The sequence below is a fragment of the Pristiophorus japonicus genome, chromosome 5 (genome assembly GCF_044704955.1).
Source record: "Pristiophorus japonicus isolate sPriJap1 chromosome 5, sPriJap1.hap1, whole genome shotgun sequence".
Taxonomy (NCBI): Eukaryota; Metazoa; Chordata; class Chondrichthyes; family Pristiophoridae; genus Pristiophorus; species Pristiophorus japonicus.
Window position 1 is genome coordinate 175,258,981 of NC_091981.1, and position 72,089 is coordinate 175,331,069.

The following is a 72,089-nucleotide window of genomic DNA, read 5'->3' on the forward strand; positions in this document are numbered from 1 at the left end:
CCACCACAATCTTAGATACAAGTTATTTACAAGTTGAGGCGATCAGGGGCTCTTCGTTCCCGGGTTGATTGCCTGAGTTGAAGTCCTGGCATGGGTGAGTTGGTTGGATCATTGCTGCACTGCAGCGCGGCTGGTCTGATCGGACTGTCGGGCATGGTGGGTTCATCCTCGTAGTTGACACTGAGGTCGATTGCTGGTTGGGTGTGTGTTGGTGGATCAATGATGGTAATGTCCTCTTCACATTGTTCTTGGTTGTCAGTGAATCGCAGTTTGGTCTGATCCAAATGTTTTCTGCACGTTTGTCCATTCAGAAGTTTGACAACAAACACTCTATACACTTCCTTGGTTAAAACACTGCCAGCAACCCATTTGGGACCATGACCATAATTAAGAACAAATACAGGGTCATTAACCTCAATGTCACGCAATACAGCCGCGCGATCGTGGTACATGTTATGCCGGAGACGCCGGGTTTCTACAGAGGTAGTGAGGCTGGGGACAGCATCAAACAAGAAATTAGGGATGTGTGCAATAAAGGTACAGCAGTTATCATGGGCGACTTTAATCTACATATAGATTGGGTTAACCAAACTGGTAGAAAAATGGTAGAGGAGGATATCCTGAAGTGTTTTAGGGATAGTTTTCTACACCAATATGTCGAGGAACCAACTAGAGGGCTGGCCATCCTAGACTGGGTGATGTGTGATGAGAAAGGACTAATTAGCAATCTTGTTGTGCGAGGCCCCTTGGGGAAGAGTGACCATAATATGGTAGAATTCTTTATTAAGATGGAGAGTGACACAGTTAATTCAGAGACTAGGGTCCTGAACTTAAAGAAAGGTAACTTTGATGGTATGAGACGTGAATTGGCTAGAATAGACTGGCGAATGATACTTAAAGGGTTGACGGTGGATAGGCAATGGCAAACATGTAAAGATCACATGGATGAACTTCAACAATTGTACATCCCTGTCTGGAGTAAAAATAAAACGGGGAAGGTGGCTCAACCGTGGCTAACAAGGGAAATTAGGGATAGTGTTAAATCCAAGGAAGAGGCATATAAATTGGCCAGAAAAGGCCACAAACCTGAGGACTGGGAGAAAATTAGAATTCAGCAGAGGAGGACAAAGGGTTTAATTAGGAGGGGGAAAATAGAGTATGAGAGGAAGTTTGCTGGGAACATAAAAACTGACAGCAAAAGCTTCGATAGATATGTAAAGAGAAAAAGATTAGTGAAGACAAACATGGGTCCCTTGCAGTCAGAATCAGGTGAATTTCTAATGGAGAACAAAGAAATGGCAGACCAATTGAACAAATACTTTGGTTCTGTCTTCACGAAGGAAGACACATACAACCTTCCGAAAATATTAGAGTACCGAGGGTCAAGTGAGAAGGAGGAACTGAAGGAAATCCTTATTAGTCAGGAACTTGTGTTAGGGAAATTGATGGGATTGAAGGCCAATAAATCTGCAGGGCTGATAGCCTGCATCCCAGAGTACTTAAGGAAGTGGCCCTAGAAATAGTGGATGCATTGGTGATCATTTTCCAACAGTCTATCGAATCTGGATCAGTTCCTATGGACTGGAGGGTAGCTAATGTAACACCACTTTTTAAAAAAGGAGGGAGAGAGAAAACAGGTAATTATAGACCAGTTAGCCTGACATCAGTAGTGGGGAGAATGTTGGAATCAATTCTTAAAGATGAAATAGCAGCGCATTTGGAAAGCAGTGACAGGATCGGTCCAAGTCAGCATGGATTTATCAAATCTTCTAGGATTTTTTGAGGATGTAACTAGTAGAGTGGACAAGGGAGAACCAGTGGATGTGGTGTATTTGGACTTTCCAAAGGCTTTTGACAAGGACCCACACAAGAGAATAGTATGCAAAATTAAAGCACATGGTATTGGGGGTAATGTATTGACATGGATAGAGAACTGGTTGGCAGACAGGAAGCAGAGAGTAGGTATAAATGGGTCCTTCTCAGAATGGCAGGCAATGACCAGTAGGGTGCCGCAGGGCTCAGTGCTGGACCCCAGCTATTTACAATATACATCAATGATTTACATGAAGCAATTGAGTGTAATATCTCCAAGTTTGCAAACGACGCTAAGCTGGGTGGCGGTGCGAGCTGTGAGGAGGATGCTAAGAGGCTGCAGGGTGACTTGGACAGGTTAGGTGAGTGGGCAAATGCATGGCAGATGCAGTATAATGTGGATAAATGCGAGGTTATCCACTTTGGTGGTAAAAACACGAAGGCAGAATATTATCTGAATGGCGGTAGATTAGGAAAAGGGGAGGTGCAACGAGACCTGGGTGTCATTGAAAGTTGGCATGCAGGTTCAGCAGGGGTGAAGAAGGCAAATGGCATGTTGGCCTTCATAGCTAGGGGATTTGAGTATAGGAGCAGGGAGGTCTTAATGCAGTTGTATAGGGCCTTGGTGAGGCCTCACCTGGAATATTGTGTTCAGTTTTGGTCTCCTAATCTGAGGAAGGACGTTCTTGCTATTGAGGGAGTGCAGCGAAGGTTCACCAGACTGATTCCCGGGATGGCAGGACTGACATATGAGGAGAGACTGGATCGACTGGGCCTGTATTCACTGGAGTTTAGAAGGATGAGAGGGGATCTCATAGAAACATATAAAATTCTGACGGGACTGGACAGGTTAGATGCAGGAAGAATGTTCCTGATATTGTGAAATTCCAGAACCAGGGGTCACAGTCTAAGGATAAGGGGTAAGCCATTTAGGACCGAGACGAGGAGAAGCTTCTGCACTCAGAGAGTTGTTAACCTCTGGAATTCTCTACCACAGTGAGTTGTTGATACCAGTTCGTTAGATATATTGAAGTGGGAGTTAGATATGGCCCTGACGGCTAAAGAGATCAAGGGATATGGAGAGAAAGCAGGAAAGGGGTACTGAGATGAATGATCAGCCATGATCTTATTGAATGGTGGTGCAGGCTCAAAGGGCCGAATGGCCTACTCCTGCACCTATTTTCTATGGGCTAGACTTTCCACTTCACATCGCCCATCTATGGCCCATATATGGTCCAAGACGGACATCTATCGACAATTTTGAGCAAAATGTGGACTCTGCCCAAAATATCACCCGAAAAACTGGTGCCTACGTTTCCACTTTAATTGCCGAGAAGATCGCCAAAATTATAGCCCACACAAGGCCCATCCCAAATTTCAGCACTTTGCATGCACTTCGCTGGGCCGATGCAAGGCCCAAAAGAGTGCTGAGAAATAGTTGCTTTTTCTGGGCCTAAGTGAAGGAAAATTTTGACTTCAGAGGTGTGGTGGAGGATTAGTTGTGAGTTATTTAGAGAGTTAATTTAAAGATAATTGTACTCAGAATATTGGGACAAGGAATATAATTAGGTATTAACAAGTTATTTTTGGTAAATAGCTTTTATATATTGAAATTATTTTGTAAATAGCTTTTACATAGTGAAGTTATTTACTGATATTGTTGGGGCCTATCAAACTGACTGGTATACAGTATAGAGTGTACAGAGAGTACAGAGTACAGTGATTAAATATTGTTGAGAGATTATTAAAATTAGACATCAGCACGCTACACACTGCTGCATTTGACAGGTGACTGAAGCTCTTTATGCTCATGGAGGGACTTCATAAGCTTCACAATGACCAGGGAGGCACAGACCGAGAGAACTTTGGGTTTCTCGAGAATAGCAGACTTCCCCAAGGTGCAGGGAGCAATAGACTGTATGCACATTCCCCTCAAAGCACCCTTAAAGAAGGCGGAGGGCTTTTGTAACAGAAAGGGGTTCCACTCACTAAATGTGGACATTCAGATGTTGATTTACAGTTAGGGTTAATCAGAAGTTTCAATTGCGTGGGGTTTCCTTGTTGTCTTGCCTGCACAGGCCATGCATCAGAATTTATGCTTATTTTAAAATTTACTGTAGGTAAAGTACTTGTATTGTAAAAGAATAAACAAATATGGATTAACAACTGTATAGTTGATAAATAATGTAACTGAGAGAAGACACACACAATTTATTGAATTAAAGAAAATTTTTTTTATTAACAAATATTTTTTTAAACTGTAATAAACTTTCCCTCCAACCCCTCGCACGCCCGCACCAACCCACCCTTCCCTCAAATACGCAAAATCTTAACAATTAACAATCAACAAAACAAGAACAATTGAACACTGAACAAATAAACTTTTGGAAACACTTTTCCTCCCTACCTGCGGCCACGTTTCCCTCCAGGTCCAATCCCACCCCGTGTTCGTATCCCACCCGCCCGTTTTGGTCTATGCAGACCCGACACTAAGACGTGCAGAGTGGGACGGCAAGACTTCCTGCCGTGGTGGAGGTGACGGAGCGGAAGCCTGAAGCTCCACTTCCGAGTCAGGAGGAACTGTGTCCTCCGTACTCGCTTGCGTGCTCGGTGTCTCACTACGAGCAGACACGACACCTTGGGGTGCAGCACCGTGTCCAGCCAGCAACGTATGCCGTAGGATGTTGGTTGCAGCAGTCTGCTGCCGAATGGCCTCCAACGTCTCCCTTGCGGTCTGTGCTTGCTCGGAAGACCTGTTGGAGAAGTTTATGCAGAACTCGCTCCAGGTTGCTGGAAACTGGCTCCAGTTGGCAGAGAATCCCGCGAAACCCAGGATAAGGTCGCGACCAATCGCGACCGTCTCCCTGCACAGGGATAATAAGCTCTCAGTCTGGCCCCCCCATGGTAGGCAATTGCTCACCCCACTGACCGGACCTCCGTGGGGTCAGCGTTTACAAAATTACGCACCTTGGCGTTGCCACCTGCACATTACTTGGTGCCTCTTCCATCTCAATTGAGATGGCCGCAGGTTGTTGCCCCCCCCCTCCACAAAAACAATCTAATCTTCCTCCTCCTCCTCCTCCTCCTCCTCCTCCTGTTGCTCTGGCTCAAATTGACTTGTGGCTTGAGTGTTAACATCCTCCTCCTCTGTCTCTTCCTCCTGCGAGCTGGTGGAGGGGTCGATATTTGCGGATGTCTCCGCTACATCACCTGGCTCAACGGACACTTGATCTTAGAAACATGAATGACATTTCTAAACAACTTATAACAATACATATCAATATATATCAATATTTCGATATCAATATCAATATCAATATTTCAATAACCCAAAACATTGCAATACTTTTCAAAACCCCATATGCGCAAGGGTTCACCAGGGGTAACATGGCCTCATTCGTAGATCAAGAGTACATCAAAATTATTGAATTATAATTGCATAACATTACATGCGTAACTACGATATTTTTAGCATGTATTTAGTAATGTTTGACACATTGCACAGTTCCCATTACTCACGAGACTGAAGGGTGGGCTCGGCCACACCACGGGTCGTGACCGAACGGCTTTCAGGCCCCACCAAGGCCACCGCAAGCTCCTCGTATTGTGTTAACACGTGGACCATTGCGGAGCCGCCGCCCATCCTCCTTTGCTCCGCACGGTTGATAGTTATCTTTTTCTGTAAATGATAAGGTAACATTGCACGGGATAAGCTAATGGACTTGACAATAAACAGTTAAGACTGACAGATTTAAATGTTGAATTATTAATTAACATTGTAGTGCATATGAATAATTTTTAATACTATAAGATTCAACTTAATGTTAGGGTGAATAAATTTATTTATAATTTAATTCTAATTACAATTTATAATCATCAAATAGATAATACATATGTATGATTTTAAATATGACTTTTAATATGTTTTAAATATAGAATATAAAATGCAACTTACTCTGGCTGCTGCCAGCAGGCTGTTCCATCTCTTGCGGCACTGGTCAGCAGTCTGCACCTCATTAGAGGCCGATGTCACAACATCGGCAATCTCCATCCATAGTCTGCGATATGCATGGGGTGGAGGTTTCCCATGCCCACCCCGTGTCAAGTCCTCCCACCTATTAATCACGACATTTACAAGGGCCTCATTGGCCTCCTTGCTAAAGGCTTAGGCCCTTCTCCTTTCACTCTCCCTTTCCTTTTCTAGTTGCATCGACATTGCTTTGATACTTTAAGCTACTAGATACTGGATACTAGATACTAGATTAGTCAAATATTTCACTGAGCAAACGAACAGTCCTCTCTCCTTCTCTCTCTCCTGCTCTCTCTGACCCTCCCTGTGCTTCTGAGCATGTGCAATGACCCATTAGTCCAATATTTCACTAGCAAACAAACAGTTCTCTCTCTTTCTCTCTCTCCTGCTCTCTCTGACCCTCCCTGTGCTTCTGAGCATGTGCGATGACCCATTACCTCTCCAAACGCAGCAAAAAAAATCAACCAAAAAAAATCCCAAACATGCGCACAATAGCGTTGCTAGGGAAGGGTTTTTTTTTCTATGCCTTCCGTTTGACTTCCTCTTTCTTTGGGCGATCGTGAGATCACCGAAAAATCATTTGACATCGTTGGGTCAGGTCGAGTGGAAAATCGCAAAAGAAAATGGGCCTTGTGCCGGCGATCAGCATGGGCAATACGTCCCACATCGTTGGAGCATGGCCCATTTTTTGGGGGTCTTACCCACCTAGTGGAAAGTCTAATCCTATGTTTCTATGTTTCTATGATCATTGTGATTTGGGTGGACTAAGGAGAGCCTGGTATTGAGTGCTCTCTTCATTAACAATTCTGCCGGGGGAACCCCAGTAAGAGAGTGGGGTCGTGTCCAGTAGCTGAGCAGAACCCGAGATAACCGGGTCTGCCGGGAACCATCCGTCACGCGTTTCAAGCTCTGCTTGATAGTTTGGACTGCCCGTTCCGCTTGACCTTTGGATGCAGACTTAAACGGGGCAGATCTGACATGTTTGACGCCATTGAGGGTCATGAACTCGTTGAATTCCGAGCTGGTGAAACATGGCCCTTTGTCACTAACAAGGACGTCGGGCAAACCATGGGTGGCGAACATGGCCCGGAGGCTTTCAATGGTGGCAGTGGACGTACATGATGACATTATTACACTTTCAATCCACTTAGAGTAAGCGTCCACTGCGATTAGGAACATCTTTCCTCGAAAGGGGCCAGCAAAATCTACGTGGACCCTGGACCACGGTTTGGAGGGCCATGACCACAGACTCAATGGGGCCTCCCTTTGTGCATTGCTCAACTGTGAGCAAGTGTTACATTGGTTTACGCATGACTGCAATTCCGAGTCAATGCCGGACCACCAAACGTGCAACCTGGCTCTAGCCTTCATCATGACTATGCCTGGGTGGGTACTGTGTAGGTCGCGTATAAACATTTTCCTGCCTTTTTTTGGCAAAACTACACGATTCCCCCATAAGAGACAACCTGACTGGATGGACATTTCATCTTTGCGTCGGTGAAACAGCTCAATTTCATCTTAAATTTCTCCGGGAACAGCCAACCAGCTCCCATTGAGGACACAACTTTTTACAAGTGATAGCAAAGGATCCTGGCTGGTGAGCAGTGACGGATGACCCTTCGCTCTCAAAAGCATCCATGACCAGAAGCAAGTCTGTGGGTTGCACCACTTCCACCCCGGTGTCAGGCAATGATAGCCGACTGAGGGCATCAGCAACAGTTCTCAGTGCCTGGTTTGTGGTGGATTACATAGTCATACGCAGATAATGTTAGTGCCCATCTTTGGATGCGGGACGAAGCGTTGGTGTTAATACCTTTGCTTTCTGAAAACAGCGAAATGAGCGGTTTGTGGTCAGTTTCGAGCTCGAACCGAAGTCCAAATAGGTATTGGTGCATTTTCTTAACCCCATATATGCATGCTAATGCTTCTTTCTCAACCATACTGTCGGCTCTTTCAGCCTTAGATAAGCTTCTGGACACATATGCAACCGGTTGCAGTTTGCCTGACACATTGGCTTGCTGTAACACACAACCAACCCCATACGAAGATGCATCACAAGCTAGTACTAAACATTTACACAGGTCATGCAATGCAAGTAACTTGTTAGAACATAGCAGGTTTCTGGCCTTATCGAAGGCTGTCTCTTGAGATTTATCCCAAACCCAGTCGTCACCCTTAAGTAGCAATAAATGCAAAGGTTCCAGCAAAGTGCTCAACCCGGGTAGAAAGTTACCAAATTAGTTGAGGAGTCCCAGGAATGAACACAGCTCCATCACATTCTGTGGTCTGGTTGCCTTCTTGATGGCCTCTGTCTTAGAGTCCGTCTGCCGCAATCTTTCTCCCCAAAAATTCAACCTCTGGTGCCAGGAAAACACACTTGGAGTGTTTCAATCTGAGTCCCACTCTGTCCAGTCAGTTTAGAACCTCTTCCAGGTTGTGCAAGTGTTCGGTGGTGTCACGGCCAGTGATCAGGATGTCGTCTTGAAACACAACAGTGTGCGGAACCGATTTCAGCAGACTCTCCATGTTCCTCTGGAAGATGGCAGCAGCCAAGCAAATCCCAAAAGGACATCTGTGGTTTATGAACAATTCTTTGTGTGTGTTGATGCACGGCAATCTTTTCGAAGATTCAGCCAGCTCCTGTGTCATGTAAGCAGATGTAGATCCAGCTTGGTGAACGAATTCCCCCCTGCCAATGTTGCGAACATGTCCTCCACTTTGGGTAGTGGGTACTGGTCCTCTAACGAGGCTCGGTTGATCATCACTTTGTAGTCTCCGCAGATTCTGACCGTGCCATCGCTTTTCAACATCGGAACAATTGGACTGGCCCACTCGTTGAACTTGACTGGCGATATAATTCCCTCTCGTTGAAGTCTGTCCAGTTCGATCTCGACTTTCTTCCGCATCATATATGGAACCACTCGGGCCTTGTGATGAACGGGCCATGCATCAGGGACTAGATGGATCTGCACTTTGGCACCTGTGAAGTTGCCGATGCCTGGCTCGAAAAGCGACGGAAATTTGTTTCGCACTTGAACACACGAAGCGTCATCCACCGAAGACAGTGCTTTGATGTTGTCCCAGTTCCATCAGATCTTTCCTAGCCAGCTTCTGCCGAACAGCGCTGGGCCATCGCCTGGCCATCAACCCATAGTGATAAATCATGCACAGCTCCATTGTACGATACCTTCACTGTCGCACTGCCAATGACTGGTATGAGCTCTTTGGTGTAAGTGCGCAGCTTTGTATAAATCGGGCTTAGTTTTATCCTTTGTGCCTTGTTGCCTCACAGTTTCTCAAAAGCCTTCTGGCTCATAATTGACTGACTCACCCCCGCGTCCAAGTCCATGGAAACTGGAATGGCGTTTAATTTGACTTTCAACATTATCGGAGGGCTTTTGGTGGTGAAGGTGAAGGTGTGTACCCCATACACTTCCTCTTCAGCCTCGGGTCGGGTGCCCCATTGTTCCACAGCCCTTGCACACGTAATGCTTGAATCGACATTGATGGGCTCTATAATTACCCCCGCAGCACCAACATGGTGTCAATGGATTCGCATTCACACCCCACAGCGGATTCTGAGTCATCCTAGGTCTGGCATCTGCAGGGGTGTAGGCCCTGCCATGTACAGTTCTGCCTGCTGAAGCTGTTTTTTTATGCACAGTACTTGCCGGTGAGCTTCGATGCTGAGAAGATATCTGCGTAGTGTTATCGTTCGTGGACATGAAAGCCTGGGCTATCATGATGGCCTTGCTCAGATCTAGGGATTCAGCAGACAGCAGTTTGCAATGAATGACCTCGTGGTTGACTCCAAGCATGAAAAAGTCCTGCAACATTTCCCCCCAAAAAACAGCAAATTCACACGGTCCCGCAAGGCATCTTAGGTCGGCGACATAGCTCGCCACGTCCTGGCCCTCAGAGCGATGGTGCATATAAAAGCGATACCTGGCCATTAACATAGAAACATAGAAACATAGAAAATAGGTGCAGGAGTAGGCCATTCGGCCCTTCGAGCCTGCACCACCATTCAATAAGATCATGGCGGATCATTACCTCAGTACCCCTTTCCTGCTTTCTCTCCACACCCCTTGATCCCTTTAGCCGTAAGGGCCATATCTAACTCCCTCTTGAATATATCCAAAGAACTGGCATCAACAACTCTCTGCAGTAGAGAATTCCACAGGTTAACAACTCTCTGAGTGAAGAAGTTTCTCCTCATCTCAGTCCTAAATGGCTTACCCCTTAGCCTTAGACTGTGACCCCTGGTTCTGGACTTCCCCAACATCGGGAACATTCTTCCCGCATCTAACCTGTCCAGTCCCGTCAGTATTTTATATGTTTCTATGAGATCCCCTCTCATTCTTCTAAACTCCAGTGAATACAGGCCCAGTCGATCTAGTCTCTCCTCATATGTCAGTCCTGCCATCCCGGGAATCAGTCTGGTGAACTTTCGCTGCACTCCCTCAACAGCAAGAACGTTCTTCCTCAGATTCGGAGACTAAAACTGAACACAATATTCTAGGTGAGGCCTCACTAAGGCCCTGTACAGCTGCAGTAAGACCTCCCTGCTCCTTTACTCAAATCCCCTAGCTATGAAGGCCAACATACCATTTGCCTTCTTCACCACCTGCATGCCAACTTTCAATGACTGATGTACCATGACACCCAGGGTCTCGTTGCACCTCCCCTTTTCCTAATCTGCCGCCATTCAGATAATATTCTACCCTCGTGTTTTTGCCACCAAAGTGGATAACCTCACATTTATCCACATTATACTGCATCTGCCATCCATTTGCCCACTCACCTAACCTGTCCAAGTCACCCTGCAGTCTCTTAGCATCATCCTCACAGCTCACACCGCTACCCAGCTTAGTGTCATCTGCAAATTTGGAGATATTACACTCAATTCCTTCATCTAAATCATTGATGTATATTGTAAATAGCTGGGGTCCCAGCACTGAGCCCTGCGGCACCTCACTAGTCACTGCCTGCCATTCTGAAAAGGATCTATTTATCCTGACTCTCTGCTTCCTGTCTGCCAACCAGTTCTCTATCCATGTCAATACATTACCCCCAATACCATGTGCTTTAATTTTGCATACCAATGTCTTGTGTAGGACCTTGTCAAAAGCCTTTTCAAAGTCCAATACACCACATCCACTGGTTCTCCCCTGTCCACTCTACTGGTTACATCCTCAAAAAATTCTAGGAGATTTGACAAGCATGATTTCCCTTTCATAAATCCATGCTGACTTGAACCGATCCTGTCACTGCTTTCCAAATGTGCTGCTATTTCATCTTTAATAATTGATTCTGTTAGCGCGAATGTTTTCCCGGAAGAATCACTCAACACTCTGGCTCGGTTCCATACATCAAAACGGCATTTATTACGCCGGCGGGGAGGAAGTCTCTCGTCCAACTCCAGGCACTCTACTCCACCGAACAAAGGATTTCATGGATATTTATGTTTTACAACAGTTTACTACAGCTACTTCAGCCCATTTCGGCTGGACATATCCAATCATATTGATTATAGATTACATATAGGTTTACCTAGGCCAATCAAATTGTCCCCCTAGTGAGTATGTGTCTGCGTGATCACTTCATGCTCAGCTTGGGGTTGCTCAGGGTCTTGTGATGTTTTCCATGCCCCCCTATCTTAGAGACATTCCTGGTACCAGGCACTGCAGTGTTCTGCTAGGGTATCTTGTCTGAAGTTGTTAATTAGAGACATTCCTGGTACCAGGCACTGCAGTGTCAGCAGTTATCCAGCAATTCAGCTAACTTGACGAGCTGAATTCCCATTATGCTTTGCAGAGCCCCCTGACAGCCATTTTACACGTACATACATACATTTTGCAGGTGCCTTTGCCTTTGGAAGCGCGCTACAACAATTCCCCCTTTCGGTAAGAGACTAGTCCTAGTCCCCTTTAACCGACAACACTCGTTAACATCTGCTACCCCTTCAATAGGTTTTATGCACTGCCCGGTACTCCCTGCCTCAACGTGCTGGCCAGTCACGTGCTTTCAGGAGTTCCGGTTGCTTAGATCAAATTAATAAAGTTCAAATCTCCCTGCCCTCTGTCAGACAGGCCTCTTTATTTTCCCGAGCCCTGGCTCGCGTTCTCCTTTGTCGTGCGTAGTGCTTGCATGATCGACAGGCCATGACACCCCATGTTATTGCTAGGACCAGTTGTATGTGTGATATTATGCAAATCCAGGGGTGGATGTTCACATTCATCCACCAGTCCCAAATTTTCCTCCACCAACTCTGATCTTGTAACTCTATGTCGGTATCCTTTTCCAGTACTTTGATCTTGGTCTGTAATTGGTGGTATAGCTTGACAGACCGGCCCACTCTGAGTCTCAGTTCCCTTAACACTTCAGCTAGATGTGGGATGGGGGCCTGGTCTGGCTCGTCATAATCCTGCAGGTGATCGTGGAGTTGGTCGCTAATGTTAATGATTTCGGTACCTCGGCGTCTAACCTGGGTGATGCAGACTTGCCCAATAGTGACAGGTCGTAGAGGTGTAAAACAAAAGTTTGGCTGTGGGATCGGGCACTGCAGGCCATTATACTGATAAGAGTGTTCCATGGTAGAGACGCAGTACTTCCCCTTTCCTCCGTAGCCTGCCCTAACAAAGTGCATGTGTGCGGGTACTATTTCTAATACGCATCCATCGGTTCGATTGAACCCGCACTCATCCAGTTCCCCTCGTCCCACACTGTAATCTCACCCCTTTGCTTGCATCCCGATAAGGAGATCCCGGTGAGTGTATAATTTCGGCAGACGGTGGAGTTAGTGGTCAGATAGTAACGGAGGGAGGCGTTTTTCTGCATTACCCCGATATTTTCTAACTGGTACAGGGGAAACGGTCCCGAGTCTGGCGTGACTATAGGGATCATCAGGACTATCCCTATCCCAGTATTCTTACCCATTTGGCAATCTGGGATCGCTGGGTATACTCTGGTCAGTCCCTTCAGGGTACAGTTGTCCAGTGTCCCTTTTCGACTGGCCAATTGGGCCAGATGTGGGCTATCTATCCAGTCGGGCACCTCCCCCCTTTGGATTCTGACCCACCATCCATAAGCCATAAGCGTGACAGAGTTGCCCCTGTCGAAGTTTTCCGATATCTTTCCTCTCCCTGTCAGTAAGGTGATTAATTGTTTTTGCATGAGCTTCTAGGACTGAGATGCCATCTATTTGGATTTCGGCACCCTTTCTTCCTAGTTCGGCTTGATCTTCCTGATTCTGCTCTGCCCGTTCATCACCCCTTTAAGTTGTTCCAGCTTTTAATTTAGCCCTTGTATATCTAGTGAGTTTACTATAGAAGTTCCGGCATTAAAACCGATAGCAACATCATTAACTATCTCCCTCTTAGTCCTATGAACTGGCTCCCGTCCCGTACTGGCACCCATGGCATCGGCAGCCTGCTGCATTACTACTTTACTCAACACGTTATACATATTTCTTGCCTGCTCTGTACAATATTCCGGCATTTGTATGCCTGAAATATTGATCAGGACAGACACAATTTCATGCTGAACATTATGCGTTAAAATAAGTTCTGTCCTTGTGCCAGTTTTTGGCTGCAGGGTTGCATATTCCATCAGTTAAATTAAACAAAGCCCCATAGTTCATGTATGTCATGTATCTCACACTACTGTATATAACTGTATCTTATCATGCTATACATGACTGTAACTAGATATGACCTATAACCACAAGCATACTTTACCACCAGGGGTGCACTTGCAGGAGACACTGCATACCTGTTCCACACAGGTATATAAAGGCAGGTCTCAGGCAAATGTGGGACTCGAGAGCTGTGAAATAAAGGTGCAGGTCCAGAGTAACCTTGACTTCAGCATGTGCCTCTTGTAAGTCTGTACTGCAGGGTCAGGACTTTACAGTGGCGACGAGTTACAGGATCACAGAATCCACAGAATGGCTACCAACGGCTCAGATGAGAAATACAATGCTGGAGACAATTGGGAGGACTTTATAAAAAGGCTCCAGCAAAGCTTTGTAACCAAAAACTGGTTGGGCGACGATAAGGCAGACAAGAGAAGAGCCCATCTCTTGACCAGCTGTGGCTCGAAAACATACGCCTTAATGAAGGACCTGCTGGCACCCGAGAAACCAGCAAGCAAGTCGTTTGAGGAGTTGAGCACACTGGTGAGAGACCACCTGAAGCCAGCGAGCAGCCTACACATGGCCAGACACAGGTTCTACAACTACAGACGCTGTGTGGGCCAGAGCATACCCGACTTTGTGGCGGAACTTCGGAGTCTGGCTAGTTTATGTGAGTTCTCTGATGAACTGAGGAGAGAAGTACTGAGAGACTTTTTTATTGAAGGAATAGGCCACACAGGCATATTCCGAAAGCTTATAGAGACCAAGAACTTGACCTTAGAAGCAACAGCATTGGTCACACAGACATTCTTGGCAGGAGAAGAAGAAACGAGGTTGATCTATACTGTGGGTACGACAACTAACGAAACATCAGAACAAGGGGTTCACAGCGTGAAACAAGCCGCTACCCCCACACACAGACAAAGGCAGGAGAGCAGGCCTTCAACAGCAGGCAGTGGTGCCAGAAGCCATCAAGGGCCACATGAATGCCATTCACACCTCATCAACCCACAATGCGAGCAATCAACTACAGACTGAGAGAAGCTCAAGAGAGATCAGCCAGACGCAGCTCATCCTTCGGAAACAATGGAAGCGGTCTGTGCTGGAGATGTGGGGGAAGGCACTCAACAAGGGGGTATCGATTTCAGCATGCTGTTTGCAGAAACTGCAATTATACAGGGCATCTGGCTCGCATGTGCAGAAAACAGCAGCTCGGCTGGTATACGAATCGGAAGGGTCGGAAAGCGGACCAGAAGACGGTGGGGACAGTGCCCGGGACGCCGGGGTACAGTGGGTCAACACGATCAATGTCCACTGTTCTTACAACAAGGTGCCTCCAATAATGATGAGGGTCCAACTCAACGGGATACCCATCAACATGGAACTGGACACGGAAGCTAGTCAATCTCTCATGAGCGTCCAACAATTTGAACAGCTGTGGCCGCACAAAAGCAACAGACCAAAACTCACAAGGATCGACACCAAACTAAGGATCTATACCAAAGAAATCGTCCCAGTCCTTGGCAGCGCCATGCTCTCAGTCACACACAAAGGAACGGTGAACTGACTTCCCTTGTGGATTGTCCCCAGAGATCTCCCAGCACTGTTGGGGAGAAGCTGGCTGGCAAAACTAAATTGAAAATGGGATGATGTTCATGCCATGTCGTCAGAGGAACGGACCTCCTGCTTAACAGTTCCAAGTCGTTTTGAACATTTCTTTCAGCCAGGGCATCTTCAAAGGGGCTAAAGTTAAAATCTACATCACACAGGATGCCAGACCGGTCCATCACAAGGCTAGAGCTGTGCCTTATGTGATGAGGGGAAAGATTGAACACGAACTGGACCGGCTTCTGCGGGAAGGCATTATCTTACCCGTGGAATTTAGTGACTGGGCAAGTCCCATCGTCCCCGTCATGAAGTCTGATGGATCCGTACAAATATGAGGAGATTACAAGTCTACCATAAACAGAGTCTCCCTGCAGGACCAATACCCGCTGCCCAGAGCGGCGGACCTATTTGCCACATTGGTTGGAGGAAAACTTTTCTCGAAACTAGATCTCACATCTGCGTATATGACGCAAGAACTGACCGAAGAGTCTAAGCTACTCACCACCATCAACACACATCGAGGTCTTTTTATGTACAATCGATGCCCATTCAGCATCAGGTCGGTAGCTGCTAAATTCCAGTGCAACATGGAGAGTCTGCTCAAGTCCATCCCGGGGACGGTTGTGTTTCAAGATGACATACTCATCACGGACAGGAAGACTGACTCCCATCTCCGCAATTTGGAGGAAGTACTAAGTCGATTGGATCGGGTAGGCCTAAGAGTTAAGAAATCCAAGTGTTTGTTTCTCGCGCCTGAGGTTGAATTTTTGGGCAGAAGGATTGCCGCTGATGGAATCCGCCCAACCGAATCCAAAATCGAAGCAATTCGTCTGGCACCCAGGCCCCGGAATGTCTCGGAACTGCACGCCTTTCTCGGGCTACTCAATTACTTTGGGAACTTTATGCAGAACTTGAGCACGCTTCTGGAGCCTCTCCATGTGCTACTCAGAAAGGGGTGCGATTGGTTTTGGGGGGACGCCCAAGAACGCGCCTTCAATAAGGCACGCAACCTTCTATGTTCCAACAGTGTTTTAGCCTTTTTTGACCCAGGTAAAAAGCTAGTTCTTACATGTGATGCATCAGCGTATGGGGTCGGGTGCGTTTTACAGCATGTCAATGGTGCGGGTAAATTTTAACCCATTGCTTATGCCTCCAGGTCACTTTTGCGGGCAGAGCGTGGGTATGGTATGGTTGAGAAGGAGGCGCTCGCATGCATGTATGGTGTCAAAAAGATGCACCAATACCTTTTCGGGGCCAAGTTCGTGTTAGAAACCGACCACAAACCCCTCACGTCCCTGCTATCCGAGTGCAAGGCAATAAATGCCAATGCCTTGGCGCGCATTCAGCGGTGGGCACTCATGCTGGCGTCTTACAACTACACAATAAGGCACAGACCAGGCACAGACAACTGTGCTGACGCACTTAGCAGGCTACCCCTGGCGACCACGGAAGGGTCCAATGAACAGGACTGTGAGATGGTCATGGCATTCAATGCCTTTGAATCCACAGGTTCGCCCATGACGGCTCGCCAAATCAGAGCTTGGACGACCAGCGACCCCACATTATCCTTAGTCAAAAGATGTGTTTTAACTGGTGACTGGGCAGAGGCTCGCAATGCCTGCCCCGAGGAGATCAAACTTTTCCATAGGCGCATGCATGAACTATCACTACAAGCAGACTGCCTGATGTGGGGCAGCCGAGTAGTTATGCCCTTACGATGCAGGGAGGCGTTTGTCCGGGAGCTCCATCACGAGCACCCAGGGATCAACCTTATGAAGGTCATAGCCAGATTCCACGTCTGGTGGCCTGGCATTGACGTGGACTTGGAGCTCTGTGTCCGGCGGTGCACCATTTGTGCACAACTCGGTAATGCCCCCAGGGAGACCCCCCTAAGCCCCTGGCCTTGGCCCACCAAACCGTGGTCGCGGGTGAATGTAGACTATGTGGGCCCATTCATGGGCAAAATGTTCCTCGTAGTCGTCGATGCATTTTCAAAGTGGATCGAGTGCACCATTTTAAACTCGAGCACCACCTCCACCACTGTGGAGAGCCTTAGAACCATGTTTGCAACGCACGGAATCCCTGACATATTGGTCAGTGATAATGGTCCGTGCTTTACCAGCGCAGAATTTCAAGATTTTATAGTTGACCACGGCATAAATCATGTTAAGACGGCACCGTTCAAGCCGGCCTCCAATGGCCAGGTGGAGCGAGCAGTGCAAATCATTAAACAAGGCATGCTAAAAATCCAAGGTCCCACGCTGCAGAGCCGCCTGTCGCGACTGCTGCTGGCATACAGATCTCATCCGCATTCGTTGACTGGGGTTTTCCCCGCGCAACTATTGATGAAACGGACTTTAAAGACTAGGCTCTTGTTAATCCTCCCAGACATGCATGACATTGTTGAGGCAAAGAGCCAGAAGCTAACTGAGTACCATGACCGAAATTCGAGGGGGAGGTGGAATGAGATAGGGGACAAAGTGTTTGTGCTAAACTATGGCAGGGGTCCCAAATGGCTTGCAGGGACAGTAACAGGCAAGGAAGGAAACAGGCTGCTGGTTGTACAAATGGACAATGGCCAAATCTGCCGGAGGCATGTAGACCAAGTAAAAAGTAGATTCACCAACAACACTGCAGAACCAGAGGCAGACTACAATGTGGAACTCACACCACACCTGGTGGACAGACAGAGGGAACAACCTGAGGAAAGGGCAGTCTCAACAGACAGCCCAGGCGAGATGCCAGCAATCATACTGACTGAAACAGACAGCCCGGGCGAGATACCAGCAATCACACTGAAAGAAAAACAGGCACCAAGGCAAACAACTGAACCACAACTAAGACGCTCCACACGAGAGCGTAGACCACCTGAGAGACTGAATCTATAAAGACAATAAGACCTTGGGGGAGGGTGATGTCATGTATCTCACACTACTGTATATAACTGTATCTTACCATGCTATATTTGACTGTAACTAGATATGACCTGTAACCACAAGCATACTTTACCACCAGGGGTGCACTTGTAGGAGACACTGCAGACCTGTTCCACACAGGTATATAAAGGCAGGTCTCAGGCAAGTGTGGGACTCGAGAGCTGTGAAATAAAGGTGCAGGTCCTGAGTGACCTTGACTTCAGCATGTACCTCGTGTAAATCTGTACTGCAGGGTCATGACTTTACAATGTAGTTATGTTTTTCCTGCATGTGCTGTATCTCACGTAGTCCATCTGTATTATTCAGTGCTTGCATGGGCCTTAAGGTTCCCAGTATCCTGAGTCCCCAGAGTCGAAGTAGCCGCTGCGGTCCCATCTTGGTGAGTGTTTTATCTGCAAATTTTAAACAGATTCTGGTCGTCACCAAGTGTTAGGTTCTGGTCTACTTGTGTCGCGGTCACTCTGTGAAATTGGAGGTAAAGGTTAGGTTATCCATATTCTTTATAGTCGTACCATCTCTATCACTTCATATCCCTGTCTGGGCTGCCGTCGGTTTTGCATTTGAGCCTGCTGTGCTCGAGCCTGCACGATGGCCCATCTAAATATTATCCAAATTCCAATCAACTCCAATGCCACCACTATTCCTCTAAACATCCCAGTCTGCTTTACTGTTAGGTTGGATTTGTGGACTACACCTACCCACCGTGGGGAACATTGGCTCGATTGCCATAGGTGATGGTGCTATGGCTGCACACTGCACTATCCGTCTGGTCCCGTTTTTAAAAATCTCTTCCAGCCTGTTTATCTTAGCTTTTAATTCTTGACCAGCTAGTTCTGTTTTATTTTTATTCTGACTATCCCACCATTTCCTCTGTCTGTCAGATGGAAATGGCTGAGACTTTAAACAATTATTTTGCTTCGGTCTTCACAGTGGAAGACACAAAAACCATGCCAAAAATTGCTGGTCATAGGAATGTGGGAAGGGAGGACCTTGAGACAATCACTATCACTAGGGGGGTAGTGCTGGACAGGCTAATGGGATCAAGGTAGACAAGTCCCCTGGTCCTAATGAAATGCATCCCAGGGTATTAAAAGAGATGGCGGAAGTTATAGCAGATGCATTCGTTATAATCTACCAAAATTCTCTGGACTCTGGGGCGGTACCAGTGGATTGGAAAGCAGCTAATGTAACGCCTCTGTTTAAAAAAGTGGGCAGACAAAAGGCAGGTAACTATAGGCCTGTTAGTTTGTTTAGTTTAACATCTGTAGTGGGGAAAATGCTTGAAACTATCATTAAGGAAGAAATAGCAGGACATCTAGATAGGAATAGTGCAATCAAGCAGACGCAACATGGATTCATGAAGGGGAAATCATGTTTAACTAATTTACTGGAATTCTTTGAGGATATAACGAGCATGGTGGATAGAGGTGTATCGATGGATGTGGTGTATTTAGATTTCCAAAAGGCATTTGATAAGGTGCCACACAAAAGGTTACTGCAGAAGATAGAGGTATGCGGAGTCAGAGGAAATGTATTAGCTTGGATAGAGAATTGGCTGGTGAACAGAAAGCAGAGAGTCGGGATAAATGAGTCCTTTTCGGGTTGTAAATCGATGGTTAGTGGTGTGCCACAGGGATCAGTGCTGGGACCATAACTGTTTACAATATACATAGATGACCTGAAAGAGGGGACAGAGTGTAGTGTAATAAAATTTGCAGATGACACAAAGATTAGTGGGTAAGCGGGTTGTGTAGAGGACACAGAGAGGCTGCAAAGAGATTTAGATAGGTTAAGCGAATGTGCTAAGATTTGGCAGATGGAATACAATGTCGGAAAGTGTAAGGTCATCCACCTTGGGAAAAAAAACAGTAAAAGGGAATATTATTTGAATGGGGAGAAATTACAACATGCTGCGATGCAGAGGGACCTGGGGGTCCTTGTGCATGATTCCCAAAAAGTTAGTTTGCAGGTGCAGCAGGTAATCAGGAAGGCGAATGGAATGTTGGCCTTCATTGCGAGAGGGATGGAGTACAAAAGCAGGGAGGTCCTGCTGCAACTGTATAGGGTATTGGTAAGGCCGCACCTGGAGTACTGCATGCAGTTTTGGTCACCTAACTTAAGGAAGGATATACTGGCTTTGGAGGGGGTACAGAGACGAATCACTCGGCTGATTCCGGAGATGAGGGGGTTACCTCATGATGATAGATTGAGTAGACTGGGTCTTTACTCGTTGGAGTTCAGAAGGATGAGGGGTGATCTTATAGAAACATTTAAAATAATGAAAGGGATAGACAAGATAGAGGCAGAGAGGTTGTTTCCACTGGTAGGGGAAACTAGAACTAGGGGGCACAGCCTCAAAATACGGGGGAGCCAATTTAAAACCGAGCTGAGAAGGAATTTCTTCTCCCAGAGGGTTGTGAATCTGTGGAATTCTCTGCCCAAGGAAGCAGTTGAGGCTAGCTCATTGAATGTATTCAAGTCACAGATAGATATATTTTTAACCAATAAGGGAATTAAGGGTTACGGGGAGCGGGCGGGTAAGTGGAGCTGAGTCCAAGGCCAGATCAGCCATGATCTTATTGAATGGCGGAGTAGGCTCGAGGGGCTAGATGGCCTACTCCTGTTCCTAATTCTTATGTTCTTATAAATTAGTAAGGTCCAGTGTAAAACATCTGTCAATGGAAAGGTTTACAGGTTTGTAAGAAGGCCTGATGTCATTACGTGACTTCACGTAATCATCCAGATCTTTGTGCCTTCAAAACTTGCTTAGAAATTAGGAATCCGTTAAAACAGCAGAAATCATTAGTAAAGTGGCAATAATAAAAATCTTCTCATCAGGAAAGACAGCATTTTAGATTAAACTCCAAATTTTCTAAACTTCTGATTCAAGTACTTGCCAAAGATTTTTTTTTAATTGATTTAAAATGAGACCACACATTTTTAATAGCTATTTTGTTTACTGAAATCTAATTTTCACACAAGCTGTATACATTCCAACATTTCAGGGGGTTTTTTACGGTCCCGTTCACTGGGCAAACCTTGTGTTTTATTTCTCTCTCGGCACAAAATCTAAACTTCCGTGTCAGTTCCATTTTCTATAAGAATTTTGAAATTCAGTAAGATTTTCTAATTCTCAGGTTTTTTTTTCTTTCTGTGCTGAGTTTGTATAGCTTAGATCTTTTCTCCTCATTATTTTCAAAACGCTCCTGCTTGTTTAGACTGTTTGGGACTTTTCTCGATAAACAACGTCCATTTTGGAAATCTTTTCAAACTGCAGTGAAACTTTTTCGTAATTTAAAATCATCATCAATGTAGAGTGTCTTTTACCTCCTCCAATTTTTTTTCCCTTCTTTTTCCCAATTAAATCAATATCTTTTTCACAGGCAAAATCAACTAGTATTTAGTAAGTTATGACTTTTTCCATCGCAAACATTATTTTTTTTCCAGCACTTATTTAGTACGTTACGTCTTTTTTTCTAAACCTTTTAGTTTTATTTATTTTTTTTTTAGAGATCATATTTAACTTTTTGTTTTAAATGTATCACATTTTGTTGTGCCTTTTCTTCACCAGTGGTATTTGAAACCTTCACAACAAAATTAACTCTTCACTGTTCCCATCCTAATTTCGGTTCCCCTTTTGTAAAATTTGTATTTATTGTTGAATTACAAAATGTCAAATATGGTAATACTGGGGGTTTTTTTGTGCCTAACTTCTGTTTTAGAAATTGATCAAAAACTTTAATCTTTTGCTCTGTAACTTCAATTTTGTGATACAGTATCTCATAAATTACATATTTTTTAAGCTTCAGCTTCTGACGCAGTATGTGTAATTTTATTAAAAAGGCTTCCAAACTCAAGATTTTCCAATACAACCAAAATGTTTATCAATGAGGATCACCTGAAATATCTCAAAATCCCAATTCAAATATTGTACTGCCAATCTTTTATTTAAAAATCTCTTTACTGAGCTAGAAGCTTTCGCGTCAAGGTTTTATACAAAGGAAAATGGGAGCGTACTTCCCCAGCCTGCAGCCTCGAGAGACCCACACAGGCTTTTTTTTAACAGGCATTACAGCTTCCCTTCTCCGTTCTTTATCTAATTCCGAGACTAAATTTATTGTCTTTCAACCCAATGTAATCAATGATTGCGTGTTTTCTTTTGACATGAAAATGAGCACCACGCATTTTTTTATCTTTTACTCAACAAACCTATCCTTTGTGCATTTCCTAGCTCTGTAACTTATCATCCGAATAGATCCACACCTGTGTTTTTAACTTAAAATGTAATTCAATTCTAGGTTCAAACTTTGTTAAAACTTTCTACATACAGGACAACACTGCAAAGGGTTAAAAAAAACTTTCACTCTGTTTGAAAAAGTGGGTGGAGCTAAAACAAAGACAGCTCCACCACTTTTCCAAACAGGCTTTCAGACACGTGAAAAATTCATTCGGCAGTCAAAAATTTTACTCAAGCACTGTAGCGCGCTTCCAAAGGCAAAGGCACCTGCAAAATGTATGTATGTATGTGTAAAATGGCTGTCAGGGGGCTCCGCAAAGCATGATGGGAATTCAACTAGTCAAGTTAGCTGAATTGCTGGATAACTGCTGACACTGCCGTGCCTGGTACCAGGAATGTCTCTAATTAACAACTTCAGACAAGATACCCTAGCAGAACACTGCAGTGCCTGGTACCAGGAATGTCTCTAAGATAGGGGGGCATGGAAAACATCACAAGACCCTGAGCAACCCCAAGCTGAACATGAAGTGATCACGTGGACACATACTCACTAGGAGGCAATTTGATTGGCCTGGGTAAACCTATATGTAATCTATAATCAATGTGATTGGATATATCCAGCCGAAATGAGCTGAAGTAGCTGTAGTAAACTGTTGTAAAACATATAAATATCCATGAAATCCTTTGCTCAGTGGAGTGGAGTGCCTGGAGTTGGACCAGAGACTTCCTCCCCGCTGGCGTAATAAAGGCCGTTTTGATGTATGGAACTGAGCCAGAGTGTCGAGTGATTCTTCCGGGAAAACATTCACACTAACAATTCCAACAATTTCTCCACAACTGATGTCAGGCTAACCAGTCTGTAATTCCCTGTTTTCTCTCTCCTTCATTTCTTAACAAGTGGGGTTACATTAGCTACCCTCCAGTCCATAGGAACTGATTAAGATGCTCTCCTTCGGCTTGCGGTGTTCCCGAATCAGCGAGCAATATCTCTGCATATATCTTGTCCGTTAGTTTCGTTGGTGCGATCAGACTTTTGATGAGGCCATATATCGTGGACCCACAAACGGTGAGGAGAATCGCCATGCGCTTGACCAAGTTACTGTCCATATCTGGCTCGGTGGCCATGAAGTACTGATCAAGACACTCAACGAAGGCTTCAAAAAATCTCTCAAAAATACCAACAGCAGTCATAACCGTGTGAAAGTTCATGATCTGCTACTCGTCGCCAATTGTTATGTTCAGAATAACTCCACAAGACTGTATGCTGTCAGCTCAAACTGATGTGACCTTAGTCTTAGTCTCTTTAATCAAACTCCAGAGTGCTGAAGCAGCATGGCAGAAAACTTTTTATACTTGCTTGACGGCGTGTGCAGGTGACCCTGGTGGCAAGTCTTACACTATAATAAAGTTTACACACATAACAGATGACACAAAGTATTTTTTAATAAAATACTGCCTTAGATACATCCACTTAGAATCATTTACAATGCTTTAGATTTATGAATAAAAGATAATTTTACAACCTTTGAACATAGTATTTATTACACGAGCTTTTCAAACCATATTGTTCTATTGTCTGTATTGCATTCCTACAAGCAGAGAGCTTTGAATTCAAATCATTATGCACTACAGTTGAACTCACAGTTTGTTATGTGTTTAACATCAGTTGTGGAGAAACTACTACCAGCTGTCAATAAGGGTAGAGTGGCTGAGCACTCTGTGGAATTCTCTGCCCAAGGAAGCAGTTGAGGCTAGCTCATTGAATGTGTTCAAGTCACAGATAGATAGATTTTTAACCAATAAGGGAATTAAGGGTTACGGGGAGCGGGCGGGTAAGAGGAGCTGAGTCCACGGCCAGATCAGTCATGATCTTGTTGAATGGCAGAGCAGGCTCGAGGGGCTAGATGGCCTACTCCTGTTCCTAATTCTTATGTTCTTATGTGAACAAATATGAGCTGATCAGAAGAGCGGGCATGGCATGTTAAAGTTAAGTCATGTTTGATTAATCTAGTTGAATTTTTTGATTAAAAAGATAGAAAAAGAAGTGCCCATGGATGTTATCTATATGGACTTCCAGAATGCATTCGATGCCATTTCACACAAAAGTTTTTGGCAAAAATGAGAGTCCACTGAATTGGCGGTAGCATTTTGTCTTGGATTGGAAATTGGTTGTGTTAGGATACCGAGAATGGGGATAAAGGGTTCCCTGATTGGCAGGATGTGACAAGTGGTGTTCTCAACTTTTCACTACATTTATTAATGACTTGGATCAAGGAATAGAGAGTTGTATATCCAAGTTTGCTTATGATATTATATTAGGAGGGACAGCAAGTAGTGCAGATGGGAGTGGGATATTGCAAAGGGGCACAGACAAATTAAGTGGGTGGGCAAAACTATGGCAAATAGAGTTTAATGCATGCAAGTATGAGATCATCCACACTGGATCTGAAAAAGATAAATCAAAGTATTTTCTAAATGGTGAGAAGCTAGGAACTGTAGAGGAGCAAAGAAATTTGGGAGTCCAAGTATACAACTCATTTAAAGTTAGTAGACAGGTACACAAAGCATTCAGAAAAGCTAATGGAATGTTGGTCTTTATCTCAAGGGGGCTGGATTACAAAAAGGAGGAAGTTATGCTTCAGTTGGATAGAACCTCGGTCAGACCCAATCTGGAGAACTGTGTTCAGTTTTGGGCACTGTATCTCAGAGATGATATATTGACCTTGGAGGATGTGCAGTGCAAATTCACCAGAATGATATGAGGGCTTAGAGGGTTAAATTGTGAAGACAGGTTCATAAACTTGACTTGTTTGCCCTTGAGTATCAATGAGTGAGGTGTGATTTGATCACAGTGTTTAAATTGTTAAAAGGGTTTAACAGCGTGAATACAAAGAAACCATTACCTCCGATGGGGGAATCAAGAACAAGGAGACATAATCTTAAAATTAGGGCCATGGCATTTAGGAGGGAAATTAGAAAGCACTAGTTCACACAAAGCATAGTAGAAATCTGAAATACTATCCCCAAAAGGCTGTGGATGCTGGGACAATTACAGTTTTCAAGAATGAGGTCGATAGACTTTTGTGTTAGGTAATGATATCAAGGGAGAGGGAGGTAAGGCGGGTAAATGGAGTTGAGATGCAGATCAGTTATGATCTAATTGAATGGTGGAGCAGGCTCGAAGGGCTGAAATGACTACTCCTGTTCCTATGTCTAGAATAGAGAAATCATGTTATTTTCTAAATGTTGTTGTCATTATTTAATTGTCTATTGGACTCCATTTTAATGGTGTTTTGCTTATTAATGTAACCTTAAATTGAAACATTTCAATAGCAATCACATTAAAGAGGACAGTGTTACTGTTGATGGAATACATTTTATTTCCCTGTGAAGATGATGATTTAGGGGATCTGAATTCATCTGACGTAAAGGTGCCATCCATTTCCTGATTCACATTCTGCTTCTCTCTAAACTTCCATGCGTACATTTATCAGTTTGGAAATGACTTAGTACTGATCATTCTTATTTCCATTTGTTTTTATATCTGGATTTTGCAACATTCCTGGAAACCTGTAACACAGTGAACTTCATCCTATGAGCAAAGAGTGAGATTGATTTGTGATCCCAACACTGTGATTTTAGAAGGTATGTTTTCATTTAATATAGACAGCCTGTGAAACAGCATTTATTTATTTTATTTATAGATGATACAAAGTATCTTCAATAAAATACTGCCTTAGATACACCCACTTAGAATAATTTACAACTCCTTAGATTTATAAATAAAAGATCATTTTACAGTCTATGACCATAGTATTTATTACGCCTGCTTTCCAAACCATATTGTTCTGTTGTCTGTGTTATTTCTAAATTGAATTTCCATTAGAAGAGAGCATTGAATTCAAATCATTATATACTCCAATTGAACTCACAGTTAATATGTCTAGAATAGAGAAATCACATTTTTTTAAATTGTAGTCTTTATTATAGTATATTGGAACCTATTTAAAATGGTGTTTGCTTGTTATCATGAATTTAAGTTGAAGTATTTCAATAACAATCACATTAAAGAGGACAGTGTTAATGTTGATGGAACACATTTTATTTCTCTGTGAAGATGATGGTTTAGGGGATCTGAAATCATGTGAAGTAGAGATACCATCCATTTCCTGATTCACATTCTGCTTCTCCCTAAACCTCCATTCGTACATTTATCAGTTTGGAAATGAGTTAGTATTGATCATTCTTATTTCCATTTGTTTTGAGACTGGTAATTTGTAATATCCCTGGAAACCTACAGCTCAGTGGGCTTCATCCTATGAGCAAAGAGTGAGGTAAATTAGTGATCCCAACACTGTGCTTTTAGAAGGTAAGTTTTCATTCAACTTAGACAGCCTGTGAAACAGCATTTATTTATTTTATTCATTAGATGATACAAAGTATCTTTAATAAAATATTGCCTTAGATACACCCACTTAGAATCATTTACAACTATGTCAATTTCTAAATAAAAGATCATTTTACAATCTTTGAGCATAGTATTTATTATACCAGCTTTTCAAACCATATTGTTCTATTGTCTGTTTTGCATTCCTACCAGCAGAGAGTTTGAATTCAAATCATTATGCACTACAGTTGAAGTCACAGTTTGTTGTGTGTTTAACATCAGTTGTGGGGAAACTACAACCAGCTGTCAGTAAGGGTAGAGTGGCTGAGCACGTGAACAAATATGAGCTGATCAGGAGAGCTGATATGGCTTGTTAAGGTGAAGTCATGTCTGATTAATGTAGTAGAATTTTTTGATAAAAAGATATACAAAGGAGTGTTCATGGATGTTATCTATATGGACTTCCAGAAGGCAGTCAATGCCATTTCACACTAAAGTTATTGGCAAAAATGAGAGTCCACTGAATTGGCGGTAGCATTTTGTCTTGAATTGGAATCTGTTTTGAGTTAGGAGACCGAGAATGGGGATAAAGGGTAGGTTCTCTGATTGGCAGGTTGTGACAAGTGGTGTTCTCTCGGGATTTGTTCTAGAGCCTCAACTTTTCACCAAATTGATTAATGACTTGGATGAAGGAATAGAGACTTCTATATCCAAGTTTGCTTATGATATTAAATTAGGAGGGACAGCAAGTAGTGCAGATGGGAGAGGGATATTGCAAAGGGGCACAGGCAAATTAAGTGGGCGGGCAAAATTATGGCAAATGGAGTTTAATGTATGCAAGTATGAGATCATCCACATTGGATCTGAGAAAGATAAATCAAAGTATTTTCGAAATGGTGAGAAGCTAGGAACTGTAGAGGAGCAAAGAAATTTGGGAGTCCAAATATACAACTCATTTAAAGTTAGTAGACAGGTACACTAAGCATTCAAAAAGGCTAATGGAATGTTGGTCTTTATCTCAAGGGAGCTGGATTATAAAAGGGATGAAGTTATGCTTCAGTTGGATAGAACCATGGTCAGACCCAATCTGGAGAACAGCGTTCAGTTTTGAGCACTGTATCTCAGAGACGATATATTGACCTTGGAGGATGTGCCGTACAAATTCATCAGAATGATACAAGGGCTTAGAGGGTTAAATTATGAAGACAGGTTCATAAATTGACTTGTATTGCCTTGAGTATCGATGAGTGAGGTGTGATTTGATCACAGTGTTTAAATTGTTAAAAGGGTTTGACAGCTTGAATACAAAGAAACCATTACCTCCGATGGGGGAATCAAGAACAAGGGGACATAATCTTAAAATTAGGGCCATGGCATTTAGGAGGGAAATTAGAAAGCACTAGTTCACACAAAGCATAGTAGAAATCTGAAATACTATCCCCAAAAGGCTGTGGATGCTGGGACAATTATAGTTTTCAAGAATGAGGTCGGTAGACTTTTGTGTTAGGTAATGATATCAAGGGATAGGGAGGTAAGGCGGGTACATGGAGTTGAGATGCAAATCAGTTATGATCTAATTGAATGGTGGAGCTGGCTCGAAGGGCTGAAATGACTACTCCTGTTCCTATATCTAGAATAGAGAAATCACTTTATTTTCTAAATGCTGTTGTCATTATTTAATTGTTTATTGGACTCTATTTTAATTGTGTTTTGCTTATTGCTGTAACCTTAAATTGAAACATTTCAATAGCAACACATTAAAGAGGACAGTGTTACTGTTGATGGAACACATTTTATTTCCCCGTGAAGATGATGATTTAGGGGATCTGAATTCATCTGAAGTAAAGATGCCATCCATTTCCTGATTCACATTCTGCTTCTCTCTAAACTTCCATGCGTACATTTAGCAGTTTGGAAATGACTTAGTACTGATCATTCTTATTTCCATTTGTTTTTATATCTGGATTTTGCAACATTCCTGGAAACCTGTAACACAGTGAACTTCATCCTATGAGCAAAGAGTGAGATTGATTTGTGATCCCAACACTGTGATTTTAGAAGGTATGTTTTCATTCAACTTAGACAGCCTGTGAAACAGCATTTATTTATTTTAGTCATTAGATGATACAAAGTATCTTTAATAAAATACTGCCTTAGATACACCCACTTAGAATCATTTACAACTCCTTAGATTTATAAATAAAAGATCATTTTACAGTCTATGACCATAGTATTTATTACACCTGCTTTCCAAACCATATTGTTCTGTTGTCTGTGTTATTTCTAAATTGAATTTCCATTAGAAGAGAGCATTAAATTCAAATCATTATATACTCCAATTGAACTCACAGTTAATGGGCCCAAGTTTCGGGCCACGCCTAGAACGGCGCAGCCCCGACCTGGACGCCCGTTTTTCGTGCCACAAAGTGCGCCTAAAAAAAACTTACAGGTTCTCCGGCTCCCTGCAGGTCCTCTGGAGTCAGGCGCGGCGCAGCACGAGCTGTAGGGGGCGGAGCCAGGTCCCTGCGCTGAAAACAGTGCCGGGACCTCTGCACATGCGCGCTACAGTGGGCACGCATGTGCAATAGCTCCAGGCACCCAAAACTATGTGGGAGGGGCCCAAAGTACGCAGCCCCTAGCCCTGGCCAAATGGCCTCACTGGGGGTGCGTCCATAAGGCTGCCTCCCACGCCCAGCACCTACTTCCTCCCGACCCAACTCGACTCCCGCTTCCCCCCCCCGCCCCCGGACTGGACCCGACCCGTGCTACCCCCCCCCCCACCCGACCTGACCTCCCTCTCCCTCCCTCCCCGCCCCCCCCGACCCGAACCGACCTCCCTCCCACCACCCCCCCGACTCGATCCACGCTCCCGAACACCCCCCCCCCAACCCGGACCCGACCCGACCCAACCTGACCTCGCTCCTCCCCCCCCGACCCGACCCACGCGCCCGACCCCGGCCCGCACTCCCCCCGACCCGACCCGCACTCCCAACCCCGACCCACACTCCCCCCAACCCGACCCGCGCTCCCGACCCCGGACCCCGGACCCGACCTGACCCAACGCCACCTACCTGTAAATCTGGTGCTGGGGACGGGCCCTGCCCGAAGTCTTGGGCCCGGCCCGTTCAGCCTCCCTCCACCTTCTCCTTCCCCCCCCTTCTCCTTCCCCCCCTTTCTCCTTCCCCCCTTCTCCTTTCCCCCCTTCTCCTATCCCCCTTCTCCTTTCTCCCCCCTTCTCCTTTCTCCCCCCTTCTCCTTTCCCCCCTTCTCCTTCCCCCCTTCTCCTTTTCCCCCCTTCTCCATCCCCCCTTCTCCTTTTCCCCAATTCTCCTTCCCCCCTTCTCCTTTCTCTCCACTTCTCCTTTCTCCCCCCTTCTCCTCCCCCACCCCTTCTCCTTCCCCCCTTTCTCCTTCCCCCCTTCTCCTTTCCCCTTCTCCTTTCCCCCTTCTCCTTTTCCCCTTCTCCTTTTCCCCCTTCTCCTTCCCCCCTTCTCCTCCCCCCCTTCTGCTTCCACCCCTCTCCTTCCCCCCTCTCCTCCCCCCTTCTCCTTTCCCCCTTCTCCTTCCCCCCTCTTTCCCCTTCTCCTCTCCCCCCTTTCCCCTTCTCCTCTCCCCCCCTTCCCCTTCTCCTCTCCCCCCCTTTTTCTTCTCCTCTCGCCCCCCCTTTCCCCTTCTCCTCCCCCCTTCCCCTTCTCCTCCCCCCTTTCCCCTTCTCCTCCCCCCTTCTCTCCCCCCCTCCCCCTTCCCTCCCCCCTCCCCCTTCCCTCCTCCCTCCCCCTTCTCTCCCCCCTCCCCCTTCTCCCCCATCCCTCCCCCCTTCCCTCCCTCCCCGTCTGCCTCCCTCCCTCCCCTCTCCCTCTACCCCCCTCCTCCTCCTCCCATCGCTGTCAGAAACACAGACACTGACAGACAGAGAATGAGAGACACACACAGACAGACAGACAGAGAGATAGAGACACTGACAGAGACACACTGGGGGGGGGGTTGGCATCCCAGCACGCTGTTGGAGGGCTCCCGGTGCTGCAGTCGGTAAGTAGAAAATGTTTTATTTATTGATTTTTTTAAAATTATTTCTTATTAATTGTTTTTGATTGATTTATTGGTTGATTTATTGATGTTTTGATCATTTATTATTGATGATGGCTCTTTATTTGTAAAACTGAAGTGTTTAATGTTTGTAAACTTCCCTTTAAACCCCCCCCCCCCCCGCCACCATTCCCTACGCCTGATTTGTAACCTGCGCCTGATTTTCTAAAGTGTAGACAAGGTTTTTTCGAGCGGACAAAAATCTTCACTTACTCCATTCTAAGTTAGTTTGGAGTAAGTTTTCACTGCCGAAATTTTGAAACCAGCGTATGTGGCCGGACACGCCCCTTTTTGAAAAAAAATTCTGTTCCAAAGTGAAACTGTTCTAACTGACTAGAACTGGAGCAAACTAAATGCTGAGAATTTGAATTTCTAAGATACTCCATTCTACACCAGTTGCTCCAAAAAATCAGGAGCAACTGAGGCCGAAACTTGGGCCCAATAAGACTAGAATAGAGAAATCACATTTTTAAACATTGTAGTCATTATTACTGTATAGTGGAACCTATTTAAAATAGTGTTTTCCTTGTTAGCGGGAATTTAAGTTGAAACATTTCAATAACAATCACATTAAAGAGAACAGTGTTAATGTTGATGGAACACATTTTATATCTCTGTGAAGATGATGGTTTAGGGGATCTGAATTCATCTGAAGTAGAGTTGCCATCCATTTCCTGATTCACATTCTGCTTCTCTCTAAACCTCCATTCATACATTTATCAGTTTGGAAATGACTTAGTATTGATCATTCTTATTTCCATTTGTTTTGATACTGGGAAGTTGTAACATCGCTGGAAAACTACAGCACAGTGGGCTTCATCCTATGAGCAAAGAGTGAGGTGCATTAGTGATCCCAAAACTGTGGTTTTAGAAGGTAAGTTTTCATTTAACTTAGACAGCCTGTGAAACAGCATTTATTTATTTTATTCATTAGATGATACAAAGTATCTTTAATAAAATACTGCCTTCGACACTTAGAATCATTTACAACGCTGTAGATTTATAAATAAAAGATCATTTTACAATCTTTGAACATAGTATTTAATACAGCAGCTTTTCAAACCATGTTGTTCTATTGTCTGCGTTGCATTCCTACCAGCAGAGAGTTTTGAATTCAAATCATTATGCACTACAGTTGAACTCAGTTTGTTATGTGTTTAACGTCACTTGTGGGGAAACTACTACCATCTCTCAATAAGGATAGAGTGGCTGAACACGTGAACAAATATGAGTTGATCAGGAGAGCCAGCATGGCATGTTAAAGTTAAATCATATCTGATTAATGTCGTTGAATTTTTTGATAAAAAGATAGACAAAGGTGTGTCCATGCATGTTATCTATATGGACTTCCAGAAGGCATTCGATGTCATTTCATACAAAAGTTATTGGCAAAAATGAGAGTCCACTGAATTGGCGGTAGCGTTTTGTCTTGGATTAGAATCTGTTTTGAGTTAGGAGACTGAGAATGGGGATAAAGGGTAGGTTCTCTGATTGGCAGGTTGTGACAAGTGGCGTTCTCTAGGGATTTATTCTAGAGCCTCAACTTTTCACTACATTTATTAATGATTTGGATGAAGGAATAGAGAGTTGTATATCCAAGTTTGCTTATATTACATTAGGAGGGACAGCAAGTAGTGCAGATGGGAACGGGATATTACAAAGGGGCACAGACAAATTAAGTGAGTGGGCAAAACTATGGCAAACGGAGTTTAATGTATGCAAGTATGAGATCATCCACATTGGATTTGAAAAAGATAAATAAATCAAAGTAATTTCTAAATTGTGAGAAGCTAGGAACTGTAGAGGAGCAAAGAAATTTGGGAGTCCAAGTATACAAATCATTTAAAGTTAGTAAACAGATACACTAAGCAGTCAAAAAGACTAGTGCAAGGTCGTCCTTTATCTCAAGGGGGCTGGATTGCAAAATTGAGGACATTATGCTTCAGTTGGATAGAACCTTGGTCAGCCCCAATCTGGAGAACTGCATTCAGTGTTGGGCACTGTACCTCAGAGATGATATAATGACCTTGGAGGATGTGCAGTGCAAATTCACCAGAATGATACGAAGGCCTAGAGGGTTAAATTATAAAGACAGGTTCATAAACTTGACTTGTTTGCCCTTGAGTATCGATGAATGAGGTGTGATCTGATCGAGGTATTTAACTTTTAAAAAGAATTTGATAGGGTGGATACAAAGAAACCATTACCACCAATGGGGGAATCAAGAACAAGGGGGCATCATCTTAAAATTAGGGCCATGCCATTTAGGAGGGAAATTAGAAAGCTCTATTTTGCACAATGCTTAGTAGAAATCTGAAATACTATCCCCCAAAAGGCTGTGGATGCTGGGACAATTACAGTTTTCAAGAAAGAGGTCGATAGACTTTTGTGTTAGGTAATGATATCAAGGGAGAGGGAGGTAAGGCGGGTAAATGGAGTTGAAATGCAGATCAGTTATGATCTAATTGAATGGTGGAGCAGGCTCGAAGGGCTGAAATGACTACTCCTGTTCCTATATTGAGAATAGAGAAATCACTTTATTTTCTCAATGTTGTTGTCATTATTTAATTGTCTATTGGACTCCATTTTAATGGTGTTTTGCTTATTAATGTAACCTTAAATTGAAACATTTCAATAGCAATCACATTAAAGAGGACAGTGTTACTGTTGATGGAACACATTTTATTTCTCTGTGAAGATGATGATTTAGGGGATCTGAATTCATCTGAAGTAAAGATGCCATCCATTTCCTGATTCACATTCTGCTTCTCTCTAAACTTCCATGTGTACATTTATCAGTTTGGAAATGACTTAGTACTAATCATTCTTATTTCCATTTGTTTTTATATCTGGATTTTGCAACATTCCTGGAAACCTGTAACACAGTGAACTTCATCCTATAAGCAAAGAGTGAGATTGATTTGTGATCCCAACACTGTGATTTTAGAAGGTATGTTTTCATTTAATATAGACAGCCTGTGAAACAGCATTTATTTATTTTATTTATAGATGATACAAAGTATCTTTAATAAAATACTGCCTTAGATACACCCACTTAGAATCATTTACAACTCTGTCAATTTATAAATAAAAGATCATTTTACAATCTTTGAACATAGTATTTATTACACCAACTTTTCAAACCATATTGTTCGAATGTCTGTTTTGCATTCCTGCCAGCAGAGAACTTTGAATTCAAATCATTATGCACTACAGTTGAACTCACAGTTTGTTATGTGTTTAACATCAGTTGTGGGGAAACTACAACCAGCTGTCAGTAAGGGTAGAGTGGCTGAGCACGTGAACAAATATGAGCTAATCAGGAGAGCTGATATGGCTTGTTAAGGTGAAGTCATGTCTGATTAATGTAGTAGAATTTTTTGATAAAAAGATATACAAAGGAGTGTTCATGGATGTTATCTATATGGACTTCCAGAAGGCATTCAATGCCATTTCACACTAAAGTTATTGACAAAAATGAGAGTCCACTGAATTGGCGGTAGCATTTTGTCTTGGATTGGAATCTGTTTTGAGTTAGGAGACCGAGAATGGGGATAAAGGGTAGGTTCTCTGATTGGCAGGTTGTGACAAGTGGTGTTCTCTCGGGATTTGTTCCAGAGCCTCAACTTTTCACTAAAATTATTAATGACTTGGATGAAGGAATAGAGACTTGTATATCCAAGTTTGCTTATGATATTAAATTAGGAGGGACAGCAAGTAGTGCAGATGGGAGAGGGATATTGCAAAGGGGCACAGGCAAATTAAGTGGGCGGGCAAAACTATGGCAAATGGAGTTTAATGTATGCAAGTATGAGATCATCCACATTGGATCTGAGAAAGATAAATCAAAGTATTTTCGAAATGGTGAGAAGCTAGGAACAAAGAAATTTGGGAGTCCAAATATACAACTCATTTAAAGTTAGTAGACAGGTACACAAAGCATTCAAAAAGGCTAATGGAATGTTGATCTTTATCTCAAGGGGGCTGGATTATAAAAGGGATGAAGTTATGCTTCAGTTGGATAGAACCTTGGTCAGACCCAATCTGGAGAACAGCGTTCAGTTTTGAGCACTGTATCTCAGAGACGATATATCGACCTTGGAGGATGTGCCATACAAATTCATCAGAATGATACAAGGGCTTAGAGGGTGAAATTATGAAGACAGGTTCATAAACTTGACTTGTATTGCCTTGAGTATCGATCACGGTGTTTATATTGTTAAAGGGATTCGAATGGGTGATTACTGTGATAGATTTACAGAGCACAGCACACACAGGTCTTTCTAAAATGGATGCAGCTTCAGAAGTCTCCGGAACTTCCTGGTTCTTGTCAGCTGACTGTTGATTCCCTTTAGTTGCAGTAACACAATACGTCCACATCCACAGTGTGGAGCTACAGATATTACAGATACAAAGAAACCATTACCACTGATGGGGGAATCAAGAACAAGGGGACATCATCTTAAAATTAGAGCCATGCCATTTAGGATGGAAATTAGAAAGCACTATTTCACACAAAGCTTAGTAGAAATCTGAAATACTATCCCCCAAAAGGCTGTGGATGCTGGGACAATTACAGTTTTCAAGAATGAGGTCGATAGACTTTTGTGTTAGGTAATGATATCAAGGGAGAGGGAGGTAAGGCGGGTAAATGGAGTTGAGATGCAGATCAGTTATGATCTAATTGAATGGTGGAGCAGGCTCGAAGGGCTGAAATGACTACTCCTGTTCCTATGTCTAGAATAGAGAAATCACTTTATTTTCTAAATGCTGTTGTCATTATTTAATTGTTTATTGGACTCTATTTTAATTGTGTTTTGCTTATTGCTGTAACATTAAATTGAAACATTTCAATAGCAACCACATTAAAGAGGACAGTGTTACTGTTGATGGAACACATTTTATATCTCTGTGAAGATGATGATTTGGGGATCTGAATTCATCTGAAGTAGAGTTGCCATCCATTTCCTGATTCACATTCTGCTTCTCTCTAAACCTCCATTCATACATTTATCAGTTTGGAAATGACTTAGTATTGATCATTCTTATTTCCATTTGTTTTGATACTGGGAAGTTGTAACATCGCTGGAAAACTACAGCACAGTGGGCTTCATCCTATGAGCAAAGAGTGAGGTGCATTAGTGATCCCAAAACTGTGGTTTTAGAAGGTAAGTTTTCATTTAACTTAGACAGCCTGTGAAACAGCATTTATTTATTTTATTCATTAGATGATACAAAGTATCTTTAATAAAATACTGCCTTCAACACTTAGAATCATTTACAACGCTGTAGATTTATAAATAAAAGATCATTTTACAATCTTTGAACATAGTATTTAATACAGCAGCTTTTCAAACCATATTGTTCTATTGTCTGCGTTGCATTCCTACCAGCAGAGAGCTTTGAATTCAAATCATTATGCACTACAGTTGAACTCAGTTTGTTATGTGTTTAACGTCACTTGTGGGGAAACTACTACCATCTCTCAATAAGGATAGAATGGCTGAACACGTGAACAAATATGAGTTGATCAGGAGAGCCAGCATGGCATTTTAAGGTTAAATCATATCTGATTAATGTCGTTGAATTTTTTGATAAAAAGATAGACAAAGGTGTGTCCATGCATGTTATCTATATGGACTTCCAGAAGGCATTCGATGCCATTTCATACAAAAGTTGTTGGCAAAAATGAGAGTCCACTGAATTGGCGGTAGCGTTTTGTCTTGGATTAGAATCTGTTTTGAGTTAGGAGACCGAGAATGGGGATAAAGGGTAGGTTCTCTGATTGGCAGGTTGTGACAAGTAGTGTTCTCTAGGGATTTATTCTAGAGCCTCAAATTTTCACCACATTTATTAATGACTTGGATGAAGGAATAGAGAATTGTATATCCAAGTCTGCTTATGATAGATGGGAGCGGGATATTGCAAAGGGGCACAGGCAAATTAAGTGGGTGGGCAAATCTATGGCAAATGGAGTTTAATGTATGCAAGTATGAGATCATCCACATTGGATCTGAGAAAGATAAATAAATCAAAGTATTTTCTAAATTGTGAGAAGCTCGGAACTGTAGAGGAGCAAAGAAATTTGGGAGTCCAAGTATACAAATCATTTAAAGTTAGTAAACAGATACACTAAGCAGTCAAAAAGACTAGTGCAAGGTTGTCCTTTATCTCAAGGGGGCTGGATTGCAAAATTGAGGACGTTATGCTTCAGTTGGATAGAACCTTGGTCAGCCCCAATCTGGAGAACTGCATTCAGTTTTGGGCACTGTACCTCAGAGACGACATATTGAACTTGCAGGATGTGCAGTGCAAATTCACCAGAATGATACGAGGGCCTAGAGGGTTAAATTATGAAGACAGGTTCATAAACTTGACTTGTTTGCCCTTGAGTATCGATGAATGAGGTGTGATCTGATCGAGATATTTGAATTTTAAAAGAATTTGATAGGGTGGATACAAAGAAACCATTACCACCGATGGGGGAATCAAGAACAAGGGGGCATCATCTTAAAATTAGGGCCATGCCATTTAGGAGGGAAATTAGAAAGCTCTATTTTGCACAATGCTTAGTAGAAATCTGAAATACTATCCCCCAAAACCTTAATTTGAAACATTTCAATAACAGCCACATTAAAGAGGACAGTGTTATTGTTGATGGAATGCATTTTATTTTCTGTGAAAATGATGATTTAAGCGATCTGAAATCATCTGAAGTAAAGATGCCATCCATTTTCTGATTCACATTCTACTTCTCTCTAAACTTCCATTCGTACATTTATCAGTTCGGAAATAAGTTAGTTCTGATCATTCTTATTTCCATTTGTTTTTATATCTGGATTTTGCAACATCCCTGGAAACGTACAAGATGATGACATCCCGCAAGGGAGGAGTGAATTGGATTTGCGATCCCAACACTGCCCCCCCATGTGTTTGAAGAAGATATTTTCACATTAAATAAACGTACCCTGGAAACAATTAACTTTCTGTTTCTTGTTTGCTTTTCCATCAAGAGTCGCATGTCGGTCGGGAAAATAAGTATGCTTTGTGTTTAATTTCAAATTATGCTATTACAGTGTAATCCAGTTCATATTTCAAATATATTACAGTGCTGATGAAGCAGAATACTTTCCAATACCACCACATTGCTGAATTAATGGAAAGGTTTTTTCTCTTTCTCCCCAACTAATTGTAATGAACTAATTGGGACAGATATTAACTCAGAGGTGCGTTGAGAGTGGGGGGGGGGGTGGGGGGCGGGGGGTCCGATATAACGTGGGAAACCTGGAAGGAATTTAAGCATGTCGGTCTGTGGCATTTTAACGCAGCCACTTCATTAACATTTTACTCCTGGGTTTGGCATCGATTACACGGCAGCGGGCATGGTGCAGACCCACATGATGCAATCTCTGCTCCAGTATTTAAAGGGCCAATCAAAAGATGGAATGTGGAGGGGTTCGGAGTTGGAAGCAAGAGAGTTTCATGATGGATTCAGGATGGTCAAGGGCTGCGCCGCTATTTAACAATGTACTGCTTGATGCACTGCTGGGGTCAGTGATGAGCCGGAAAGAGATGTTGTTCCCCAGCAATGGAGGAAGAAACCTGCTGCTGCCACAAAGAAGGTCTGATTGGAGGTGGTCAAGGAGCATCAGGACACCCTCCTAGATTCATTGCAAGAAGCGCTTTAATGACCTAGCCGGGTTAGGAAAGGTGAGTGCAGTTGTACATTCACCTACATCCTCCTGTACGCTTCACCCCACCCTCTCATTCTGCCTTGTCAAGTCTACTCCATCACATCAGTCCTCACACCCATTTATCTTTCAAGCACACCCATCTTTCTCTTTCTATGCAATTCCTCACACCCCCATCTATCCATCCACAAGTTCCACTCACCCTCATCCTTTTACAATTTCATGCCTCTTCCTGATAGTCACCCTCACCAAATGCACTGCATTCATCAGGTAAACACATGCCATTACACTCACTCATGAGTCTGTTCTTTCCACCATTGTGGGGAAAAGAGCATAGAACGCAAGGGAGAAGGAAAGAAACGGAGGTAGTCCTCCACAGATGTCACAGTCGAATACACATCCTGTGCCATGTCGGAACGTGCAGGCAGAGAGGTAATGGGTGACCACCAGACAGACAAGGAGGACCAGGCAGGTAGTGCAGGAGTCTCCAGGGTGCACCTCGCTCCCTAATCGGTATTCACTCCAGGAATCGTCCCTCATGGAAGTGCAGCCAGAGCAAGACCACAGCACCATGGGTGACTCAGCTGTACAGGGGGTGCGGAGGAAGCGCAGTAATGCAATAGTGATAGGGGATTCAATAGTTAGACGAACAGACAAGCATTTCTGCAACTGCAGACGTGATTCCAGGATGGTATGTTGCCTCCCTGGTGCCAGGGTCAAGGATGTCACTGAGCAGCTGCAGGACATTCTGAGGGAGAAGGATGACCAGCCAGAGGTCGTGGTCCATATTGGTATCAATGACATGGGTAGAAAGAGGGATGCGGTCGTGCAGGCACAAATTAGAGAGCTAGGAAAACAATTAGTAAGCAGGACCTCAAAGGTAGTAATCTCCGGATTACTCCTGGTGCCACGTGCGAGTGAGTACAGAACTAAGAGGATAGAGCAGATGAATGCGTGGCTGGAGAGATGGTGCAAGAGAGACGGCTTTAGATTCCTGAGGCATTGAGACCAGTTCTGCGGGAGGTGGGACCAGTACAAACCGGACAGGCTGCACCTCAACAGGGCCAGGACCAATATCCAGCTTGAACATAAGAACATAAGATGGGAACCTGAAAATAAATTTAATAGGGAGACAAACAAAGCTGGAAATGGAAGGCAGTAAATTAGTAAGTGAATTTGAAAGACAGAGGAAGCAAAGGCCAGAAAATAGACAACAAAGAGGTTTGGCAGTGTCTAATGGTATATGTCATGTATCTCACATTACTGTATATAACTGTATCTTACCATGCTATACATGACTGTAACTGGATATGACCTGTAACAATAAGCATACATTACCACAAGGGGTGCACTTGCAGGAGACACTCCATACCTGTCCCACTGTGGTATTATAAAGGGAGGTCTCAGGCAAGTGCAGCACTGGAGAGCTGGAATTAAAGGTGCAGGTCCTGAGTGACCTTGACTTCAGCATGCGTCTCGTGTAAGTCAGTACATTAGAGTCAGGACGTAACAGTGGCGATGAGTTACGGGATCACAGAATCCACAGAATGGCTACCAACAGCTCAGATGAGAAATACAATGCTGGAGGTAATTGGGATGACTTCATAGAAAGGCTCCAGCAAAGCTTTGTGACCAAAGACTGGCTGGGCGACGATAAGGTAGACAATAGAAGAGCCCATCTCTTGACCAGCTGTGGCTCGAAAACATACGCTTCAATGAAAGACCTGCTGGCACCCGAGAAACCAGTAAGCAAGTCATTTGAGGAGTTGAGCGCATTGATGAGAGACCACCTGAAGCCAGCGAGCAGCCTACACATGGCCAGACACAGGTTCTACAACTACAGACGCTGTGTGGGCCAAAGCATACCCGACTTCGTGGCGGAACTTCGGAGGCTGGCTAGTTCATGTGAGTTCCCCGATGAACTAAGGAGAAAAGTACTGAGAGACTTTTTTATTGAAGGAATAGGCCATGCAGGCATATTCCAAAAGCTTATAGAGACTAAGAACTTGATACTAGAGGCAGCAGCACTGGTCGCACAGACGTTCTTGGCAGGCGAAGAAGAAACGAGGCTGATCTATACTTCGGGTACGACAACCAACGAGGCATCGGAACAAGGGGTTCACATTGTGAAACAAACAGCTACCCCCAAACACAGGAGAGCAGGCCTTCAAAAGCAGACAGTGGCGCCAGAAACCATCAAAATCAAGGGCCACATGAACGGCCGATCACACCACATCGATCCACAATGCGAGCAATCAACAACAGATTGAGAGAAGCTCAAGGGAGATCAGCCAGACGCAGCTCATCCATCAGAAACAATGGAAACGGTCTGTGTTGGAGATGTGGGGGAAGGCACTCAACCAGGGTGTGTCGATTTCAGCATGTCGTTTGCAGAAACTGCGACTACACAGGGCATCTGGCTCGCATGTGCAGAAAAACAGCAGCTCAGCTGGTATACGAATCGGAAGGGTCAGAAAGCAGACTAGAAGACAGTTGGTAAAGTGCACGGGACGCCGATGTACAGCGAATTAACACGATCAATGTCCACTGTTCTTACACCAAGACGCCTCCAATTATGATGAGGGTTCTACTCAACGGGATACCCGTCAACATGGAACTGGACACGGGAGCCAGTCAATCCCTCATGAGCGTTCAACAATTTGAACAGCTGTGGCCGCACAAAAGCAACAGACCAAAACTCACAAGGGACGACAGCAAACTAAGGACCTATACTAAAGAAATCGTCCCAGTCCTTGGCAGCGCCATGCTCTCAGTCACACACAAAGGGATGGTGAACTGACTTTCCCTGTGGATTGTCCCCGGGGATCTCCCAGCCCTGTTGGGGAGAAGCTGGCTAGCAGAACTTAATTGGAAATGGGATGATGTTCACGCCATGTCGTCAGAGGAACGGACCTCCTGCTCAACAGTTCTAAGCCGTTTTGAACATCTCTTTCAGCCAGGTGTGGGCACCTTCAAAGGGGCTAAAGTTAGAATCTACATCACACAGAATGCCAGACCGGTCCATCACAAGGCTAGAGCTGTGCCTTATGTGATGAGGGAAAAGATTGAAAACGAACTGGACTGGCTTCTGCGGGAAGGCATAATTTCTCCCATGGAATTCAGCGACTGGGCAAGCCCCATCGTCCCCGTCATGAATCCTGATGGATCCGTGTGAACCTGTGGGGATTACAAAGCTACCATAAACAGAGTCTCCCTACAGGACAAATACCTGCTGCCCAGAACGGAGGACCTATTTGCCACGTTGGCTGGAGGAAAACTTTTCTCGAAACTTGACCTCACATCTGCATATATGATGCAAGAACTGACCGAAGAGTCTAAGCTACTCACCACCATCAACACACATCGGGGCCTTTTTGTGTACAATCGATGCCCATTCGGCATCAGGTTGGCAGCTGCTATATTCCAGTGCAACATGGAGAGTCTGCTCAAGTCCATCCCGGGGACGGTTGTGTTTCAAGATGACATACTCATCACGGGCAGGGACAACGACTCTCATCTCCGCAATCTTGAGGAAGTACAAAGTTGATTGGATCGGGTAGGCCTAAGAGTTAAGAAAACAAATGTGCCTGTTTCTCGCGCCTGAGGTTGAATTTTTGGGCAGAAGGATTGCCGCTGATGGAATCCGCCCAACCAAATCCAAAACCAAAGCGATTCGCCTGGCACCCAGGCCCCGGAATGTCTTGGAACTGCGCGCCTTTCTCGGGCTACTCAATTACTTTGGGAACTTTATGCAGAACTTGAGCATGCTGCTGGAGCCTCTCCACGTGCTACTCAGAAAGGGATGCGATTGGTTTTGGGGGGACACCCAAGAACGCGCCTTCAATAAGGCATGCAACCTTCTATGTTCCAAGAGTGTTTTAGCCTTTTTTGACCCAGGTAAAAAGTTAGTCCTTACGTGTGATGCATCAGCATACGGGGTCAGGTGTGTTTTACAGCACGTCAATGATGCGGGAAAATTGCAGCCCGTTGCTTATGCCTCCAGGTCACTTTCGCGGGTGGAGCGCGGGTACGGTATGGTTGAGAAGGAGGTGCTCGCGTGCATGTACGGTGTCAAAAAGATGCACCAATACCTTTTCGGGGCCAAGTTTGCATTAGAAACTGACCACAAACCCCTCACGTCCCTACTATCCGAGTGCAAGGCAATCAACACCAACGCCTCGGCGCACATTCAGCGGTGGGCACTCATGCTGGCGGCTTGCGACTACACGATAAGGCACAGACCAGGCACAGACAACTGTGCCGACGCACTTAGCAGGCTACCCCTGGTGACCACAGAAGGGTCCGACGAACAGGACTGTGAGATGGTCATGGCAATCAATGCCTTTGAATCCACAGGTTTTCCCATGACGGCTCGCCAAATCAGAGCCTGGACGACCAGCGACCCCACGTTATCTCTAGTTAAAAGATGCGTTTTAACCGGTGACTGGGCAGAGGCTCGCGATGCCTCCCCGAGGAGGTCAAACCCTTCCATAGGCGCATGTATGAACTCTCACTACAGGCAGACTGCCTGATGTGGGGCAGCCAAGTAGTTATGCCCTCACGAGGCAAGGAAGCATTTGTCGGGAGCTCCATCGCGAGCACCCAGGTATCGTCCTTATAAAGGCCATAGCCAGATCTCATGTCTGGTGGCCCGGCATCGATGCGGACTTGGAGCTCTGCATCTGTCGGTGCACCATTTGTGCCCAACTCAGTAATGCCCCCAGGGAGGCCCCCCTGAGCCCCTGGCCTTGGCCCACCAAACCGTGGTTGCAGATGCATGTAGACTATGCGGGCCCATTCATGGGCAAAATGTTCCTCGTAGTCGTTGATGCATTTTCAAAATGGATCGAGTGCACCATTTTAAACTCGAGCACCACCTCCACCACTGTGGAGAGCCTTAGAACCATGTTTGCAACGCACGGCATTCCTGACATATTGGTCAGTGATAATGGTCCGTGCTTCACCAGCGCAGAATTTCACGATTGTATCGTTGACCACGGTATAAATCAGATTAAGACGGCACCTTTCAAGCCAGCCTTCAATGGCCAAGTGGAGCGAGCAGTGAAGATCATTAAACAAGGCATGCTCAGAATCCAAGGTCCCACGCTGCAGAGCCGCCTGTCGCGACTGCTGCTGGCATACAGATCTCGTCCGCATTCATTGACTGGGGTTCCCCCCGCGCAACTATTGATGAAACGAACCTTAAAGATCAGGCTCTCGTTAATCCTCCCAGACATGCATGAAATTGTTGAGGCTAAGCTTCAAAAGCTAACTGAATACCATGACCGAAATTCGAGGGGGAGGTGGAATGAGATAGGGGACAAAATGTTGGTGCTAAACTATGGCCGGGGTCCCAAATGGCTTGCAGGGACAGTAACAGACAAAGAGGGAATAGGCTACTGGTTATATAAATGGACAATGGCCAAACCTGCCGGAGGCATGTAGACCAAGTAAAAAGTAGATTCACTGATAACACTGAAGAACCAGAGGCAGACTACAATGTGGAACTCACACCACACCTGGTGGACAGACAGGTGGAACAAACTGAGGAAAGGGCAGTCTCAACAGACTGCCCAAGCGAGATACCAGCAATCACACCGAACCGAAACAGACAGCCCAGGCGAGATACCAGCAATCACACCGAACGAAAAACAGTCACCAAGGCAAACAACTGAACCACAACTAAGACACTCCATGCGAGAGCGCTGACCACCTGAGAGACTGAATCTATAAAGGCAATAAGACCTTGGGGGAGGGTGATGTCATGTATCTCACATTACTGTATATAACTGTATCTTACCATGCTATACATGACTGTAACTGGATATGACCTGTAACAATAAGCATACCTTACCACCAGGGGTGCACTTGCAGGAGACACTCCATACCTGTCCCACTGTGGTATATAAAGGGAGGTCTCAGGCAAGTGCAGCACTGGAGAGCTGGAATTAAAGGTGCAGGTCCTGAGTGACCTTGACTTCAGCATGTGTCTCATGTAAGTCAGTACATTAGAGTCAGGACTTAACAGTATATACTTCAATGCAAGGAGTCTGGTAAATAAGGCAAATGAGCTGAAGGCAGAGGTAGACACGTTGAACTATTATATCATAGCTATTATTGAAACGTGGCTTAATGAAGGACAGGAATGGCAGCTCAATATTCCTGGTTACAGGATTTTTAGACGTGATAGAGAGGGGGATGAAAAGGAAGTGGGTATCTCAATATTGGTTAAGGAAACAATTACAGCTGTTAGGAGGGATGATATGTTAGAAGGATCATAAAACAAGGCAATATGGGTTGAACAGAAGAACAAAAAAGGGGCAATCACAATACTGGGAGTGTACTATCGACCCCCAAACAGTCAGAGGGAGATAGAAGAACAAATATGTAGGCAAATTTCTGAGAAGTGCAAGAACAATAGGGCAGTAATAGTAGGGGATTTCAACTACCTTAATATTAACTGGGATAGAATCAGTGTAAAAGATCATGGGCTAGATTTTACACTTTTGTGCTTATCGCCCAAAAATGGGCGTTATTTCCGGCGTGAGTGGTTAAAAATGGGTTTTCAGATCGCTGGCTTCTCGCCCATTCTCAAAGCACCTAGTCTCCATTTTTGAAATTGGGCATTACCACGAGCGATATGAAATGGGCGGTAGCGATAAATCTCTCTGACCTTCTGCCGTAAAGTGTCGCCATCCTCAGCAACGGCATGGCAATGCTCGATTCCCTCGATTCAGAAGGTCAAGGGTTATCATGACATGCGCAGAAGAGGAGACAGAGAGAGAGGGAGCTGAGAGGGACTGAAGGTGTGTCTGGATGTGGTGTGGCTGCTTTGGGAGAAAGGAGGGAGAGTTTAGAGCTTTACAGCAAATAGGGAAACAAAAATGAGCTATTACCAGCCACATATTTGCTCAAATTTGGCCTATAATGGAGGGAGAGGAGGAGGCATCACAGCACGCTGTGAAGACTGACGCTGGAGAGAGCAGTGAGGTGGGAGAGGAGCACATTGGAGGGCGCAAAAGAGCGAGGAGGTTCTCAGACGAGGCAAATGCCTCCCTCCTGCAGGAGGTCGAGTTACGCTGGGGTGATTTGGCACAGGGAGTGTTGTGTCCTTACACACTATAGCAAATCAACACGAGGCACATACTGGAAACAAGGTCACTCTGTGACCTGTACCTTTATTCACAGGACGAAGAAGTGATGACCCTGCGTGGGACCTCCCTTTATATACCTGGATGACCAGGTAAGGAGTGTCTCCCACAAGTTCACCCCCTGTGGTCAAGGTGTGCATTTCTCAGGTGTATACAGTGTACAGTCTTGTTACATAAAGGTTACAGTTATGTGAGGTTACAAACATGACACCATCTCCCCCCAACGTCTTTTGGTCAAAGATTGAGTCTTTCAGGCGGTCGACACTCTCGCGTGGAGCGCCGCAGTTGGGGCTCTGGTTGTTGAGCCTTGGCATGCGTCTTTGTCACCTGTGGTGATTCCGGCTCATCCGGGCTGGCCACAGGGACTGTGCATGCTGCTGATGGTTCTTGTTGCTCGTTCTCTGGCAGTGGTGTGGGCAGCATCTCATGATTTTCCTTAGGTTCCTCAGTATCCATGCTGAACCTTTTTTTTACTTGGTCCAGATGCTTGCGGCATATCTGCCCATTGTTGAGTCTGACCACTATGACCCTATTCCCCTCTTTACCAATTACAGTACCCTCAAGCCACTTGGGCCCCACAGCTTGATTAAGAACAAATACAGGGTCATCGATTTCTATCCATTTCCCCTTTGAGATATGGTCGTGGCACTCATTTTGGGACTGGCGCTTGCCCTCAACAATGTCTGACAGGACTGGATGAATGAGGGACAGCCGAGTTTTTAGTGTACGTTTCATGAGTAGTTCCGCTGGCGGGACTCCCGTGAGCGAGTGTGGTCTGGTCCAGTAGGCCAGCAGGAGACACGATAGACGGTATTGAAGGGAGGGTCCTTGAATCCGGAGCATGCCTTGCTTTATGATTTGGACCGCACGCTCCGCCTGGCCATTGGAAGCCGGCTTGAACGGCGCTGTCCTGACATGTTTGATGCCATTACCTGACATGAACTCCCGGAATTCATAGCTGGTGAAACACGGGCCGTTGTCACTAACCAGGATGTCCGGCAAGCCGTGGGTCACAAAGACTGCACGCAGACTCTCCACTGTGGTGGATGTTGTGCACGAATTCAATATGATACACTCGATCCATTTCGAGTACGCATCAACAACAATGAGGAACATTTTTCCCATGAACGGGCCCGCGTAGTCTATGTGAATACGTGACCATGGCTTGGTGGACCAGTGCCACGGGCTAAGTGGGGCCTCCCTGGGGGCATTGCCCAGTTGGGCACACGTCGTGCACCTGCGAACACAGTGTTCCAGGTCTGTATCATATCCCGGCCACCATACATGTGACCGGGCAATGGACTTCATAAGCACGATGCCTGGGTGCTCACTGTGGAGTTCCCTGATGAATGCTTTCCTACCCCTCTGGGGCATGGCTACCCATCTGCCCCATAGTAGGCAGTCGGCTCGGATGGAGAGTTCATCCATCCGTCTGTGGAACGGTCTGACCTCTTCAGGGCATGCTCCGTGTGCAGGCGCCCAATCTCCAGTCAGGACACATTTCTTAATCAGAGATAGGAGGGGATCTCTGTTTGTCCATGTTTGGATCTGGTGGGCTGTGATGGGGGAGCCTGCGCTGTCAAAGGCATCGACAGCCATGACCATCTCGTGCTTTGCTCTGCTGCCCCCTCAGTGGTGGCCAGTGGAAGCCTGCTGAGCGTGTCAGTGCAATTTTCGATGCCTGGCCGATGACGTATGGTGTAGTCATACGCAGCCAGCGTGAGAGCCCATCGCTGTATGCGAGCTGACGCATTGGCATTGACAGCTTTGCTGTCGGACAATAGGGATGTTAATGACTTGTGGTCCATTTCTAACTCGAACCTGCTGCCAAAAAGGTACTGGTGCATCTTTTTCACCCCGTAGACACACGCGAGTGCTTCCTTTTCAACCATCCCATACCCCCTTTCTGCTTGGGAGAGCGACCTGGAGGTATAAGCCACAGGTTGGAGTTGGCCCTCATCATTACTCTGCTGCAACCCCATAGAATGATGCATCGCATGTCAAAACCAATTTCTTACAGGGGTCGTACAGGGTTAATAACTTATTGAAACAAAGCAGGTTCCACGTCCGATTGAAAGCCCGTTCCTGACAGTCCCTCAAAACCAATCACAACCCTTACGCAGGAGCACGTGTAGCAGCTCCAGCAATGTACTTAAGTTCGGTAGAAACTTCCCGAAATAGTTCAATAGTCCCAGAAATGAACGCAACTCTGATGTGTTGCCGGGTCTGGGCGCGCGACGGATCGCCTCTGTTTTGGATTAGGTGGGCCAGATCCTGTCTGCGGCAACCCTCCTGCCCAAAAACTCGACCTCTGGGGCCAAAAACACACACTTGGACTTCTTTAGTCGCAGGCCTACCCGGTCCAGTCGGCGTAACACCTCCTCCAGGTTGTGGAGGTGTTCCTCGGTGTCTCGACCCATGATAAGGATGTTGTCCTGAAATACGATTGTTCCGGGGATGGATTTTAGCAGGCTTTCCATGTTCCTCTGAAAGATACCGGCTGCTGAACGAAAGCCAAACGGACACCTGTTGTAGACAAACAGCCCCTTGTGCGTGGTGATGGTGGTCAGTAGCTTGGATTCTTCGGCTAGTTCCTGGGTCATGTAGGCCGAAGTGAGATCCAACTTGGTGAACAGCTTGCCGCCTGCCAGCGTGGCAAAAAGATCCTCCGCTTTCGGAAGCGGGTATTGGTCCTGAAGGGACACTCGGCTGATGGTGGCCTTGTAGTCGCCACAGATCCTGACCGAGCCATCCGTTTTTAGAACAGGGACGATGGGGCTTGCCCAGTCGCTGAATTCAATGGGCGAAATTATGCCCTCTCTTAGCAACCTGTCCAACTCATTCTCAATTTTCTCCCGCATCACATACGGCACCACTCTGGCTTTGTGGTGCACTGGTGTGGCGTCCGGGGTGATGCGTGTCCTTACTTTGGTGCCTTTGAAAGTCCTGACACCAGGTTGAAATAATGACTCGAACTTTAGTAGGACCTGTGAGCATGAACTTCGCTCCACAGATGAAATGGCGTGCCCATCCCCCATTTCCAGTTCATCTCAGCTAGCCAGTTCCTCCCCAAAAGCGCGGGACCATTTCCCGGGACACTCCAGAGTGGCAGCCGGTTCTGAGATCCATTATGTGTGACCACCAACATTGCACTGCCTAGCACTGGGATGATCTCTTTGGTGTACGTCCGTAATTTCGTGTCAATGCGTTCTAGTTTGGGTCTGCTAGCTCTGAGTGGCCACAGTTTCTCGAATTGTTGGACACTCATAAGTGACTGGCTGGCTCCTGTGTCCGGCTCCATGTGTACCGGGATGCCGTTTAACAGTACTCTCATCATCATAGATGGCGTTCTTGCATATGAGCTGTGGATGTTTGCCACCTGAACCCGCTGAACTTCAGCGTCCATTGCTGTGTCCCAGGCATACCCCTGCCTTGCAGACCCCTCTTGTGGTTCGTCCACTTCGTAAACCAGCCTCGCTGCGGGCTTCCTGCACATTCTGGCTAAATGTCCGCTGAAGTTACAATTTCTGCAGATGAATTGTTGAAACCTGCAGGTTTTCGTAGTATGTTTTCCCCCGCACCTCCAGCGTGAGCTGAGATTGTTGTGAACAAAAGGATTGTTATCAGGCATTCCTCTCTGATTGTCTCTTTGATTACTCTTGAGCACTCTGTTAATGGGTGTCAATGGCCCCATCCCGGGACATATTGTCCCTTGTGATGGTGTAAATGTCCATTCAACCTGCCATTGTCTCTGTTGTGGGCCCACCCTAGAGTCTGTTACTGCCTGGTTGGTGTCAAATTGCCCTTGTCTGCCTGTGGGGTTCTGAGTCGCGTTTAACATGTTAACTCCCTGCTCCATCGCCATGTTGGGAGCAGAGTTGCGCGCGTATATTATCTTGGTTTCCTCCTCCCACGCCATGAAGGTTTGAGCCATCAATGCCGCTGCTTCCACGGTCAAGTCCTTGGTCTCAATAAGCTTCCTAAAAATCCTGGCATGACCAATGCCCTCAATAAAGAAATCCCTTAACATCTCCCCCCTGCAGACGTCTGTGAACTTACAGAGGCTGGCCAAGCGCCGAAGGTCCGCAACGAAGTCCGGTATGCTCTGCCCTTCCCGACGTCGGTGCGTATAGAATCGGTGTCGGGCCATGTGTATACTGCTCGCTGGTTTGAGGTGCTCACCGATCAGTTTGCTGAGCTCCTCGAAGGTCTTGTCCGCCGGCTTCTCGGGTGTGAGCAGGTCTTTCATCAGCGCATACGTCTTAGGTCCACCGCTGGTCAGTAGATGCGCCCTTCGCTTGTCAGCCGCTGCCTCTCCCAGCCAGTCCTTCGTGACAAAGCTCTGCTGGAGCCTCTCAACGAAATCGTCCCAGTCCTCACCAACACAGTACCGTTCCTCTGTGGTACCGGTGGCCATTCTCTTGAGTCGTTGATTCCCGTTTCTCGTCACCAAATGTTGTGTCCTTACACACTACAGCAAATCAACACGAGGCACATACTGGAGACAAGGTCACTCTGTGACCTGTACCTTTATTCACAGGACCAAGAAGTGATGACCCTGCGTGGGACCTCCCTTTATATACCTGGATGACCAGGTGAGCAGTGTCTCCCACAAGTTCACCCCCTGTGGTCAAGGTGTGCATTTCTCAGGTGTATACGTGTACAGTGTTGTTACATAAAGGTTACAGTTATGTGAGGTTACAAACATGACAGGGAGGGCGTGGGAAGCCTACCCCAAAGGCCTACCAGAAGATATGGGCCGAGATAGCAGAGGTGGTCTCGTTGGCGACCAACGAGGTGCGTGAGGGCAACCAATGTCACAAACGATGGAACGACTTTGTGAGATCCGCAAGAGTAAGTATTACATTTATTTACATGTACTTAAGTATTTATATAATTTGATTTGTAACTGTCATGAGTGACTATCAGCAGATGTGAGGTCTTTCACTTTTACCAGGAATGTTTTACTCAAAGCCTGTGATTACGGTGCGCGTCTTTAGGTAAAGAATGATAATTATCATAATAATCACGACTACATCTGTCGGTTATGTGTTGTATCAGTCTCTGTGACGGTACCTAGCAACGATATCACACAATGATCTCATGTCATGTCGTCCTGTCACCTTTTACAGAAGAAGCTATCGATGATGAGGTCCATACAGAGACGAACGGGTGGGGGGATCACCAGTTCCCAGCAACATCACTGAGATGGGGGAGCAGGTGCTCGCACTCATGGGGAAGCACCCCCGGACAGCCACGGACACATCTGCAGACCCTGAAGTGATGCCACGTGAGTAAAGCTTACACCATTGCGTGATGAAAAGTCAATAGATGCCACATCCACTCATATCAGAACAGCCATATATGATAGATGATTTCTAAAATTGTCATAGAAATAATGCTGGCCTAATGAAAATCATTGCAATGCAAATGTATTGATGATCATGAAATGTGATGTCTGCGATGATTTTGAAAGCAGTGGTGCTTTTGTCGTGCATATGCTGTGTGTAGCACTGGACTCACCTTATGATCCTAGCACCCCCTTCTCCTCTAATAACTTCATTTGTGTTTTGCAGCTCAGCCAGCAGCACAGCCCAGGAAAGACCACAGAGGCCAGAAGGTGGGGGCGCAGGGCCCGGCTCTCCGGACAATCCTACATCTGGTGCTGAGGATCTCCGATTCTCACCCGTCAATCTGCTGGGTCTGTTCTCCACGGATGAGAGCGCGGACTTCGAAGAACCTGCATCGCCACGCTCCAGAAGCCATTCCACTCCAAGGCCATCTAGTGGTCCTCCGGTCATTCCCGCCTCCACTCTGGAGGTACCGGCCCCAAACACCTCGCCACAGAGCGCACCATTTGTCTCCAGGATGGTGCCGACCCCGCGGAGGCTTCAGTGACGCAGCAGGTCTGGTCCATGAGCGCCACATGAGACCGGAAAGATGGTACAGTTGTCTAGGAGGACTGTAGACATTGGTGACCAGCTCATCGAAACATTGGGGGGCATGTCCTGACAGCTGGCCACCATGGCTGAGTACATTCCGTGGATGGCGGAGGCCCTAGTTGCAATAGCCTGGAACACTGCTGCCACAGGCCTCCCAGTGGTCCCCGAGCACGGCACTCCACCCCTAGATTCCACACCATCACTGCGAACAACAGATGAGAGCAAGGACCAAGATCCTGCTTCTGCATCAGAGAATGTTGCCCCCTCGACAATCCCCACTCCTGTACCCGTGCAACCACCGCCTCTGCCTTCATTCCCTCCCCCCAATGTGGCACCACCTGAGGAGCTCCGCGGCCAGGTGCCGTGGAGCGAAGAGGGGAAGGGGTAGAGGTGAGAGAAGGGGAGGGAGGAAGGAAAATGAGGTGCATGTCCGCAGTTGATGGCTGTGTTATATCTCCATCTGGGTGTATGCAATTTGTTAGGGGGGAGGGGACCATCCTCCTGCTTTGCATTTTTATTCTGTGTTGCTGGACATGTTGAACATTTGATTGATGTCAGTGGTGGAAAAAGTGTGGTGTGGGTGGTGATTGGGTGTTATTGCCCATGATACTTATGATTTCAGACCAATGTTGGTATAAAAAAAATTTCTTGAACATAACCTTGTTGCGCATTGTCTCAGATAGCTGGACCGTTACACGCTGGTGATTCCTTAACATGAAAGGGTTAAATACAACTTAACGTCAATCAACGTAAACTTTAACTGGCACCAAGATGATGAGCACCATTGATGTCTGAGCTGCACACACACAGCAGTGTGTCAGTGGTGTCACTCACAGCAACGTTCTTTCAGGCAAATCGTTCAGATATCAGCTCCTCACATAAGAGTCTTGCAGCTATGTAGCCACCACGGGCCCTTTCCTGTGGTCTGGAGGGGGGCGTGGGCATAGTTGTATAGTCAGCCTGATTGTCTGGCCCTAGGTCAACGTCCAGCCCCTCATCACCCTCTGCCTCTCTCTCCTGAGGTGGAGCATCAGTCCCTTCTGGCAATTCTTGGCCCCTCCTGATAGCCAGATTGTGCAGCATGGAGCACACGACGACAAATTTACCTACTTGCTCAGGGTTGTATTGTAGCTCCCTTCCTGAGTGGCCCAGACAGCTGAAGCGCTGTTTAAGCACAGTTATTGTTTTGTGGACCACATTGCGTGTGTCTCTGTGGCTCTGGTTGTATCACTTCTCGGCCTCGATGAGGGGTGTCACACAGAGGTGTTATCAGCCAGGTGGCTAGGTCATATCGGTTATCACCAAGCATCCAGCATTGTCCTTGTGGCTGACTCTTAAAGATGTCAGAGACAGCGCTCTCATGCAGGATGTGAGCCTCATCGAAGGTGCCCGGACATTTGGCATTCACTGCCATTATGATCTGGTTGTGATCGACAACTAGATGGACCTTCAGGAAGAGAAATCCTTTTCTGTTACGAAAATGCTCCGGGTCCTGAGAAAGTGCCCGCATGGCAATGTGAGTGCACTGTATAGCTCCCTGCACCCTGGGGAACTTAGCAATGCGGTAGAATGCTCCAGCCCTGTCAGTCTGAGCCTCCATGGTCATGGGGAAGCTGATAAAGTCTATCCTTGGTGCGTACAGGACCTCCGTGCCCTGTCTAATGCAGTGATGGGTGGCATGGTGAGACAGAGGGGAAATCTCAACAGCGGAGGCCCAAAAGTAACTGGACATGTAGAAATACAGTGCTGCGATGACCTTGACCTTGACCAACACTGATGTCCTGATGGCAGGCTGCATATGTGGCCTGATGAGCTCACATATTTCATTGATCACCACCTTTGGAATGCGCAGTCTCCGAAGGCAGATGTGGTCGGACATGTCGAGGTAAGACCACTTTTCCCTGTACGTGCGAGGTGTGTATGGTCTGGCCCTCCTCCTCATTCTTGCACATCTTAAATTGGGGGCATAATGATGTGCATCACACATTGAGCCATCTGCACTCTGCAGCATCTGCGTATTAATCGATGCAGGCTGAAAAATGACTGGCCCCATTGCAATGATAGTATAGTAGCGATTGATAAGAAGCAATAATTTCCTCACTAAAATACACTTACAGTAAACCCCCAATAGTCTAGAGTCTGAAAATATGTCTGTTGAGAAAAACTCCAGAGTCAATGCAAACTCCCCCGAAGTTGAAGCGACCTACGATTGAAAAAATGCCAGCCACACAGCTGGCTCTAGTTCAGAACAGTTCCACTTTTTCGGGGCGGTTTTTTAGGTGAGCGATATTGTGGGTGATATGTGTGCGAAGTGGTGAAAGTGACAGTGGGCGATCTCCTGGGCGTTAGTTTTTTAGGTGAGCGATATTGTGGGTGATATATGTGCGAGGTGGTGAAAGTGACAGTGGGCGATCTCCTGGGCGTTAGTTTCGCCAAATGTGCTCTTTACAACAAAAAAAATGGGCGGGCGGTATTAATGAATCTCAGTGTTAATTCTGTGCGGAAAGTAATGCTGGGATATATTATGGGCGTTGATTTCGTCCATTCTGATGATTCCGCCCCAAAAAAGTGGGCGGGCAGTAATATTTTTTCCCGGCGTTACGCACATGGGGAAAATAACGCTCGCCGATAAGTTTCCGAAAAATGCCCGTCAGTTTTCATTTTGTGGCTAAATGGGCGATATATGGGCATTATATGTCATTTCAGCGGTAAAATAGACATTAAGCATGCAAAAAACGAGGAAACGTTAGCTCATAGAGGGTTATAGAGGGATATAGAGCAGAATTCTTAAAATGCATTCAGGAGAACCTTTATGTTCACAAAGAAGAAGGGTGGAACTCTGCACCTTGGACAAGGAGCAAATGCTTTAGATTCCTGAGGCATTGGGACCAGTTCTGGATGTCAAGGAGCATACAGGGTAGGATAAAGAAAAAAAGGGAAGCTTTTGTCAGATACCAAGAACGCAATACTACAGAAAGCTTAGAGGAGTATAGAAAATGCAGGGGTGAAATTAAAAAGGAAATGAGGAAAGCAAAGAGAGAGCATAAGAAAATATTGACAAGTAAAATCAGGGAAAACCCAAAGATGTTTTATAAATACATAAAAAGCAAGAGAACAACTAAAAAAAGAGTAGGGCCTATTAGAGACCAAAAAGGTAACCTACGTGTGGAGGCAGAAGACATAGATATGGTTCTCAATGAATATGTTATGTCTGTCTTCACAGAAGAGAGGGGCGATGAAGACATTGTAGTTAAGGAGGAGGAGTGTGAAATATTAAACTCAGCCTCTGCCTGTACACCCTGTGTTGCAGGTAGTGCTGCCTGCGAATTGCACCCCTCTGTGGCACCTCTCTCTGCTCTGCTGCTCCGTTCTCTGCTGTCCAGCTGCAGGTCTCTCAACAGCAGGCTGCTGCTGCTGGTGATACTGCTCCTTGTCCAAGGTCCAATCTAAGGCAGCCAAGGATTCACCTATCCTGATGTGATTCAGAAAACCTCCAAAGTGCAGAAAGTAAACTCTCATCAAAAATACTGTGAACAAACCCTTTCCCACTCATAGGAAAGAATGCAGCTGTGTGTACTGAGCATTTATTGCAGTATTTCCTTGAGCTTTTTGATCAGTCCCCTCAATTGCCATTGTGTTCTCATCTTGCTTTCACCGGCGAGTTCAGGAAGCCCGGGAAACCCATGGATGCGACGTTAAATGTAAGTGTGTTCAAATATCGCTCCAATTGACCGATGTTAATCGGCAACCTGCCTCTCCTGAGGGGTTGAGCGCAAACAACCTAACCCGCTCAAGCTAAACACGGAAGGCGGCGGGTTGGAATTGGCTTCCTGACGCGCTAGCATTTTTGCCGGTTTTAACCCTGCACCCAAACCCACGCGCTCCTCCAAGTTAAAATTGTTTTATTTCTTCTGTATTAATGGTGATAGAATAGTTGTTTCATTATTTGGAAATTTGTTGTACTATTTTCTCCATTGCCCCACATTCTATTTCCCATAGTCACGCACCTGCCCAAGCTCAGGAGAGGGGAAGTGGGATGTGTTCCCAGGCCTAACCAATGATCATTTGTATTCAGCCAGCCAGAGCTGCACCAGTACAAAAGCAAAATACTGCAGATGTTGGAAATGTGAAATAAATCAGAAAATGCTGGTCAAGAGTTAACAGAGTTAATGTTTCAGGTCGATGACCCTTCGTCAGAACTGCATTAGAATGTTTTCGAATAACTGTCCTTTTGATTGTCCCTATCTCCATCTAGGAAACCTCCTAACCTCTGCTCAATATCCTTCTCCCTCAATCCCCAACCCCCCCTCCCAATGATGCCGCAACGAATGTTAGTAACTCACAGTGAATCAATGGGGGTAATCTTAACCCCCAAAAATGGGTGGGTCTGGGTCGGGTGGGAAGTTACAATCTTAAAAGTTTTAATCTGACCCTAGCCACTTCGAACCCGCCGACATTCAGTTTTAACGGAGACAGGACTGGGGGAGGGCGAATAATCCACATTCAGGAGCCGGGTCAATCGTTAAAATCTTTTAAAGAGGCTGTGTGTTTCCATTTAAACAAGGTTTCCGTTTTTAACTGCAGTCAGTCGGGTTAACCAGGCCTCTGGAAACCCAGCAGGAGGCGAGAAGGTCTGGATCCATACAGCTTTACAGCACTGCTTGTGGGCCAGAAAGAGCAGGAATGTTTCCACCTCGCCCAACAAACTAACCCTGTGAACACCACCCCACCCGCCCCCCTCACCCCGCCGCATGCACTCTGTCCAACCCCCCACTTCCACAATTTTCTCCCCCCACGCTCCCCGATCTCCCCCCCCCCCCCCCGCAATCACCGACCGCACCCCCCGACCCTCCAGCAATCAATTTTTCTGTGAGTCCTCCAGTGCCTCATTCCTTTACCTCTCAACTGCTGCTGTCCGAAGTACCAATGCATACCCTCTGCTTTTTCAACTCTAGCCTTCTTTGCATCCCTCTTTCTGAAATCCACCTTTGGTTGTAGAGCCTTCAGCCATCTTGCCCCACATGCAAGTCTCTGCCTAAATATCAGTGCCTTGCTACCTCTGTATTCTATGGCCACTGACCCTCCTGCCACTGAAAACAGTTTCTCCTTATATACCCTATCAAAACCCTTCATAATTTTGAACATCTCTGTTAAATCTTCCTGTAACCTTATCTGCTATAAAGGAGAACATTCCCAGCTTCTTCAATCTCGCCACGTAACTGAAGTCCCTCATCCCTGGTACCATTCCAGTAAATCTCCTCTGCACCCTCTCCAAGGCCTTGACATCCTTCCTAAAGTGTGGTGCCCAGAATTGGACACAAAACTCCAATTGAGGCCTAATCACTGGCCTGGATTTTGCGCTTTTTTAAATTTTGAGGCGTTAATCGTGGCGGGGCATTAAAGTTAGCGCCTGAAAATAGTTTTCGCCTCCAACTGCAAATTTCGGCGAAAATGCAAGTTGGAGGAGTGGTGGCGTTAAGTCAGGCATTGCACAATGGTTTTTGTGTGCCCAAGCCGAAACCTGCAGTGGTAAAGAAGTTTCATTATTATTTAGTGCTCTGCAACATAACGTTGTATATTGTATGGTTTTATTTTGGTGGGAGTGTTTTTGTGACTTTTTTGCAGTAAAATTTATGACTCATCATTTGCCATTGGTGTCTTGTGTATCATTCCAACGTTCACCACAGATGTGCCTTTATGGGGCCACATAGCGTGTCCAGTATTAGCTCCATCCCTCAGTTTCCTCCATTACAAGCTGGCGACATGTGAGTGTTGGTCTGGCAGCATCTCCACGCTGCCTCCCCGTGGATGGTGCGGCTATCCAATGGGGGCCTTGCCAGGCTCCTCTTTGTCGGCGTCCTCCTCCTGAGGTGGGCCTGCAATCCCCACTGGCAATGCCTGGCCCCTCATGATGGTCAAGCTGTGCAACATGCAGCATACCACAAGGAATTCGGAAACCTGTTGAGGGAATTATTGAAGGCTGCCTCCAGAGTGGTTCAGGCATCGTTCTGCCTGTAGGAGATGGCATATCTTTGTCAGCATTTCCTTTCGGAAGTGCAGCTTTCTCACACACTGCTCTTCAAAGAGCTGGAGGTCTGAGTGTTGGTGCCTGTAAATTCATTGGGGGTAAGCCCTCCTCCCCAGTCGTCTTCGACCTCTCATCATCTATGGGCCGACATGGCTAAGACTCCTTCCTCTAGCTTGACGCCGCCTGGCAATAGCATGGAGCATGATACGCTGTTGAACTAGTAAAGCCCTCATTAAATTCTCTCACTGAAGTTGTAAGGGCACTGTAATGGCAGATAAATGTGAAGTTTGCAATTGGAGTTTCACACAGCATTATCAGTTGGTCTTACCGCAGGTAAAAGCAGGACAGCCACATAGGGGATGGGTGACCAACAGGAAGAGCAGTGGAAGGAAGGTAGTGCAAGGGTCCCCTGCGGTCATCCCCCTGCAAAACAGATACACCGCTTTGGGTACTGTTGAGGGGGATGACTCATCAGGGGAGGGCAGCAGCAGCCAAGTCCATTGCACCGTGGGTGGCTCTGCTGCACAGGAGGGCAGGAAATAGAGTGGGAGAGCTATAGTGATAAGGGATTCGATTGTAAGGGGAATAGATAGGCGTTTCTGCGGTCGCAACCGAGGCTCCAGGATGGTATGTTACCTCCCTGGTGCAAGGGTCAAGGATTTCTCAGAGCAGGACATTTTGAAGGGGGAGTGTAAACAGCCAGTTGTCGTAGTGCATATAGGTACCAATGATATAGGTAAAAAATGGGCTGAAGTCCTAAAAGGCGAATTTAGGGAGCTAGGAGCTGAATTAAAAAGTAGGACCTCAAAAGTAGTAATCTTAGGATCGCTACCAGTGCCTCGTACTAGTCAGGGTAGGAATCGCAGGATAGCTCAGATGAATACGTAGCTTGAGGAGTGGTGCAGAAGGGAGGGATTCAAATTCCTGGGACATTGGAACTGGTTCTGGGAGAGGTGGGACCAGTTCAAACCGGATGGTCTGCACCTGGGCAGGACCGGAACCAATGTCCTAGGTGGAGTGTTTGCTAGTGCTGTTGGGGAGGGGTTAAACTAATATGGCAGGGGGATGGGAACCTATGCAGGGAGACAGAGGGAAGTAGAATGGGGGCAGAAGCAAAAGATAGAAAGAAGAAAAGTAAAAGTGGAGGGCAGAGAAACCCAAGGCAAAAAGAAAAAGGGCCACATTACAGCAAAATTCTAAAGGGGCAAAGTGTGTTAAAAAGACAAGCCTGAAGGCTCTGTGCCTCAATGCGAGGAGTATTCGGAATAAGGTGGACGAATTAACTGCACAGATAGCAGCTAACGGATATGATGTAATTGGCATCACGGAGACATGGTTCCAGGGTGACCAAGGCTGGGAACTCAACATCCAGGGGTATTCAATATTTAGGAAGGATAGACAGAGAGGAAAAGGAGGTGGGGTGGCGTTGCTGGTTAAAGAGGAAATTAATGCAATAGTGAGGAAGGACATTAGCTTGGCTGATGTGGAATCTGTATGGGTGGAGCTACGGAATACCAAAGGGCAGAAAACGCTAGTGGGAGTTGTGTACATACCACCAAACAGTAGTAATGAGGATAGGGACAGCATCAAACAAGAAATTAGGGATGCGTGCAATAAAGGTACAGCAGTTATCATGGGTGACTTTAATCTACATATTGATTGGGCTAACCAAACTGATAGCAATGCGGTGGAGGAGGATTTCCTGGAGTGTATTAGGGATGGTTTTCTAGACCAATATGTCGAGGAACCAACTGGAGGGCTGGCCATCCTAGACTGGGTGTTGTATAATGAGAACGGACTAATTAACAATCTTGTTGTGCGAGGCCCCTTGGGGTAGAGTGACCATAATATGGTAGAATTCTTTATTAAGATGGAGAGTGACACAGTTAATTCAGAGACTAAGGTCCTGAACTTGGGGAAAGGTAACTTCGATGGTATGAAATGTGAATTGGCTAGAATAGACTGGCGAATGATCCTTAAAGGGTTGTCGGTGGATAGGCAATGGCAAACATTTAAAGAGCACATGGATGAGTTTCAACAATTGTACATCCCTGTCTGGAGTAAAAAATAAAACGGGGAAGGTGGCTCAACCGTGGCTAACAAGGGAAATTAAGGATAGTATTAAATCCAAGGAAGAGGCAGATAAATTGGCCAGAAAAAGCAGCAAACCTGAGGACTGGGAGAATTTTGTAATACAGCAGAGGAGGACAAAGGGTTTAATTAGGAGGGGAAAAATCGAGTATGAGAGGAAGCTTGTTGGGAACATAAAAACTGACAGCAAAAGCTTCTATAGATATGTGAAGAGAAAACGATTAGTGAAAACAAAATGTAGGTCCCTTGCAGTCAGATTCAGGTGAATTTATAATGGGGAACAAAGAAATGGCGGACCAGTTAAACAATACTTTGGTTCTGTTTTCACGAAGGAAGACACAAATAACCTTCCGGAAATACTAGGGGACCGAGGGTCTAGCGAGAAGGAGGAACTGAAGAATATCCTTATAAAGCGGGAAATTGTGTTAGGGAAATTGATGGGATTGAAGGCCGATAAATCCCTGGGGCCTGATAGTCTGCATCCCAGAGTACTAAGGAAGTTGCCATAGAAATAGTGGATGCATTGGTGATCATTTTCCAACAGTCTATCGACTCTGGATCAATTCCTATGGACTGGAGGGTAGCTAATGTAATACCACTTTTTAAAAAAGGAGGGAGAGAGAAAACGGGTAATTATAGACCGGTTAGCCTGACAGTAGTAGTGGGGAAAATGTTGGAATCAATCATTAAAGATGAAATAACAGCGCATTTGGAAAGCAGTGACAGGATTGGTCCAAGTCATAATGGATGTGTGAAAGGGAAATCATGCTTGACAAATCTTCTGGAATTTTTTGAGGATGTAACTAGCAGAGTGGACAAGGGAGAACCAGTGGATGTGGTGTATTTGAACTTTCAAAAGGCTTTTGACAAGGTCCCACTCAAGACATTGGTGTGCAAAATTAAAGCACATGGTATTGTGGTAATGTACTGACGTGGATAGAGAACTGGTTGGCAGACAGGAAGCAGAGAGTCGGGATAAACAGGTCATTTTCAGAATGGCAGGCAGTGACTAGTGGAGTACTGCAGGGCTCAGTGCTGGGACCCCAGCTATTTACAATATATATTCATGATTTAGATGAAGGAATTGAGTGTAATATCACCAAGTTTGCAGATGTCACTAAACTGGGTGGCGGTGTGAGCTGTGAGGAGGTTGCTAAAAGGCTGCAGGGTGACTTGGACAGGTTAGGTGAGTGGGCAAATGCATGGCAGATGCAGTATAATGTGGATAAATGTGAGGTTATCCACTTTAGTGGCAAAAACAGGAAGGCAGAATATTATCTGAATGGCGGCAGGTTAGGAAAAGGGGAGATGCAACAAGACCTGGGTGTCATGGTTCATCAGTCATTGAAAGTTGGCATGCAGGTACAGCAGGCGGTAACATCCGGGAGGTGCGAGAGTTAGTGCCAGGTGCAGATGTCCCGCACCTTTTGAGAAATTCGGGTTACCTCCTCCTGAAGGAAATGGGGTGCTAAATCAAGTGCTCCATGTCCTTCTTGGTGTGCTAATGGGCGGATACCTCACCTGCGCTGCATACTGGGCCGTGCAACGCTCCGCGTCCAAGGGACGTTTCCCTCACTTAAAGGGAAGGGCCTATGCTGCATACTCTCCAAGGAGAAAAGGCACCTACCCGGACCACCAAGGAGCAGGGGTGCCGCGCGATCAGCCCCGCACTCAAGCGATCGCAGGCAGGATTCCGCAAAGAAAACAGAGCAGCTGCGGGAAGCACAAGGTAAGTTTTTTTTCCCCCCGGCCACCTCGCCTTTAATTATTGCCCTGGCAGCAGTCGGCGGCCGATATGTGTCCCATGCAGCTGTCAGTGCTTTCGGCCGGCGCTGCTGCAGGGGATGAAAGTGAATTTCAGGTCTGGGGCGCTAATGGGGCGATTAAATCACAATCTCCGGGCAAAGGAGATTGGGGAACAGCACCATAGCGCGCCGCTAAACTCCCACTAAATATGGCAGGAGTTGCTGCCAGCATCGTGCCCGGGCAGTAAGGCATTTGCGCCCTGGGGACGCTAACGGGGGAGGGGGTCGCAAATGCACCGAATTTCTAGCCCAAAGACTTCCACACTAGAATTTTCTTGTTGCCTCTATAAGTGCGATTGCCACGAGGGAAATAGGTGCTCTATCCCCAATACTTGCAACTTTCACTTTATTGAGCTTAAATATTCACCGAGAATAAACCTACTGCCATGGTTCCAGTAGCACACTGTGATAATTAGGGCTAAAAATTCAGATGTGCTCTGTTTGGGGGCCTGTAACACTCACGAGGCACGAGTCTTTGTGCTGGACGCAGAAGTCTCGCAGCTCACGAGAAATTGGGGTTACCGCCCCAAAAGGAAGAGGAGCACTAAATCAAATGCTCCACTTCCTTTCTGGGGTGGTAGCGGGGCAGACGCCTTGGGAGCGGGGAGAACGGCTCAGCAGCATTACTGTGTAGGAGGGAAGGGCCCAAGCTGCAAACACTGCATTAATGAAAGGATCTTACCTGGACCACTGGGGAGCGGGAGTGCCGTGTGATCAACCCAGCACTCAAGCTGCGTGACCGATTGCAGCTTGGACCCCAAGTTCAAACCAGCAACAGACGCACAAGGAAACCGCCCAATTTTTTTGAACAGCAGCCCACTTCCCCTTTAACCTTTGACCCGGTAGCAGCCGATTGCCCGGTACGCGTCCCCTGAAGCTGCCGCTGTCATCGTCCGGCACAGCTTCAGAGGGCGATATCCAATTTAGGGTCCGGGGCCACTAACGGGGAGCGCAAATGACCCAAATATCTCCCCCTTATTGTCCAATGAGTTGTAATTATAGACATTGCTTTCATCAGATCTCAGAGTTGCAATGCTAAATATATGGCAATAATATCTAAATAGTATGACCTAAGCTTTAATTAAAATTAAAAAGTTGATTTAATCACCATTTATGCATCTCACACTCCTTTGCACCTAACTCATTTGTTATGAAGTGAAGGTATGTTTTGAAGCATTTCATACAAATTAATATGTCATAGCTTTGAAACTTTTTAATTTCTAAACTGGGTGCTACCTACATAACATTGGCTCTGAAATTCTAATTCTTTGGACGAACGCCTCCGACCCGAAATTTTTCTACGAATGTACCTGGTGGTCCCAGAGGACCTTTGATTCCGGTCAGAGGCTTCTTTCCACACACTCCGCAGCACGTCCACATCTTCTCAATACCGACGGAGAAGCTGGAGTCACATGGGTGTGGACAACCAATCACTGCAGTATTCTCATTTATAGTAATGGGACTCCGATTTTATGAGTTCCCATTACTATCAATGAGAATAACCTCCTAAAACACACAAACACAACATAATAAATTAAAAAACACCACACATATTTAAAATTAATTGAAATTAAAGTTAATTAAATGTTTTAGAAAAAAAAAGTATTGGGGGGGCTTTTTAAAAAAATGTGATTTAATAGGGTTTAAAATAAAGTTACCTTAGTGGACAGGGTTTTTAATTATAAAAATGTGTATTTAAATATTATTTTTATATTTTTTTAAACTCTTACGCTGGTAAAAGTAGGCTTTGCGTCTGCTTTCACCGGGCATAAAAGTTTGAAGGACATTCGCTGGGCAAGAGGTGGGCAAATAGCCCAATCTCTCCCGCGCGGATGTCCTTCTCCCAGGGATGTGGAGGATCTGTCAAGAGATATCTTGACAGATCGGAAAAGCTGTTTTTTGGCGCATGCGCATTGCGCACCAAAAACTGGCTTTTGTGAGACATTGCCGGGTCCATACGGAATTTCAGGGCCAATAAAGTGAAAATGTTGTTTAAATGCACATTGATAATTAGGTTTATTGTCCAGTAAGAGTGGTAGTTATGGGCTCTAGTTGTCCCAGATCTTATGGTTCTTATAAATTCTTTTACCAACAGTATCAGAAAGTAATAACAATCCCCTGGGCTATGAATAAAATAGATACTGTAGTGTCTATGAAAATCTCTGAAATTAAATGGGAAAGTTATGTTTTGCTATTATTTGGTCTTGGGACTGAATCCAAGAGACTGTCTTTTTTGTTGGCCTATTTTGCTGTAATTCAAACTGACATAAATCAATACTTCATTATATACCTGGGAACAATGTAATTCATCACTCTAAAAATCACAGTTTCTATTTTTAAAAACAGTTTAAGTGGGACGAAGCAATTTTCCAGATTCATCAATAAAAACTGCTCCTGATTTCTGCAGTAGTGTTTGGCAATGTATTTAAAATAAAGTCAATGTTTATAAGAAGACTGATACGATGATGGAAAATGTGTCGGTTTCATATCTTCGGGTTTGATGGATAGAGGTCTAGAACATGAGAAGGGTTTGGTAATAGGGGAAAGCTTGTAGTGCCAGATACAGAAAAAGGTGCTTAAGCCTTGATTGCCTCAGGTACTTAAAAGATCTGACAAAAGCAATCAGGTTACAGCTCAGAACCAAATCTTTTAGTCTCTTCTTAGCACTCTTCTATTTCACAGTGTAATTGCTTTCTGCACAGATAGCAAGTAACAGTCACTTAACCTATTCAATCTAACTGTTTCTAATGAAAAGTTTGAATGTGACATCCTCCTTAAAAAGTTGAACAATCCAATCTTTACTTTACTTTTCCTGGTGCCAGTATGCCTCAAGGAAGGTATCATGGAGGAGTTCTCTCAATATAAAGTACTCCCCCTATACAATCATTCACATGATGGTCTTGTATTTCAATCTGAGTGGAATAAGATATAGGTAGATGTGGTGCTAAGAGTTGAAAAGAGAATCAGACTAAAATGCGCTGAAAATTTCCAGCCCACTGTATGTTCCAGCAATGATTTTATAACATTGTTAATGGAGGCCTGGCATTCCTTATCGTGGCATCCCCACCAAGTTTGGGTCATAGAGTGACAAATCTTCTAAACTGAAACCTATGGAGCTGTTCCAAAGTGTAGATTTAATGAAAGTTTTCTTTCAAGTTTATCTTACAAATTCTAATTGGATTGAACTTTATTATATAGAACAAACTATGATATAAATATGTCACAGCATCAGATGAGTGCTTGCAATACAAAAATATTACCTTGCAGTCCTCAGTATTGTAACCTATGGGATTAATATAAAGGGCACAAAGGCACAGTCAAAAAGAAGGGCCTTGAGATTTTTGAAAGCACAAGGAAGATGGCACGATGGATGAAACTGGGCCGCAAATTACAGAGGCCACCAATGGTAGAGCAGGAGACCAAAACTAGCCTGGTGTTGGTGGTTCAGAGTCTGCTCAGGAGGATGTATAGCAGGAGATCACTAAGGGAGGGTGGAGCAAGGTCATGTAAGGATTTGAAAGCAGGGACAAGAACTTTAAAGTCAACCTGCTGGGACACAGGAAGCTTGGAGAGGATGGGGTGATGAGCGTGGGGGGCTTTGTGTGAGAGAGAAAGAAGGAAAGAAAGAAAGAAAGAAAGACTTGCATTTATATCAGAGTGACTATTTGCACTGTGTTTTTTCTGCGCCTGCGTCCTCTGGACTCCGCCCATGACGCCTCTTGCACATGGGTAGTCTCCTCGGACACAGAACCGGAACCGAAACTGGGGCCCCGCAACGACCACGTTGTGCTGTTGATCTTCCGACGAGTCCGCATGGAGTCCGCTGCTGAAACATTTTCTGCCGCTGAAGCATGGAGCTGGATTTGCTTCCAGCTTTTGCATTATTTGGAACATTTTCGCGGCCTTCTGTGGGAGAGAAAACATCGGAGGTAATGGGAGAGAGAGAGAAAGGCAGCGGGCGGTGAGCAGAGGGGAAGGGAGAGAGAGAGACGGGGGGTGTAGAGAGAGACACGGGAGGGAAGAGAGAGAGACATGGGGGGGTGGGGGAAGAGAGAGACGGTGGGCAGATAGAGAGGGGAATCGGGAGGGGGGATCGGAGGGGAGAGAGGGAACTCAGGGAAGATGTATCACATTCTTCCAACCCCCTTTACACCCAGACCCGATTTCTCGGAAAGCTCGGTGCTTGTGTGACAAGGGACATCGTTGGAATGGATGAAATCCGGAAGTCACGACACTGTCATTATTCACTTCATATCCAATAAACCTGTTAACAATCTGTGACCCACACACAATGCTCCATCTGCAGCGGGGGTGGGGGGAGGGGGGGTGGAGGGGGAAGTAAGGTCATGAATGGGTTGGAGGGGGCATGTACTTGGGCTGGGGGGGGGGGGGGTAAGAAACAGCAAGCTCCCAAAAACAGCAATGTGATAATGACAAGATCATCTGTTTTGTTATGTTGGTTAAAGAATAAATATTGGCCAGGTCACTCCCCTGCGCTTCTTTGAAATAGTGCCATGGGATCTTTTACGTCCACCTGAGAGAGCAGACTGGTTTAACGTCTCATCCGAAAGACAACAGCTCCAATGGTGCAGCAACTCCCTCAGTACTGTACTGAAGAGGAGTCAGGCTGCAGCACTATGCATGAGTTCAGTCTTTTGGATAATTGGGGCAGGGACACAATTTTGGAGAGCGTTAAAGCATGGACCAGAATTTCAGCAGTAATGGGCAAGCGGTATGGATGGAGGCAGGCATTTCTGCAAAGGTTGAATAAAGCAGCCTTGTTAACAGAGTAGAAGGAAGGGAGGAAGCTCAGCACAAGATTAAGCTGTATTCCAAGGTTCCATACCTCCTGACAGCCTGTAGTTGCTCAACTATTCCAATACTCTCCTAGTTCCTAGCCAGCCTCCCAACTTCCCCCTTCTGTGAGAGGGGAGGAGGGTATGATCCTCTTGGATCCCAAGGATTCTCATTGAAGAATAATAAATCTTACTTAGCTTGGCCTCATCTGGCTACTCTGCTGCATCCTGTGAAAGAATAATTTAAAAAAAGGATTCTCTAGTGAGTTTGATACCAGGGGTGCCTCCACCAGTTACATAAATCACATCGCAGAACCGATGACGGCAACAGCCACAACCTTTACAATTAAATTAGGCAGCGGGAGCCTTAGCCGACTTTGAAGTCAGTGACGATCAAATGTCGCTGGGTGGGAATGGTGAGACCCCAGGCTGGTAAGTGGACTCGGCCTTGATCTTAACCCATCTCTATCACCATTCTCACTGGACGAGGGGGGTTAAAATCAACCCCTGAAGGTCAGCACCATGAACTTTAAACTGGAAAGTAGGAAGAGGGATTAATTAGTGTCTGTGTGGCTCAGTGGTAGCACTCTCGTCTCTTGAGTCAGAAGGTTATGGGTTCAAGTTCCACTCCAGAGACTTGAGCTCAGAATCCATTGCTGCCTCTCTGCTGCCTCAGAGAACTGTGGAAGCTGGGACATTGAATACATTTAAGACAGAAATAGACAGTTTCTTAAACAATAAGGGAATAAGGGGTTATGGAGAGTGAACAGGGAAGTGGGCCTGAGTCCATGATCAGATCAGTCATGATCGTATTAAAGGGCGGAGCAGGCTCGAGGAACCAATATGTCGAGGAACCAACTGGAGAGCAGGCTATCCTAGACTGGATCTTGTGTAACAAGAGAGGATTAATTAGCAATCTGGTCGTGCAGGGCCCCTTGGGGATGAGTGACCATAATATGGTAGAATTCTTCATTAAGGTGGAGAGTGACACAGTTAATTCAGAGACTAGGGTCCTGAACTTAAAGAAAGGAAACTTCGACGGTATGAGTCGTGAATTGGCTAGGATAGACTGGAGAATGATACTTAAAGGGTTGATGGTGGATAGGCAATGGCAGACATTTAAATATCACATGGATGAACTACAACAATTGTACATCCCTGTGTGGCGTAAGAATAAAAAAGGGAAGGTGGCTCACAAGGGAAATTAGGGAAAGTGTTAAATCCAAGGAAGAGGCATATAAAAAGGCCTGAAAAAGCAGCAAACCTGAGGACTGGGAAAAATTTAGAATTCAGCAGAGGAGGACTAAAGGTTTAATTAGGAGAGGGAAAATAGAGTATGAGAGTAAGCTTGCAGGGAACATAAAAACTGACTGCAAAAGCTTCTATAGATATGCGAAGAGAAAAAGATTAGTGAAGACTAATATAGTTCCCTTGCAGTCAGAATCAGGTGAATTCATAATGGGGAACAAGGAAATGGCAGACCAATTGAACAAATACTTTGGTTCTGTCTTCACTAAGGAAGCCACAAATAACCTCCCGAAAATACGAGGGGACCGAGGGTCAAGCGAGAAGGGGGACCTGAGGGAAATCCTTATTGGTCAGGAAATGGTGTTAGGGAAATTGAAGGGACTGAAAGCCGATAAATCCCCAGGGCCTGATAGTCTGCATCCCAGATTACTTAAGGAAGTGGCCCTAGAAATAGTGGATGCATTGGTGGTCATTTTCCAACATTGCATGGACTCTGGATCAGTTCCTATGGATTGGAGGGTAGCTAATGTAACACCACTTTTTTAAAAAAGGAGGGAGAGAGAAAACGGGTAATTATTGAAAAATTAGCCTGACATCAGTAGTGGGGAAAATGTTGGAATCAATTATTAAAGATGTAATAGCAGTGCATTTGGAAAGCAGTGACAGGATTGTTCCAAGTCAGCATGGATTTATGAAAGGGAAATCATGCTTGACAAATCTTCTAGAGTTTTTTCAGGATGTAAATAGTAGAGTGGATAAGGGAGAACCAGTGGATGTGGTGTATTTGGACTTTCAAAAGGCTTTTGACAAGGTCCCACACGAGATTAGTGTGCAAAATTAAGGCACATGGTATTGGGGGTAATGTATTGACGTGGATAGAGAACTGGTTGGCAGACAGGAAACAAAGAGTGGGAATAAACGGGTAATTTTCAAATGGCAGGCAGTGACTAGTGGGGTGCTGCAGGGTTCAGTTCAGCTATTTACATTAATGATTTAGATGAAGGAAGTGAATGTAATCTCTCCAAGTTTGCAGATGACATTAAGCTGGGTGGCAGTGTGAACTGCGAGGAGGATGCTAGGAAGCTGCAGGGGAACTTGGACAGGTTAGGTGAATGGACAAATGCATGGCAGATGCAGTATAATGTGGATAAGTGTGAGGTTATCCACTTTGGTGGCAAAAACAGGAAGGCAGATTATTATCTAAATGGTGACAGATTAGTAAAAGGGGAGGTACAACTAGATCTGGGTGTCATGGTACATCAGTCATTGAAGGTAGGCATACAGGTACAGCAGGCGGTGAAGAAAGCAAATGGCATGCTGGCCTTCATAGCGAGGGGATTTGAGTATAGGAGCAGGGAGGTCTTACTGCAGTTGTACAGAGCCTTGGTGAGACCACACGAGAATTGTGTGCAGTTTTGGTCTCCTAATCTGAGGAAGGACATTCTTGCTATTGAGGGAGTACAGCGAAGGTTCACCAGACTGACTCCGGGGATGGCAGGACTGACATATGAAGAAAGATTGGATCGACTAGGCTTATATTCACTGGAATGTAGAAGAATGAGAGGGGATCTCATTGAACCATATAAAATTCTGACGGGATTGGACAGATTAGATGCAGGAAGAATGTTCCTGATGTTGGGGAAGTCCAGAACCAGGGGGTCACAGTCTAAGGATAAAGGGTAAGCCATTTAGGACCGAGATGAGGAGAAACTTCTTCACTCAGAGAATTGTGAACCTGTGGAATTCTCTACCACAGAAAGTTGTTGAGGCCAGTTCGTTAGATATATTCAAAAGGGAGTTAGATGTGGTCCTTACGGCTAAAGGGATCAAGGGGTATGGAGAGAAAGCAGGAATGGGGTACTGAAGTTGCATGATCAGCCATGATCATATTGAATGGTTGTGCAGGCTCGAAGGGCTGAATGACCTACTCCTGCACCTATTTTCTATGTTTCTATATAAGCCATCAGGTCCAGGGGACTTGTCCGCCTTTAGTCCCATTATTTTACCTAGTACTACTTCATTAGTGATAGTGATTGTATTCAGTTGTCCCCTCCCAATAGCCCCTTGATTATCCACTATTGGGATGTTTTTAGGGTCTCCTACCATGAAAATCGATATAAAATATTTGTTCAACGTCTCTGCATTTCCCTGTTCTCCATTATTAATTTCCCAGTCTCATCCTCCAGGGGATCAACATTTACTTTAGCCACTCTTTTCCTTTTAACGTACCTGTACAAATTCTTACTATCTGTTTTTATATTTTGTGCTAGTTTCCTTTCATAATCTAGCTTCCCTCTCTTCATCATTTTTTTAGTCGTTCTCTGCTGGCTTTTAAAAATTTCACAATCCTCTGGCCTCCCACTAGTCCTGGCCACATGGTATGCCGTTGTTTTCAATTTGATATCATCCCTTATTTCCTTAGTTAGCCACGGATGGTTATCCCTTCTCTTACAGTCTTTCCTTCTCATTGGGATATATTTTTGTTGCGAGTTATGAAATATCTCCTTAAATGTCTGCTACTGCTCATCAACCATCCCACACCTCAATCTATTTTCCCAGTCCACTTTAGCCAACTCTGCCCTCATACCTTTGTAGTCTCCTTTATTTAAGCTTAGGACCCTGGTTTGAGAACCAACTTTATCACCCTCCAAATGAATTTCAAATTCAACCATGTTATGGTCACTCGTTCCTAGAGGGCCTTTTACTACGAGATCATTTATTAATCCTGCCTCATTACCAGTACCAGATTTAAGATAGCCTGCTCCCTGGTTGGTTCCGCAACATGCTGTTCAAGGAAACTATCCCGGATACACTCTGTGAACTCCTCCTCAAGGCTACCCTTCATGTTAGGGATTTGAAATGATTTCTTTTCAAAATAGGAAAGGTTGTTTCTCAAGTAAATTAATGTGACTTATTATCGCCCAAGGTATTAGATGTATTGATTATGCTCTATAACAGTAACACCACAAATTTGGCTCACAAAAAAGGTTCACTAAAAACAAAATTAATCTGAAGCCATACCTTTCAATTCTTCCATTTAGATTTACTATGATAAAGTGAAGACATTCTGCTCCAGATACTTTATTTGTACTGGTGACTTGTCAAAAATGGCCATGACCACAATGGAGATAGAATTTAAAATAAATAGAAGTGATTAAAAGAGACTAAAAGAAAGAAGGACACCTTTATATTGTACCTTTCATATCTTCAGGATGTCCCAAAACACGTCGGAGTCAATAACTTACTTTTGTTTTGTGGGGAAATGTATCAACCTTTTTGCACACAGCAAGGTGCCGCAGACAGCAATGAATGAAATGACCAGTTAACCTGTTTTGGTGTTGTCGGTTAAGGGACGAATGCTGGTCAGGTTACCTGGAGATCTCCCTATTATGTTTAATAAAAGTGTAATGGGATCTTTTAAATCTACCCAAACAGGTTTATTATCTAAGCGAAAGGGCAGCACTTCCCCCATCTACCAAATACTGCACTTACGAGTCATCTAGATTGCACACTCAAATCACGAAATGGGAATTAGAACACGCAACCTTCAAACTCAAATGTAAAACTACTGACTTAAGTCTGTAACAGTACAGGAAAATGGTGAGAGGAGAGATGAGCAGAGGTTGAGATTTGAAGGGAGTTTGCTCCTTGTGGGAGTAAGCACTGAAGAATTTGTGAATTGTGTGGCTGTTTTTGAGGCTTGTTTTTGGTAAGTAGCAGTTAATTGGATGCTTAATCAGCTAGGTGTAAAAACAAATGAGTGGTATTTGTTTAAACTGGCTGATTTTAAAGTTAAAATCTTTGTACTATGTGTTGATTGGTTTTTTCTTGTTAATTGTGCTCTATGAGTGTCATTGTGTGCATAAAAGGACAATGAATGATCAAACTTCAGGCAAGCCATGGTCTGGGTCTTTTATAACCTTTTATAGGTTTCAGTGGATCACTCCCGCCCACCCAGCTTTCCTTTCTCCTTCTCATTTTTATGTCTCATCTTTTTCTAAAGCTGTCTTTTCTCTTTTTCTCCTATATTGTTTATCTCTTTCACTTTTTTCTCTCCTCTTTTCTTCCTCTCTTTTGCCAACTGTGGACAGCTGCAGGGTATATGTTCAGGTAGTGGCTGTGGGTACTGGTGAGGGGAGGAACCTGGTCATCACCACAGACTTGTTTTCGGTGATGGATTATAGGGTGACATAAGAACATAAGAAATAGGAGCAGGAATAGGCCATATGGCCCCTCAAGCCTGCTCCGCCATTTAATACGATCATGGCTGATCCGATCATGGACTCAGGTCCACTTCCCTGCCCGCTCCCGATAACCCCTTATTCCCTTATCAGTTAAGAAACTGTCTATCTCTGTCTTCAATGTCCCAGCTTCCACAGATCTCTGGGGCAGCGAATTCCACAGATTTACGATCCTCTGAGAGAAGATGTCATGTATGTACATGCTGTTTGTAGCCACCAGATGGTGTTATTGTTAGAGGCCACTGAGCAGCACGCACATGGTACTGCTCTGGTATAAAAGGCCAGCCATTTTGTGAGTCAGGCACTTTGGGCCTAAATAAAGCAGAGCCAAGGTCGTACCTTGCTTAGTTAAACAGTACTCAGT

General features: G+C 45.2%; 7 non-coding genes across 7 annotated transcripts; all 7 read left to right on the plus strand.

Moving 5' to 3' along the window:
• The first annotated feature begins 25,645 nt into the window (after positions 1-25,645).
• LOC139264962 (small nucleolar RNA SNORD123) lies at positions 25,646-25,714 on the plus strand. The gene has a single exon (XR_011593442.1). It is a non-coding gene; the product is annotated as a small nucleolar RNA SNORD123 (small nucleolar RNA).
• Positions 25,715-26,369: 655 nt separating this feature from the next.
• On the plus strand, positions 26,370-26,438 carry LOC139264969 (small nucleolar RNA SNORD123). The gene has a single exon (XR_011593449.1). It is a non-coding gene; the product is annotated as a small nucleolar RNA SNORD123 (small nucleolar RNA).
• Positions 26,439-28,448: 2,010 nt separating this feature from the next.
• On the plus strand, positions 28,449-28,517 carry LOC139264966 (small nucleolar RNA SNORD123). The gene has a single exon (XR_011593447.1). It is a non-coding gene; the product is annotated as a small nucleolar RNA SNORD123 (small nucleolar RNA).
• Positions 28,518-31,347: 2,830 nt separating this feature from the next.
• Positions 31,348-31,416, plus strand: LOC139264971 (small nucleolar RNA SNORD123). Its single transcript, XR_011593451.1, has one exon. It is a non-coding gene; the product is annotated as a small nucleolar RNA SNORD123 (small nucleolar RNA).
• Positions 31,417-33,423: 2,007 nt separating this feature from the next.
• Positions 33,424-33,492, plus strand: LOC139264961 (small nucleolar RNA SNORD123). The gene has a single exon (XR_011593441.1). It is a non-coding gene; the product is annotated as a small nucleolar RNA SNORD123 (small nucleolar RNA).
• Positions 33,493-35,642: 2,150 nt separating this feature from the next.
• On the plus strand, positions 35,643-35,710 carry LOC139264970 (small nucleolar RNA SNORD123). The gene has a single exon (XR_011593450.1). It is a non-coding gene; the product is annotated as a small nucleolar RNA SNORD123 (small nucleolar RNA).
• Positions 35,711-37,409: 1,699 nt separating this feature from the next.
• LOC139264967 (small nucleolar RNA SNORD123) lies at positions 37,410-37,478 on the plus strand. Its single transcript, XR_011593448.1, has one exon. It is a non-coding gene; the product is annotated as a small nucleolar RNA SNORD123 (small nucleolar RNA).
• The last annotated feature ends 34,611 nt before the right edge of the window (positions 37,479-72,089 follow it).